This window comes from Asterias rubens, chromosome 3, assembly GCF_902459465.1.
Source record: "Asterias rubens chromosome 3, eAstRub1.3, whole genome shotgun sequence".
NCBI lineage: Eukaryota > Metazoa > Echinodermata > Asteroidea > Forcipulatida > Asteriidae > Asterias > Asterias rubens.
In genome coordinates this window covers 20,005,591-20,077,679 of record NC_047064.1, presented here as the reverse complement: position 1 = coordinate 20,077,679, position 72,089 = coordinate 20,005,591, and the positions used below count along the sequence as shown (strand labels likewise).

Below are 72,089 nucleotides of genomic sequence, written 5' to 3'. Positions count from 1 at the left end.
TTGTCAGAATAAAAACCCAACTCGAAGTTTTTGTCCTTTTGAGTGAAAAAGTAAGTACACCATGTTGTTGTTGTTGTTGTTGGTGGTTTTTTTTTTTTTTGGGGGGGGGGGTTGGGGGGGGGGTTTCAACATCATTTCACACTGCGTTATCGCGGTAGGCGTGTTTAGCATCAAGCTTGACACCTATAAGTAGCCCACTGCGCGTTACCTTGGGGGAAGTGACAAAGAAAAAATAAACGGTAATCATTTTTAGACTAAACAGCAGACGATGGCGTTGCATAGAGTACTGGATAACTATGTTGGGGAGGATTATTCTGATTTAATCAACCTCCAGCAGTTTCAGAATTTATTCTCTCTTGATTCAATGGTAAGTTTGATCGTATTCTCATTAAGACACTGTACACTAGTGGTAATTGTCAAAAGACCAGTCTGCTAACTTGGTGTATCTCAACATATGCATAAAATAATAAACCTGTGAAAACTTGAACTTAATTGGTCGTCGAAGTTGCGAGATAATAGTGGAAGATTAAACACCCTTATCACACGAAGTTGTGTGATCAGATGCTTGATTTCGAGACTCCTGAAATTCTAAATATGAGGTCTCGAAATCAAATTCATGGAAAATTACTTCTTTCTCGAAAACGACGTTACTTCAGAGGGAGCCGTTCTCCAAATGTTTTATACTATCAACAGCTCTTCATTACTTGTAACAAAGTAAGTTTTTATGCCAAAAAGTATTTTGAGTAGTTACCAACAGTGTCCACTGCCTTTAAAGTTTTAGATTTGTATTTATCGTTTGCTTGTACAGCGCCATGAGTGATCTGCATAAAACTAGTGTCAAATTGCAAATTGCTAGTTTTAATCGATTACAGTGAGTTTCAGTCCATAAAACATTGAGAGAGTAGAGTACCAGCATTAGTTTGAGTGAAACGTGTTCAATTATTACATCTTTGGCTAAAATGTGTCTAACTGTTTGAAAGTTTAATAAACTTGTTCAGTTTGAACAGTTACATGTCACTAACAATCCTTTGTCCCAGTGAAGGTTATGAATGCATAGAGAACAACACTCCTAAGTTACTTGGGAAACGAATACAATAAACAAAGTGACACTTATCCTTCAGTTTCAGTGAAAGTTCAATTTATCAAATTCAGCTAAACCGATTGTAGATTTGTATACTAGAGGACTGTATCACGTGCTAAGTTAATATGTTGCAAAACGAAAGGCAAAACTTATAAGTTAAATTGAAGCGATATCTATAACAATTGTTTATGAGAAGCCATGTGTAGCAATGATCCATTTTTGTCTTGCTTAATGTAGAAAGCATGTTTAACAATTTGGTGTCTTACAATGATCAATTTTTTACTTAGGCCTACCATTGAAGCATGTTTTGCAGTATATGTACAGCAATTCCAAACTTTATTTTTTGTTTTTTGTTTGTCTTTTCTTTGTTTTGTAATTAAAGAAAGCCTTTGCATTCAAGCTTTTCAACAGCGTGGACGACTCCGGGACCGGGATATTGGAGATTGATGCCTTGAGAAAAAGACTACGACAAATCGACTCAATGTCGGATAAGGAGAGATTGCGATTCATTCTTGAGCTTGTCAATGGTATGTGTTTTTTAAATATTTTTTTTAAAAGTCCCATCCTCTCATGAGTTCAACAAATCGTTCTCAAACATCAGGCCGATTTTCGGGAAGCAAAAATGCATCTTCGGAGAATGGAACCACCTATTTACAAAGTTCTGTTATCGCTTGACTTAGTGAGGGAAAAGTCCTTTTAATATTGATCATGTTCTCCAACACCCCCCCCCCCCCTCACTGATCTCACAAAAAGCCACATTCAAGTTATTTGCCAGAAATATTAAATCAAAACGACTGATAGACTGTTTTGCATTCTGATTTGTCAATTCTTAGAAAATGGCTGCATTTCTGACGTGGATCCGAAAGAGTCATTGCGAGAGTGGTCGTCATGCAGTAATGAATCTAAAACAGTTATCCAACATAAGACTCAATTCTCAAGAGATTTGAAGAAAACTACCAGAATTGAAGAGATTCTGCGAGAAGTTGATGAGATAAGGGGCTCTTCTAAATTCAGGTATTACCGCTGCGGTATTACCGCTGCACATTTTTATTTTGGACAATGTCCCCATGAAATGTTGACCTCTGAACCCTTTTGACCTCTACTTCTGGTTGACCTCTACACATTGTTTACCTTTATACCTTTTTTACCTTACACCTTGTTGACCTCTACACCTTGTTGACCTCATCACCTTGTTGACCTGTACATCCTTTTGACCTCTACACATTGTTGGCCTCTACACCTTGTTGACCTCAATGTATTACTCTTTCCATTCTGTCAGCCGGAAGCTTAACTCCACCTCTGACGTTTCTGATGACATCTCTGTGTCTTGTCAACCCTGTACCAACATCCGAAGAACTCCAATGCGATACATGAAATACAATCAACGAAAGATTATCTTCATGTTGATTTACGCACTACTCAACGCTTCACTTGTTGTTAACACCGTTTTCATTTACATCCATGACTCCGTGTTTGAAATCATCGGTTAGTGTAATTTCTTTCACTCAATTTATTGATAACGAGATCAGAGGTAGGAGAGGTTTGCGGGAACACCATGTGAATATTTATTTTGAGTATATGATAATGTTAGTTCTGGAAAGAGCCGGTGGTTAACTTTTCAGAACCAAAACGTACTCAAAAGAGATCACACACGGTGTTACACCATGCAAAGTTTCAAATCCCACTTACAATACATATATCACATTAAAACAACGTTGTTGGAACCTTTCTGAGAAAAACCTTGCATGGAAGTGTTATTGTTTTCCCTTTAATTTCATGAATTTTTGGAAGCGAGGGCATGTGGAGCTGCTTTACATATTAACACGTCATTCGTGATGGTTCTGATGTTACGTCATAGCCTGACGTATGTACGGAGTACCAGATTGGCCAAGTACCTACCGATTGATCAGCACTTACATCTTCATAAAGTCATAGGGATCATTATCTTCATACTATCAGTAGTGCATGGTGCCAGCCACACAGTGGATGTAGGTAAGTTCAAACCATGGCAGGAGATTCCGTCCCCCATTTGGCAAACTGTGTACAAATTTCTTCTGATAGCGCCCTCTTTTGAAACATCCTCCTTTATAATTAACCCACGTTAATTTCTCATTGGGGGACAAAATCTCCAGCGGACAGATTTTTCTGAAACACCGTCTTTGAAGGGAACATTACAGAATTGGTTTTTGCTAACAAAACAGTTGCTGGCAGTATAAGCACTGAATGTAATCAACCATATACATAAACTGACAAACCTGTAGAAGTTTGAGATCGATCGGCCGTCTTGGCATGGTCACGAGAGAATAATGAAAAAAAAAACGATTAAAATTTTGCATTGCATCGATGCCAAAATTAAAATGAATAAAACGATCACTGAGCGATAAAACTCCGAAGTTAGGTTATTTATTACTCGTCAAATATGACATTTCAAACAGAAATATTTCAAGGGATGTTTTCAACTATCATCATCATTAGACCGTGTAAGTTTTATGTAAATCTGTGATCTTCACGATTTTTGTTTCTTACCAATTCTGTAACGTTACTAATATAATCCTACTAACCTACTAACTTGTAAAGTTTCATCATATTATTATGCCAATGACATTATCCACCGTTTGATATTTTTATGTAAGAATAAGCGAGGTTTTAACCAAAATGGATCATTCTTTGACCTGGTTAAAACCCCACAATTGGCAGTCATTTGCTGTATTTTTCCTAATGTTACAGCTGGACAATAATTTGCATTCTATTTTATTCACCACTCGTGCCCCTTTTTTCCCAAAACATTTTGTTTTGCTTATCAACTGAGGGCGCTGTAACACTTCACTGTTCAACGAGTCGATGTTGCAGTAGTTTGAATCCGGTCAATGAACTCCTTGCTTTTTATGGGTGGTATTAATTCTGTTCGGCTTCAACATCACAAATTTGATTGCATCGAGGGAGTATTTGTTTTTGTTTATTTCCAAATTTAGATGATGTTGTGTAAAACAACTAAAGCAAGGTTTGTCACGCTTTGTCACGCATCATGTGCCCTTTTGTTTTCATTTCTAACTAATTTCCACTAATTAATGATAAACAAATAAATCAATGCAATTAGTTGCCAAATATATGCAGTTTAGAAGAAAAAAAACCATGAAAACTAGGGTATCAAACTAATCAAATCGTAATAACTGATTTCTTTCTTTCTTCAGCTATAATTTTGAATAATTCCACATCGATGACGATGACGGAGTACCTATTAACTACAAGGTCTGGTGTGGGTTATTTCTACGGCTCAGCTTATCCCAGTGGTTGGATTACCATGGTAATACTTCTGGTTATAACAATTGTCTCCATCGTCCCTTGTATACGTCAGAAAAATTTCCAGGTAAAGTATTGCTATATCCTTTAAAATAATTGTAAAAACCTCGAATTTGTTTCCCCACCTTTTTAATTTGTTTTATTTAGTTGTTTGTGTGTATTCACAAGGTTTAGTTTACACGTATTTTAAGAATAATCAAATGTGATAAATTACCCCTTTCAATATTTTTTTTTTAAATCGAGGTATCTTGCTGGTGCATTTGAAGTATAAGCTTAACGTGATCTATTTGTTTTGAACTATTTCGTTTTTAAAATAAACATTTTTTTTTTCAGAGTCTAAAAAATCAACATTATTTCTGTATCTTTATACTATGTATTTTTATTTTGTTCATTGTTTTTAAAAGTTTTATGGAAATAAATTAAAAAATAAATGAAAATGTATAGGCCTACTATCAGTTGAGCCCACGCCACTACCCAATGTTCCACATCAGTTGAACAGATCTTAGTCCATATCTTTAAAGTCTAGAAAAATCATCTTATTTAATCTGATTGATTAAACCAGGTTTTCTACACCAGCCACCGCCTCTACCTGATCTTCCTTCTCGGTTTCCTCCTTCATGTCCCAGACTTCTGGAAATGGCTCCTTATTCCCGGACTAATCTTATGTGTTGAGAAACTCTGGTGTTCATCAGATGTATCTCGGTCACTGCGATTTTATAAATCTTACATCACAGCCACTTCTCGTCTGCCGAATGGGGTGAGTACTCAAGAAAATACATTATTCATTCTCTGAGAAATGTAATTAAATCGGAATATTTCTGAGCGAATTTACAAAACTTTCCAAATGAAATAATGTGTACTTTCTCTGTAAACTCAAGGGTTCATCGAATCGAACAGTTTATAGAGATAGAATGATTGTATGATTTGGAAGAAACAGAAAAACGAAGGAGAGTTTTTTTTTTTTTCTAAGAAGAAGAAAAATTGCTTGAACTGTTCTGCCGTTTGTTCGCTAATTATGAATTCCTGGATTTCCTCTGATCTGTCTTGTGTCAGAGAAGCTGACATGTCATATATTCGTCTGTCCTTTTGTTTTTATTTCTGTCTGTTTTTTTGTTCGTTTCGTTGTCTGTCTGGCTGTATTTTTACAAACTTCTGCTTACCAACACAGCACCAAACTTTACTGACAGTTATCCTGCATACTGCATACTTAAAGACACGGGACACTACTGGTAATTGTCAAAGATCAGTCTTCTCACTTGGTGTATTTCAACATATACACAAAATAACAAAATTGTGAAAATTTGAGCTTAATTGGTCTTTAAAGTTGCGAGATAATAATGAAAGAAAAAACTCCCTTGTTACACAAAGTTGTTTGCTTTCAGATGGTTGATTTCGAGACCTCAAATTTTAAATCTGAGGTCTCGAAATCAAATTCGTGGAAAATTGCTTCTTTTTCGATAACTACGTTACTTCAGAGCCGTTTCTCACAATGTTTTACACTATCAACAGCTCCTCATTACTCGTTACCAAGTAAGTTTTTATGCTAACAATTACTTTGAGTAATTACCAATAGTGTCCACTGCCCTTAATACTATTTTTGCTTTACTCGATAACGTTACATTTTTCATAGAAGTATTGATATAAATGTGAATTGAATTGAGTTAGAACTGAATTGATTTGCAACTTTTTTTCTTTTTTTTTCCTTTTTTCTATTTAAGGTAATAAGATTAACCCTGGATCGACCTGAGCGATTCCACTACCACCCAGGGGATTATGTGTATCTACAAATCCCATCATTGTCCAGATATGAGTGGCATCCATTCTCTACCTCAAGCTCACCCGAAAATAAAGGTTGTTTATTCATTTTGTCGTTAGTTATTTTGTTTAGAACTACGTACTGTGTTATTGCAGTACACTGTTAAAAATGTCCGTAAATTGACGGAGTCCGTAAAGTGAAATGTCGCCGTTATTCAACGGACTTTCCGTAAATATTAATTATGCTAATTAACGTTATTACAATCAACCACATTTGCCCAAACACCTACACATGTTTAAGTACATGTATTAAATTAGTGTTATTTCAGCCACAACCGTGTACACATGTTCAAACCCACGTTAAAGGACTTTATATTTTACGGAATGAAACAGAACTTTTCCGGTAATTTTGCTGCACGAATGCGGATTTTTGTTGTTGTACGCCCCCCCCCCCCCTCCCCCGGTGCTACAACACTATGAGTAATGTAAGTAAATAACCAGGACTGAGTATAGACGCAATGCCATTCCATAATGATAGGCAATTATTGAAATACTTCTGATTGTTTTATTATTAACCAGAAGCTCGCTCTCCAACCTGACCGTTTCCAGTTGAAATGAATTAACACTTAATTTTAAGGTTAAAATAATTGATGTTGTATTCTTGTTTTTTCTTTTGGGTTTTGTTATCCAACTTTTAGATACGTTAACGTTTCACATACGCAACTCCGGCGATTGGACAAAACGAATAGAAAATCTGTGTTCACGGTCGAGTTGTCTCAAAGACCGAACAGATCTAATACAGCGGGTGTGTTCTTCAAGCGTAGAGCAGGAGATACCACCAAAGACACCCGGTGACTTTGCGAGTGATAATCCGGGCTTCATTGAAGAAAAGGGAGGAACTGACGTTGAAAACAACGAGCCCACTTGCAGTTGTGAAAATGAAGACTCGTGTCATTGTGTAAGGAAACACTTGTCATTTTATAACAACACTCTAAAACTCCCCAACTTGAATAAAGTTGTCTCAAATAATTTTTGCTTTGAAAATAATATAATTAATTATCATTTTCGACGTCTGTTTGACACAAAACAGAGTTATTTAAATACTTGGCCATGTAAACCTATAGATTGTTAACCAGTGTCCAATATCCTAAAGATGTTAATATTGCTTAGCCACTCTCTTTGTTAAGCAAAACATGAATGCGGCACCAGTTGCAGCCATGTAAACTGTATTGTTTTTTTGCCTGAAAAACAGTTTCTGTTAAGCAAGTTTTTGTGCTTATCAATGTTTAATGCTTACAGGCTTTATGACATTGGGCCCTGATAGTTTGTGTTTCTAATTATTTTGTCTGTGCAAAAGGAGATTGTGTACATTGATGGTCCTTACGGTACATCAACCCGACGGCTATTTGATACAGAGCATGTCGTACTTATTGGAGCTGGTATAGGTGTATCTCCATACGTATCTGTACTACAGAGCGTATTGAATTGCTACAAAGGACAACATATAGTTGCAAACAGTCGTCAGGGTAATGATGATTTGACTGTACACAGAGAATGCAAGTATTCCAATATCAAAAAGGTGATTTATTTGTCTTCAAATGCGTACTTTGTATAATAAGTTGCTACTTCCAATCAGTCTACATAGTGTTCCCTTGAATGTCCAATATTTCATAAAGGTGCTTAAAGACAGTGGACACTATTGGTAATTGTCAAAGACTAGTCTTCTCACTTGGTGTATCTCAACATACGCATAAAATAACAAACCTGTGAAAATTTGAGCTCAATTGGTCGTCGAAGTTAATAACGAAAGAAAGTTGTGTGCGTTTAGATGGTTGATTTCGAGACCTCAAACAAATTAATTCTAAATCTGAGGTCTCGAAATCAAATTCATGGAAAAATACTTCTTTCTCAAAAACTGTGTCACTTCAGAGGAAGCCGTTTCTCACAATGTTTTATACTGTCAACCTATCCCCATTACTCGTTACCAAGGAAGGTTTTATGCTTATAATTATTTTGAGTAATTACCAATAGTGTTTAAGCAACTTGAAATTAGGCATTGAGCACTAAAAAACACTATGCCACATTATGGCTTAACAAACTCCTGCTTAGCAAAAATGGACAGGATACCACATCATTTACATAACATGATAATTTGGCTGGTGACTATATTCTGGTATTATAAAAGCATAATTTGTTGTGCTTTGCATCTTTTGTGCTTTGCAGCTCTATGAAATTGAGCCCACGTTGTAAAGATTTCCCAACAACTAAAATTGTTTTTGTTTTGTTTTGTTCAAATAATTGATGATACAGTACTATACAACTAGATTGGTGGCTTACTGCTTGCTCATTATGAATAAACTTGGCCCAATTTCATAAAGCCTGCAAGCACGAAAAACCTGCTAAGCACAGGAAAATTTCACTTAGCAAAACAGGCTACCAGGCATTATTCCATAAAGTTGACACTGTTGCGACTGGTTGCCCACTCAATTTGTGCTTAGCAGAGAAAACAATTTCTGCTAAGCATTTTTTCTTCTTCTGCTAAACAGCGTTATGAGATTTGGGCCGGTTCATTTGGTTTTTGTCTAATGGCTGATTTAATTTGCCTTCTTAATTTGTCGTACATTATAGATCGATTTTGTATGGATGAATCGAGATATTGGAAATCTGCAGTGGTTTGGGAATCTACTATCGGAGCTTATTGATTATCAATCAATGTATACGAAATGTCCATGTGGTCCGCTTATTGATGTACACATCCACGTGACCTCTGAACCCTATGGCCAGCCTGTTCCATCAAATGTGACGTATGGGAGGCCAGATTGGGCAAAGGTAAAGTGTTTGGCAACTCATTTTAATACTAAAACTGTGGTGGACATAGAACAAAGGTAATAACTTTGTATTTAACGTTTGCAAAAACTGGTGCTTTGGTTGTTTTTACATTTTGTGTTTCTATCTTAACTTTTTATTTGTGTTGCCAAACAAATTGAAAGTGTTTTAATATCAGAAATTAAGGTAGTTTGCACATTTTTGTCTTCTTTAATTTTCAGCTTTTCAATGCGATCAAGGACGAAGGCTTCCGGAAGATAAAGGTATTCTACTGTGGCCCAGAACCTCTCGCCAAGACTCTAAAATTGCATTGCATGAATTACAAATTTATATTCAGAAAAGAACTGTTCTGAGTAATTCAAAGCTCGTATCGCTCAACTAAGGCCATGTCCGAACTGGCGGCTACAGCTACGACTTTGACTAGATTTCCGCGTCATCACGCGTTGAGGTATAGGACGTCCTTAGCAACAGACTTAGCAACAGTCGTAGCCGTAGCCGTAGCCGCCAATTCGGATTCGGCCTTAATCCTCAGATCAATTTTATAAAAGTTTGGGTCTGAGGTAGACTGGTTCCCTGTCCTTATTCGCAAGGAAAATGACAGGTGCTGGCTTTATTACGTGTACACATGAAAGTCAGGTTTAACTACGAATCTCCCAAATCATAAAGGTCATATGAAATGTTGCGAGGTCAAAGGTGATTATGGACGTCGTGCTGCGTTTTTTTTTCCAGGACAGATGAGGCCACTTACCATAAATTGGCGTGTTTTTACCTACTTTCGGGTCTGTTTCCCGCCCAGGACAGATGAGGCTACATATAGCATAAGCCCATAATATGGCAAGTGGCCTCATCTGTCCTGGGAAAAAAACTGGGAAGGGGGGGGGGGGAATACGCAGATCTCTGGCGTAATTCACGAGGCTCGAATTGTGACGTCAGATGTTCAGGCTATGGGTCTGAGGGAACCGAAGGTCAAAGAGAATCACAAAATGTAAACAAGTGACATGATTTACATTTGTACAAGTTATTGTTTTTATTTAATGATGTTTACCAAACTGGTATTATTTTTTTTATCAACATTCCCTACGGGATAGTCAAGGCGCAAATTTAAGATATCGCATTGCTTGTTATTACAGTTTACAATAAGAAAGTTGACACTGTTTTTTAAAATTTGAACTACTCGATATTAATCTAAGAATAAAATATATAAGAATTAAAAAATTGCTTGATTGGGAGATAGTGCTACAAAATACATCACTTTATCACTTCATGCCCATTTATTCACTAAGAGAGGTTTGTGGTAACACCGTGTGAATGTTATCTTTTGAGAAATGATGGTTCTGAAAAGAACCGATTGGGTTGAGAACCAACTCTACTCAAAAGAGATTTACACATGGTGCTCCCGCAAACCTCTCTTAGTAATACTTCCACCATGCAAAGTTTCTAATCCTATTCATCCATTCAATCACTTGCTAATAATCATTAGATAAATATTAAGACTGAATACGTACTCCTTAACTCATTCCTCGTTATCATCACAATTCCAGTATACTCACATACTGTATTTAGTTTGATTTGTATACCAATGTGATTTTTAACTTCCAAAAGTCTATATTATTATATCCTCACTTTTTAAAATTGTATGATCTGTTTTTGTCAATTCTCCATTAGTACTGAAATATTATTTTGATATAGTTTGCACCTGTTTTTGTATGCAAGTTTATTAATTTTATTATGACCCGGTGAAAGAATATTACTGTATAATGACATCCCAACTAAAGTGAATTGTAACAAACTGGATCTCGCTAGTAACACCATTACTTCAGTTACCAAGACCGAAACACTTATCATTTCTCACTTGCATCAGCTCCCATTACCACAATCATCCATTCTTACATGAACCATCACAAGTAAATCAACCAAACCATTTTTATAGAGCTGCTTAAACAGAAATGAGCTGCTAAACAGAAATGAGCAGGAAACCAGTCACAACATGTACAAGTGACATGGTAGTTTGGCTGGTAACCCTATTCTGGTAAACTTAATTCTGTTTTGCTTAGATACGTTTGTGTGCTTAAGCATGCTCTATGAAATTAGGCCCAGAACATTAGCACTCCTCAATCACTAGGATTACTGTCACCGAAATCATCTACATCAACAGCATTCACCAATAATCGTCACTGTATGGACTTTTATAATTATTGCCATAATTGTTATGGTCGATATTTCAATTCAATGGCCAACTGAAACTTCACTAATCTTAACAATCCATCAACTACAAACCCTCAAGCATCGTCACCATCATGATTGTAATCTGCATATGTTCAACATCACCATATTATGATCATCTTTAATACCAATCAAATCAGCATGACGACAGTGAACAAAATCACCATCACAATCACCACTATTGTCATGTTACTCACCATCGCCCCCTTCTCTGTCAAAACCATTATCATTGCCGCCACTTCACCCACTTCCTTAAAGGCAGGGACACTTTAGGTTATGACTCAAAATAGTTTACAGCATAAAAACTTACTTGCAATGGGGAGCTGTTGATAGTATAAAACATTGTGAGAATCGGCTCCCTCTAAAGTAACTTAGTTGTTGAGAAAGAGGTAATTTCTCACTAAAATATCAAAAGACTTCATGCCTGAAGCCCTTTTTATGCATCGGAAAGCACACAAATTAATTTTGTGTGTGCAACAATTGTGTTTTGTTTTATTTCATTGTTCTCTTGCAACTTCCAATGACCAACTGAGTTAAAATTTGCACAGATTTCTTATTTTATGCATATGTTGGAATACACCATGTTAAAATACATGTTCCTTGACAATTTCCAAAGGTGTCCAGTGCCTTACTCATCTTAATCACAAAGACCTCATGACGATCAATGTTCTCAATTTTACCTCATCGTCATTATCCTCTTATCATTGCGACAATCATACAGTCATTCACTCGGTCGGATATACCAGATGGATTCTTAAGAAAAATGAACATTTAATGAATAAATTAAGAAACACCAACGAATCGACTCTGACCCTAACATTATCACCATCTGAATTTTAATTTTTTGTTTACCCATACACCGATGTGTGTTGGCACTGTATACTCAGTACTTTCCCGAATTCTGTGAGGGAAAAAAATCACAGGCATATTACCCGAGTGGGTTTCGAACCCACGACCATTGCAATTCTAGAGCAGTGTCTCACATCTAGTTGGTAAGACATGCTCTAGAATTACAATGGTCGTAGTTTCAAATCCCAATCGAGTAAATATGCCTGGTTTTTTTTTCACAGGACTCGGAAAAGCACCGAGTATACAGTGCTAACACACAGTAGTGTAATCGTGAAACCAAATTTATCCCCGACGCAAATTCAACATCGTTTATCCTTCTAACACCATCACCTATTCACTTCGATCATTCAAATAATTACGATATGTCATCAATATTTTGATCAATGTGACTTGCCGCTCACAAATCAATATTCTATAGTAATTTGAAAACACACCATTCGTCGTCGTTGATATTTTGACCTTTACCCTCTATACACACCAATGGTTAACTTTAGGCCTAACTATAGGTATCAATCATTTTCTTTATATCGTTAATTGGTCACTTACGAAAATGATTTACTGTGATACTCGCCCACCTCATTTTGTTGAATTCCTTATTAACGGTAACTGTTTTTACTGTTTGTTGTGTACAATGTTTTGTTTGAGAATTCGTTTCTATAAAGCCTGGACCCAATGTCATAGAGCTGCTTAAAGGCAGTGGACACTATTGGTAATTGTCAAAGACTAGCCTTCAGAGTTGGTGTATCTCAACATATGCATAAAATAACAAACCTGTGAAAATTTGAGCTCAATCGGTCATCGAACTTGCGAGATAATAATGAAAGAAAAAACACCCTTGTCACACGAAGTTGTGTGCGTTTAGATGGTTGATTTCGAGACCTCAAGTTCTAAACTTGAGGTCTCGAAATCAAATTCGTGGAAAATTGCTTCTTTCTCGAAAACTATAGCACTTCAGAGGGAGCTGTTTCCCACAATGTTTTATACCATCAACCTCTCCCCATTACTCGTCACCAAGAAAGGTTTTATGCTAATAAATATTTTGAGTAATTACCAATAGTGTCCATTGCCTTTAACTTTAGGCCTAACTATAAGTATCAACCAAGTATCAAGTTTCTTTACATCGTTAACTGGTCACTTACGTTAAAATGATTTATTGCGATACTCGACCACCTCATTTTGTTGAATTCCTTATTAACGGTAACTGTTTTTACTGTTTGCTGTGTACAATGTTTTGTATGAGAATTCGTTTCTAAAGCAGGGACCCAATTTCATAGAGCTGCTTAAGCACAACTTTTGCTTAGCAACAAAATCCTTGCTTAGTATAATCAGATTACCGGCCAAGACTCCACTCAATTGTTATGCTAAGTAAACATCAGCTAAATACCAGTTACAAGCAATGTATATGACATGAAATTTGGGCCAGTAACATTTGTAAAATAAGCGAGCTATTTTCGTGCTTAAGCATTTTTTTTTTGCTTAGCAGCTCTATGAAATTGGTCCCTGGTTCGTACGTCCTGCGGATGGGATACGAATTTTGACGTCACAGGGCTGACCTCGCAGCGAACGTTTCGCAGGAGTTGCCCACATTTCAACTGATGCAAATTATTCGATACAAATTTTTGATATCAAAATTCATATCGCATTCGCATTCGCAGGAAGTGTGAACTGAAAAATGGTAAAAATATTAACAATATTCATATAAATCAAATACATCAATAAAATTGACCCATTAATACATTAGATTGATCACGTTTGACACATAAATATGTTATAATTTGAAATAATTTGATAAATAATGATAAAGCTATATCGATCTTATGCCAACAAAATGTACAAATTAGTTTTTTTTGTTATTTACAAAACAATACATCAGCAAAGTTAAATGCAGTAGAAATGTTCCTTTCTAGGAGGGTCCTAACTATTAAAAAAAAAAATTAAATATTTGACAGAAACTAAAATTACATACAATGTATGAAATCAAACTCGACGACGGAGGGATGTGAAAGGATTAAAACTCCAAGGAAACAGACATTAAAAAATAAATAGCACTCACATAAATAAATCGGGGGGAAAAGAAAACGAAGCCGAAACCAAAAAAGGAATTAAATTGACCACACAATAGCAATTATTGGGCTTGTATTATTGGTGTTGAATGAAACTGGTTAGCTTCGAGGCAAAAGAAAACACGAAATACACGAATAAATAATAAATTAACAACATCTAAATAAAGTATGCATAAAATATAATACATAAACTAACAAGTAAAATAACTAAATACATGAATAATTTATAGTGAAAAACAACAACAACAATATTAGGGAAAAACAAAGCCACCCAACATACACAACGCAGCCCATGCAGGAGTGTCACATGGTATTCCTTTACTGGAATATTTTAGGCGTAACTATTTTGTTACATAACTGAAAACAATAGTTCCTTTTCTGTCACTCGATTAAATGAACAGCTAGCTATGTGTGACGAGTATTGTGTGATGTTCATTGTGTATTCTGCCATGTCGGTATGCAAGCGGAGGTATTATAGAGTTCTTCCTCCGCCATTCTTCATTCCAGACGTTATGTAACAGAACCACGTTCTTCATGAAAAACGTCGCAAAAAAAAAGATTAAATAATAGGCGATGCATTTACATTTTATAACAATCTATACACATAGTTTGGTTTAGAACGCAGACTTTGAAAATGGTAAAAATATTTCGACAATATTATTTGATTTTCAAGTGAAAAATATTTACAAATTTAATTAATTTTCATGCATATTGTCCTCCACTTTTCGGATACTTATCAACAGAACTGGAAACCATTTTTCAACAGCAAGCCAGCCCTTTAGAAGCAACGTTAGTATTTCCAGCTAGATAAAAATGAATGAAATCGGCTCAATGTATTTCATCTTGAATATCAAGACATATTATTCGTAATTCTTGGATTAAAGATGTCCCTACTCCACTGTCAGCTGTTTAATGGTACTACATCAATATGGCGTACCATTTTGGATTGTTTTAGTCGGGACTACTGTGCACCAGAGAGGGTGTTTTGAACGGCTTGGCTGTTGGCTGTATTTGGAGCGACCAGGAGTCTTACATTAAGTAAAAGGTAAAACCTATTAATTTATACTATGAGTTCTTGTCGTGTAATTCTTGTCTCGTTTCTCGTGGGTGTTTTGCGTTACGGTTGGCCTATTGAAGAACATAATGTGACTTTCAAAGGGCCCTGGAAAACGACTGTTGGTATACCATTTAAGCAACGGTAATTAGTATGAGTGGTATTAAACCTGGGCCAATTTCGTAATACTGTTTAGCAGAAAATTCTGCTTTGAAAATTCCTTTGCTAAGCATGAAATGAGTACCAGTCACAGCAATGGGTACCAGTCACAGCAATGGTAAATAAATGGCATTTAAGCTGGTTACCTCATTTTGCTAAGCACGAGTTTTCTGTGCTTAGCAAGTCACCTCTTGTCTGAGATGACTGTTATAAATGTAAATGCCATTCAATGGGCAGCAGTATGATTTGTGTTGGTGCTGATGTATTGCAGTGAGTGGGGTGCTCTCTAAATTTAAAATAGTGAACAACACCACTCTTTACATTTCGAGCTTTCCCTTATATGGCTCTTCAAAAAGAGTGGTGGTTATTTCACTCTTTTAGAGGGGTTTCACTCCAGGACAGAGTGAACAACCACTCAAATAGATGCAAACTTCTATCTAAAGAGTGGAAGACCACTCGAAAAAGAGTTGTCCTTCATACGGCTCTTGAAAGAGTGCATTTTCACTCTTTTACATTAAGAGAGTGGGCGGGGCATTTGCACAGGAGATTTATTATTAATTTTTGGCCACAAGTTGAACATTCTTATTGAATGTTTCTATTGCGTCTATGTGCTTGCAAATAGCACACATTGAAGTTGTCATGGCTTTTTAAACTTATATTTTCTGTATCCCCTATGTATTTTTGTATTATTATTATTATTACTAACCAGTAGTTTTGAACTCTGGAGAAGTCCTTTCTGGTCACAAGTTGAACCTTCCATTGGTTGGTTCTATTGCGCCGATATGCATGCACGTTTAAAGCCAGTGGACACTATTACTAATTGCCAAAGACCAGTCTTTTCAACTGCTGTATCTCAACATATGCATAAAATATGAAACCTGTTTCGTCGGAGTTGCGAGTTAACTATGAAAGAAAAACACCCTTGTCACACGAAGTTGTGTGCTTTCAGATGCTTGATTTCGGGACCTCAAATTCTGAACTTGAGGTCTCGAAATCAAATCCGTGGAAAATTACTTTTTTCTCGAAAACTACGTCACTTCAGAGGGAGCCGTTTCTCACAATGTTTTATACTACCAACCTCTCCCAATTACTCGTTACTGAGTAAGGTTTTATGCTAATACTTATTTTGAGTAATTACCAATAGTGTCCACTGCATTTAAAGCATGACGTTGTCACGACTGTGTTGTAGTTACTGTTGTAGTAGGCTATTATGTGCTCATGGTTTTTGTTTTTGTTTACCTGTCGTCTTTAATTCTAATCCTCTAACCATGGGTTCAAATCCCAATGAGGACGATTTAATGTTTCTCTCATCCCATGTTTTGATACTTCACTTATATGGTGATAAGCCACTAAACCAAGTGTTTGTTACTTTGCTCAGTTGCGCATCCATGCAACACCGAGAGAGGAAAATGTCTTTCTTAGGGAAAACCTGAGGGAGTATACCGCTGTGTCTCATAGCTCAGTTGGTAGAGCGTCTCGGGGTCTTGGGTTCAAACCATTTGATTTTTCTCTCACATCATGTTTGGATATTTCACTTCTATGGTGATTTAGGCACCATACCAAATTATTGTGTTTGTTACTTTCCCCTGTTGCACACCCATGCAACACCGAGAGAGGAAAATGTGGTTCTTAGGGAAACCCGAGGGAGTATACCATGCGCCTCATAGCTCAGTTGGTAAGAGCATCTGCCCGGAGTGTCAGGGGCCTTGGGCTCAAATTCAGTTTTGATTTGCCTTTCATCTCATGTTTAGTTAATTCACTACTATAGTGATTAAGCACCATATCATATCAAATAGTGTGTCTGCAACTCTTATCTCTGCAACCTCTAAATATGAAAATGTATCAATGTTCGGACATCGTCTAGAAGTTCTCCTTGTGGAAATGAAATTTGTACTTCTCGCACATTGCCTTGATGGTTTTCCCAAGAATCGGTGATCCGCAGAAAAATACTTGCACTTTGCCCTTCTTCTGTGCAGCGATTTCAGCAAATAACTGTATAGAGCAAAAAAAACAAATTAATTGTAGTGAAATTAATATCAATTAATCGAGTAGAAAACATTTTATTTAGCGCCAAAATCAACAGAAATTGCTATAAGGCGATTATACAAGGCTGCGATGTTCTGCATCGTCAGAGAAACTCGAAACATAATAGGAGACTTTCCAACGCTAGGCGGCAGCAGACATACCGGGTAAATTTCCATATACCTTTTCGCAAATACTGGGGCGCGCGCGTAAAGCTTGAAATTGATGCATTGTGGTCTAGCTGGTATCCAAATTTGATCCATATCTATCCCACAATGCACCTCATTCAACAGTCTGCGCTTGCGCATTGGTATTTGCGATAAGGTCTATTGTTTACGTAGTTCTGAACATGCGCATAATTCTGAGAACAATGGATTTACCCGGTAAGTCTGCTGCCCTCTATCGTCCCAGAAAGTCTCCCATTAAAGTACACGGGGAGAAATGACGCGTAAACAAATTCATGAAACATAGGGTAAAACCAAAATTAATACTCGTTATCCCCCGGTGCAAATATAACATGAAATCGTGGCAATACCCATTGCTAAAACATATTATGATTCCAACTGCCTCTAGCTACCGGACAACCTCGGTAGTCTAGTTGGTAAGACACTGCTCTAGAATTGCAAGGGTCGTGGGTTCGAATCCCACCCGAGTAAATATGCCTGTGATTTTTGTTTTACACAGAACTCGGGAAAGTACTGAGTATACAGTGCCCACACACATCGGTGTATATGACTTATAATAACTTATATTTATTTGTTATCCCCGATGCAAATTTAACATCTATTAAGCCGAAATCTTAATCGCTCTGTAAATTTGTTGAAATTGTTAAGATGATCATTCCTCTTAGCTTACCTTGTCCCAGTCTGGTCTACCCGGCTGCGTCCTTGTCTTCAACCCTGTGATCATATCCTTATTGCCTTTGCTATGCATAATATCTAGCGCCATCTGTAGGCCAACACCTTTCATGTCGGTCTTGCCCAGAGCGGCCGTCATGAACATGTGCATGTCGAGGAATCTCTCTGACATGTCAGCTTGTTGAACTTCGAGTTGGGTCAACAGACGAACAAACCACTCAAATGACTTCTGATTACGATTAATCCAAATGAAATCAACCTGACAAAAAAAGGGAAGTAATCTTAGCATTAAAGTATTGATTTGACTTGATTTGCGTCAATCTGTGTAAGTCGATTTGGGGCAAAGATTGTTCACTGGGTTCGTATTTTCGTCAGATGAGAGGAGAACTCTAAAACAAGGAGTGAATAATTAATTTAAAAAATGGTAGAGTTCTGTCAATGTCGTCAGGTTCAACCACCACAGTAACCAGTGTAACATTTTCGGCACATTTTGTATGTAATTTACTATTTTTTGTATGAGATTAATCTGGTAGTACAGAGTTAAAAACAAACTCAGCGTCTTAATGGGAAATAGTTTTAAAAACATAAAAAGTATCATATCATGAACCCAGATTTCTAACGGGGTCGGGTGGGGCACGGATATCAATTGGGAGGCACGCACCCCCCCCCCCCCTCCCCGTGCCAACCAACCCCCACCCCCTTATGTTAGGAATTCGACTTAATTGACTTTACTGTTTTTAGGGGGGGTGGATTTATGTTTGTGTATTAATTGTGTACACTTGACATTACATGACCTCACAATCCATACATCGAAAGGGCCAGTAATATCAGATTTGAAACTTTGGTGGGAGTCAGGTGCGGCTTCGCGGATGTCATTTTCACTACCTTATAGAAACCGAGAACAAAACAGAAAAGTACAAACAAAAAGTCTCCATGGGGGAATTCAAAGACTGAGTGCTCAAAAAAGAATGTTGTGTATACAAAGTCTACAGGGCAACAGAATGAACACAAAGATGTCTCCACAGGGATGCAAACAAAATAGAACTCGCGTAGCTCCGTGTGTATCTCTGCTCTTTTTTAGAAGGTCATACTGCGGATGCTTGTTAATTTATAATAATAACTTAGTGAATTTGTATTCCGCTCTCTCATGGACCAGCCTGTTCGACGGTGCGTAACAGTAAATATAACATAAGAAAACTACATAGAAACAGTTAAAGAAAAAATAATATTAGTCTTTAGAAGAAGCAGTAGACATTCACCTTTTTAATTCTCATAACATGTTCTGGTACGCTGCCAATCCATTGATGTTCACAGCTGGGACATGTGTTTTGGTTGGTCCTACATCGTAGCATGATGGATTGTAGGATGGAAGCGAAGGGTGTTACGCCGATACCCGCTCCGATTAGGACGGCATGCTCGGCGCGAAATATCGCCCTGGTGGCTGTCCCGTACGGACCATTGATAAATACCTGGATGTCAATTAAGAAGACTGGGTATCTTATATTTATATTGATAACTATTGATAGGTTAGAGTCATTGGGCTGTTGTTGTTCTTGAATCAAAATATAAACAGGTTTCCTTTTTTCCCTTTTTTTCTTCTCTTTTTTTTTTCTTTTTTTCTTAAAGGGTTCTAACGTATAAAGGTATGGAGTTCTCGAAAACATTCTGAGGTGAAAAAATCAAAATACAACTTCTAAAATCATTCAGTAAAAAGATACGAAGCCAAAAGCATTGCTTCTAAATCTTGAATTGGTGATACTTTCCAATTTGTGCAGACTTGAATGAAATATATATTTGGTTTGCGGTAACACCATTTGTGTATCTATTCACCAGGTACGGAAGGTAGTAACTAAGAAACTAAAAGTAGAAACACAATAATCTACATTTTCTCGGGTCAGGTCTTATCAAATAGTTTGATTGTTAACTTAGTTTATGATTAAATTTACTGGAGGTGGACAGACACAGCTTTTAGACATCACGAGAAAAATCAACTACTGCGGTCCTTATTTTGATTCTTAGTTGATTATATGAGTCAATTTACTGGGAGGAGAAACATCTCCATTAAGATACAGATCTTAGAGCTCACAAGAAACAACTAGAAATTCAACTAATGCGGTCCTTATTTTGATTCTTAGATGAATTTATGAGTCAATTTACTGGGAGGAGAAACATCTCCTTTAAGATACAGGTCTTAGAGCTCACAGAAAAAAAAACTAGAAGTTCAATTTTTGCGGTCCTTATTTTGATTCTTAGACGAATTTATGAGTCAATTTACTGGGAGGAGAAACATCTCCTTTAAGATACAGATCTTAGAGCTCACATAAAAAAAACTAGACGTTAAATTTTTGCGGTCCTTATTTTGATTCTTAGATGAATTTATGAGTCAATATACTGGGAGGAGAAACATCTCCTATAAGATACTGATCTTAGAGCTCACAGAAATAAAACTGGAAGTTCAATTTTTGTGGTCCTTATTTTGATTCTTTGATTAATTTACTGGAGATGAGACATCTCCTTTGAGACACAGAAACGTGACTAACCTCAACTCTGTCGTCCTGTGGTTTTTTCTTCTTTAGTTTCTTGTGCTTGACACTGGAATGATTCTTTCCAGTATCAAAAACCTCCACATAAGTAGCCACTTTGCCATTCTTATCGCTCTGCATCACAATAAGAATATGACACAATCGTAAGATTTCATGTCTTAATCACAAACTATACAAGGGAATGGTTATTAAGGATCCTTCGATGTTATATTTGGTTGGTAGGGAAATCTTGTGAGAGCACTTGTAAAGGAAGCTTTTGATGAAACAAATCACGCATTTTAAAAGACCTTCGAGAAGCAGTAAGGTCATCACTCTAGACGGGTCATTACATCCAGGGATACAATCTTAGATATAAAGAAGTAATCTTTCTTCCATACTTCAATAATGCAGCTACAATGTGTTGTTTTTGAGTTATCAGTAAATATAATCTGATGATGTAAATTTACTGGGTTGTTTTATTAAAAGATACGGGAGTTAAACACGAACTTATGCTTTCTTTTTGTATAGTTACATGGTTGCTCAAGTAACAAACTTGACAAAATACAACCAACCAAAATGAGCCTGTGGTTTAAATGTAAATAATAGTTAATGACCTGACGTTTCTACCCTCACAGAGTCTTTCTCGAAGGCTAAATGACAACACAAGAAGAGTTAAGACTAGTCTTATATCACGTTAAGACTAGTTTACTGGTCCTAACTAAGGACTAGACTTAATTTTTTAATTACTCCCACAGCGGTGGATTTCAGTAAGGTAGTCCTAACTTAGGACTAGTCCTAGGCAATGCTAAGAGATAGGACCAGTCCTAAGTTAGGATGAGTTACTGGTCCTAACTTAGGACCAGTCCTATCTCTTAGCATTGCCTAGGACTAGTCCTAAGTTAGGACTACCTTTGTGAAATCCACCCCTAGCTTATAGGACTAGTCCTAAGTTAGGACTATCTTTTGTGAGCTCGACCCAAGGTAACTAGGTATAACATAAGCAGTACAATGCACATGCATGATCAAGAATGTGTAGTTTTCAATTCGAATATTCAACCTATCACCTCTTAATTAAAGAAAAACTTCTGACAGCGCATAAATACGAAGAATACGAAGAAGCGAAGAAGACAAAAACACTTACCCAACTCATACTCTTCGTCACCGGGTGCCGGTCCATCTTATCCCCCGCCATCCGATACCGAAAGGAATCCGTGGTTGGGCTTGGCGGTAATTCCACCACACCCATGGCCTCGATATCACCGGTCTTCTCTGTCGATGTACTGCCGTTGGATCGCTTCGATTTACTGCGGACAGAAAGCTGCCGGTTACGGCGATGACGCTCGTCGTAAAAACTGTAAAGTTTGTTTGTCCAGTTGCCTGCTGACCGTATGTGCATTGAAATTGTGTCTAGAAAAAAAAAATGAACATAATGAATAATTGTTAGCTCTGTGTAAAAGTAAGCAATAACATTTATCAGTTATTAGATGCGTGTGCGGTACCTAAATGTAGCCCGAGCCCAATTAGACGCGTGTGCGGTACCTAAATGTAGCCCGAGCCCCAAGTGTAGCCCATTTAGCTCAGGGCTACATTTAGGTGCAGGTGTGGGGCTACATTTAGGTCAGGCTACATTTAGGTGCCGCACAGACGCGCGATGAAACATATTCAGATGCTATGTGTTTAGTTCATCTATATTGCTTGGTGGCTAGAATTTTAACACGAATTGAAAAAAACGTAAATTTATGGACCTTGCTTTATCTATATGAATTCTTAACTGCCTTTGCGCTCGATGAGCAACACATAAATGAAACAAAACTAATCTTGGTTTTTAAAATTTAGGCGAGGCTTGCGGCAGCACCGTATGGTAACCTCTCAATGAGTAGTGTTGATTCTGAAAAGAACCGGTGTTTGACAAGTCAACTTTTCGATCAGTATAATATGCTCTGAAGCAGCATTCTCCTGAAGACCACCAGAGCACACTGATCGAAACATTGAGTTGCCAACCACCGGTTCTTTTCACAACCAACACAACCCAATGAGAGATTTACACATGGGACTAGCAAAGCTCACACCATGCCAAGATGCAAATCCTAATTATTTTTTTATTATTTAATTAATCAATTAGTTGTAATTTGTTGTCCAAAGCCTGCTGTGATAATATTTCAATCGGTAACTAATGACAGAGCCATATTTTTTTAACGGGAAGAAAAGCGATGGGTATGCAGTTTAACCGAGTTCATCTTTTAAATCTGCTCAATTTTAAAGCCATTATAAACTTTCGGAACAGAACCAAAAATAAAAGTTCACACAGATTTACAAATAACCTACAGGGTTTACAGAAGGTAATTGTAAAAGGCTTCTCTTAAAATATTATTCCATGAAATGCTTTACTTTTTGAGAAAACTTTTGAGAAAACATTAAAATAATTATCAATTCTCGATATCGAGAATTACGGATTTATTGTAAACACATGTCATGACACGGCGAAACGTGCGGAAACAAGGGTGGGTTTTCCCGTTATTTTCTCCCGACTCCGATGACCGATTGAGCCTAAATTTTCACAGGTTTGTTATTTTATGTATAAGTTGTGATACACGAAGTGTGGGCCTTTGGACAATACTGTTTACCGAAAGTGTCCAATGGCTTTAAGCAAGAGTTTCTGTACTAACCTGGTTGTTCTGGTGCACTGCTGATAGTAAACGGATGCCATTCATGCTTAGCAACCTCAGGAATGTTAATGAAAAGATAATCGCCCGGTTCATAATCAAAATGAGGCGGCCTCGTTATCTGAAGATGGGTCACCTATAATGAGAAATTGAATACATAAATTGCAATAAGAGATAATTGTTACTGACTATTTTAGACGTTACTGGGCCTAGTGAACTGCCTTAATGAGATTGGTTGAACTGGTTTGGAGATACTATAGGTACTATGTTTTGCCTGAGGGTTTAACAAAGGTAATTTACTAGAGTGGGACTCGAACCAACGATCTCTGGATTAACAAGCCGGCGCTCTGAACCAGACCATGGAGGAAGGAATAGAAGGAGCTCGAACGACCCGCAAAACCGCAGAGTAACAAAAGAATACCGTGACAATGCCCCCGTCTAACCAGTGGAAAAAGATAGGAGACCTCCAGCTGGACGGCCGATTAACGAGCAGAATTAGATTTCTTTGTACAGAACGTGCGGTACCGCCGCTCTGCACCGTTGCCTTCGTGTAAAGTTGAATCATTGGAGACAAGAATTGTGAATATACACGTTTTCATTTACCGTTTGTGGTGTTTCACTGAAACATCATGGCATATTTTTACATTTTTTTTTTACTTTCCGGTCACTAGCGGTGGTTCAAAATTTGGGTATTAGCACACGAGGGTGGTTGGAATTGTGTTTTTCGATTTGGTGAGCACTAGTGTACACAGATTTTATCAGGTCTCAAAAAAGTTGTTTTTCTGTATTATATCCATACGACATACGACACCATGGTTGAGTGAAGAACCAAGTGCGCACGCGCAAACTCACATAAGCCAGGTCTCCCATTGTCTGTATAAGGTATGTCGGTGATTACGAGGTGTTGTTAAACGACCGCGGTACCGCAGGTTCGACTTTTGAAATCCCTTCGTTCGAGCTCCTTCTCTTCCATCCTCAATGACCAGACTGAGCTATCTAGTCCATAATGTTGCGGTCTCCCTAACAATAGGGACTTTTCGTTTTCGACGACGGATGGTTCTGCGACGGTAAAGATGACATTTGGCGTCATCTGCGCATGCGTCGGCTTTGAGGACGGTCGTCCCTCAATTTCTGCGACAGTACTTGGGATGAATCTTCGTTGTGCTGAAAACGACAACGTTTAGCTGAACAACCGTCGCAGAACCATCCGTCGTCGAAAACAATAACGAACAATTATCAGAAGCCATACAACAGTTCACAGTCTTTCTAACGATAATGAGAAACTATACAAGTGTTGTAGGTGTAATGCATATTACACGGCGATGACCTAATTACAACCACATCCGATGATATCAACAACTAAACAATAGACCAAAACATGGAGGGTTTTTCTTTGTAACATAGCAAAGTAAAGTTCAAAATTAAGTTTTGAGTCTAGCCCCACCGTTCATACATAAGACATTTCGTAATTGCTCAGACATGTTTTTTTTTATACATATCGAAAGGTATGCGGTATTATGAACCTCTATTGAAACGAATACATTATTTCCTGTAATACAACAATTCTGCGGTACGAAACGCATTCATTTCAAATCGGGTGCACTCATCCTTTACTCCACTGCGCACTCGAGCAGAACTCTACTTTGCAGATGTAATTTCGTTTGTTACAACAAATTGATTTCAATGATCATTGACGTATGAAGTTTTGTAATTCAATACTAAAGCGAGACCAAACCACTGAATGTTTCATACCCCCCTCTAACCAATATGATATTTACATCCACAAAGACTCTCTGGTGGAAATTGAGTTATAAATCAACCTGCTACCTAATTGCCCTTGACGGGCCGATTTAACCAATTTTAGAAAATGAGATCTCGGGTTGCCCTGTCGTCGCCATTGAGCGTATAATTTCATACCAGCGAGAGTTTGGATTGAGTTCGTGAGTAATAGCTGCCGTAAAAAATGACCTATTTATCTCACAAAGTCACAAGGTTCCTCGTGGATCTGGTGCCGAGGGCCGGTCATCTTTTTAAAGGAAGAAATTACATCGATTAAGTCAGTTAATCTAAGTAAACCATTTCCCGCTTCGTTTTCCGGAGCTGAGGATGTGCAACAATCTTTAGCGAATCATTTTATGAACCAGTAAGACCATTTTATTAAGACATTTTAAACTGTGTTTCGTAAATGTTTTACCTAGTTGCTAATTTTGAATACAGATGTTAATTATAGCTTGCCCGTGTTAGAGCATTAGCAATCTGAGCAGGTTCATAATCTAAGGTGGACGCTGAACACGCTTAGCCATTGCAGCAATGGTGTTGTTTTAGTAACAATCTGAAGATAGTAGTTTTAAGAACAGTTTGTTTCTAATTTACTTGTAACGTTATCTATATGAAGTAGTTTAAAAGGCAGTACCTCATAACCGGCTCCTTTTAAAATACAATTCGTTGCAATTGATTTCATCTTGAATTGAATCATCTAAAGATGCAGGTTTCCGCCCCCCCCCCTTTTTTTTTTGGGGGGGGGGGTTGTTCAGTGATGACTCGTAACTTTCATTGGATCTAAAAAGAATCCAAGTGATGTGTTAGTGTGAATTTCACATGGAATATTTAACCTTTGATCAAACATCCCAGAGCTGCAAATCGTAGACAATCAAGACCCCTTTTCCAACAATTTCAAGAATCTATTTTCTTAATCCATTTGAATAGGCTCCTTACGGAGAACGTAAGTGCCGGAGTCATAAGAAGTAAATCAAATCATGCCCCTACTGGGTGGACATTAAGATGGAGTCATAATATTAGAGAATACAGACCCCGTAAGCAATGACCTTATAGCACGGCTATAACTACCAGTCTCACCGCGGAGTGCCAACGCCGTGATTGGCGAACTGAAGACGGGGTAGAAACCTTAGCTCGAGAGACCAAGAGACCTACTACCGTACTATTAGGTCACTGTGTAAACAAACACAGCAACAAAACCCAAGGCATTCTAAAACACACCCTTATCTGAGAGGCTCTCAGATTTACCCGTTTTAAAAGTATTTTGAATAAGGTAGTCAGGCTTTTTTGATTGTAATGTTTTTTTTTTTTTGTTTTTTTTTTTTTTTTTAAGTTTTGCTCGAGCAGTCTCCGTTGTGAAAGTTTTTGAATGAGGTTGTTTTGTTTGTATGTTTTGGGTTGTTGATTGTTTTGTTTTACTTTTATCAATAATAGCTCTTTTACCAAGCATTTGGTATGTTTTCTGGGTGAACATTAATACAAGAATAGGACCAGTTCACAGGGAAAGAAAGTAAAGTGAGTGAAACATTATTACAACACTACAATTCTGAGAGCAACGGTTAATATACTTTTTTTTAACCTTCATCATCTTTAGAACGGCAAATGAAATAGCAACTATTTAGTAACCCATAATGAAGCTCGTTTACTGTACGCGATGTTGCCTTAATTGCGGTGAGAAACAAAGATCGTTGAACTTAACAATGATGCTAAGTTCTCGGTGATTTGCGATCTAATTTTCCAACCCCCCCCCCCCTGCGCTCCCCCGCCCATATTTTTGTCGAGGAGCATTCAAATGATTATAACAAATAGAAACAATAGTGACAGCAACACATCAGTAGAAACTACAATCCCGGCCAAAATTCTTGGGACACCCATTCCTAACGTTATAACCATAAAACCAATCACTGTACACTTCCCACTGACAAAAATCATTCTCTCCCCGCTTAAAGACACTGGACACTATTGGTAATTGTCAAAGACCAGTCTTCGCACGTGGTGTATCTCAACATTATGCATAACAAACCTGTGAACATTTGAGCTCGATTGGTCGTCGGAGTTGCGAGATAACTATGAAAGGAAAAAACACCATTGTCACACGAAGTTGTGTGCTTTCAGATGCTTGATTTCGAGACCTCAAATTCTAAATCTGAGGTCTCGAAATCAAATTCGTGGAAAATCACTTTTTTTCTCGAAAACTACGCTACTTCAGAGGGAGCCGTTTCTCACAATGTGTTATACTATCAACAGCTCCCCATTACTCATGTCCAAGTAAGGTTTTATGCTGAAAATTATTTTGAGTAATTACCAATAGTGTCCACTGCCTTTAATGTTGACTGTAAACGCAGGAGACTGGCAATCAGAACTAACATTGAAAGGGGCAACGAGATACGGCCGGGATTGTTAATGTAGGTTCTGCACTGATTGCAATGTATTGAACAGCAACCATCACAATAACACCTCAATAATATACATTTAGTTTTATATATACTGACTGATTGCAATGTTACCTATTTGAATAGTTCTTACTTACACCGCTCTATCCAAACCCAACGCTACGACCTTCAACTCAAAATCTGCATCTGTCACAAGAGTGATCATCAGGGCACCCCATGACGTCATGAATCTCGTTATGACGTCATTTGATGGCGACTGAGAACTCATTACGAAATCCGTAGCGCGGAAAGGTCAAGTTTGTGATTTATGACAAGAGATTATCACTCCGATGATGACGTCATACAATCGTTGCAGTCAACAATAAATTAATCAAAACCAATGAACTCTAAAGAAACAATAAATGACAGGGGTGTTTGTATTGCTTTTTAACTGGACCAGATCGACACGACTTCAGATTGACCTGACACCAATGGCGGTCTTGGCCTCAGACAAGCTTAACGATAGTACATCATTATTATAGAAGTGCGTCACATGCAAAGTATGATTACTAAAATAAAACTTCAACAAAAATATCTACATGTCTGTTGTTTATTTCAAATTAAAGGCACTGGGCACTACTTGTGATTACTAAAAATACATGTTTGTTAGCGATAAGAACTTGCTTGGGACTCCTTCAAATTATTGTGTCGAGGTTAACTCTGTATTTTATAAAGTGTTATATCGGTCAACCTGGTTATTTTGTTTCAGAATGTTTGTAAAGTGGTTTGTAAAGTGAGGAGTTGTTTTAAGTTTGAATAAATAATTTCCTCCGTTGAAAACGGGGGGAATTACAAACTTGCTTGGTAACGAGCAATTGGGAGCTATTGATAATAAACAACAATGTGAGAAATGGCTTCCTCTGAAGTAACGTAGTTTTTGAGAAAGAGGTAAATTCTCACTCAAATATTAAAATACTTCAGGCCTGAAGCCTTTTGAATGCATCTGGAAGAGCACAAATTATTGTGCAACAAGGGTGCATACGTTGGGATACACCAAGTGAGAATACTTGTTTTTGACAATTACCAAAGGTGTCCAGGGGTGGAGTTAAGACTAGTCTTATCTCGAGTTAGGACGAGTTATTCGTCCTAACTTAGGACTAGCCTTCTCCTAGGACTAATCCTAAGTTAGACTAGTCCTAACTCTTAGTGAAATCGACCCCAGTGCCTTAAAAATTGATAATACATGAGCAAACTCTTACCCCTGATGGCATAAGATCTGTCTTTTCCACGTACATCTTGCCAAAAGTGAATGACCCCGGTGCCTTTAAGTATTGATAATACATGAGCAAACTCTTACCCCTGATGGCATAAGATCTGTCTTTTCCACGTACATCTTGCCAAAAGTGAATGACCCCGGTGCCTTTAAGTATTGATAATACATGAGCAAACTCTTACCCCTGATGGCATAAGATCTGCCTTTTCCACGTACATCTTGCCAAACTGTGCCTGCCTCACCAGCCTTAGTTGGCTTATTCTCTCCAGGATGAAGATAATGCCCGGGACGACGAACCAATACCAGAACCTCGGACCATGGATCAGCATTAAACCCCAAAAGAATATGTACATCAGATGGGTCCAGTAAAACACCTTGATAGAGGGAGGTAAAGAGGAATAACATTTCAAAAGGAATTAAAGACTTGAAATAGTTAAGATAAGAATGTTCTCTCTCAAATAAAAACCAGACCAAACTGCACAGAAAGGGAAACAAGAATTAAAAACGAACGAATAAAGAACTTTAAAAAAAAAATGGGAAGTAAAAATATAACATGAAATAAATTAAATCAATCGATCAATCAATCGTTCGAATGATGAATCAATAAAGAATGAAATTAGTAAATAAACAAACAAATTAAAAATCATATCGTATAACTTCTCGCAACTTCAGCTCTAAATTTAATCTGCTATAAATTGTACTTGGTTTTACTCGTTAAAAGGAAGACTTAAATTCGAGGCTTTTTTAGATAAAAGCTCGCTGCATGTTGAACATTAAACAAGATTAATGTAATCTGAAATTTCAAAATGTAACACGATTTGAAAGAAACAGCGAGATACTTCGTGTGAAAATAGAACTTGGCGTCCAATTAGTAATTTTTTATTGTATTCATTTTGTCCTTATTGACTAGATTGAGTGGGTTTGATGTCCATGCAAACCAACAAGCAATTGTTTTGAATTGATGTTTGACCTTGGAGAAAGAATCTATTTCTACCTCAATTGATTGACTGAGTGGAAATGTTTAGAGGTGTTCCTTTTGTTTGTTCGTAAGTCCACCTGTTAAACAGCACCCAAGAGCGGAAGTCACTAGATTCTACACAGTGCAGTTCTTACTGTACAGTAATTACTGCCTCAATTGATGTAAATCAGTTTCATTTCCTTAATATACAACTGGAGAAGTCTTCTACCCTTGAAGAGGACTTATATACCACAATTGGATTTAATGTAATGCTTTCTGCTTTATTCAAACCGTCCACGAATTTAAAGGCACTGGTCACGTTTGGTAATTACTCAAAATATTGATTAGCATAAAAAACATTACTTGGCAACAAGCAATGGAGAGCTGGTGGTAGTACAAAACAATGAGAGAAACGGTTCCCTCTAAAGTAACATATTTTTTGAGAAAGAGGCAATTTTTTACTCTGTTATGCATCTGAAAGCACACAAATTAAGTACAACAACGGTGTTTATTATTTCACTATTCTCTTGCAACTTCGATGACCGATTGAGTCCACATTTTTACAGATTTGTTTTTATGGATATGTTGGGATACACCAAATGGGAGTACTGGTCTTTGACAATTACGAAAGGTGTCCAGTGCCCTTAAGCGAGTTCAAATTGACGACGATTTTTGGTAGTCCTATAAAAAAAATGGGCGATATTGTTTTTTAGACGATTTCATCATTATGAACACAAATATTTTATGCAAAAAAGGTTCTGTGCAAAGATCTTAATGTTTATACTTTGCTTTACAATTATAATAATAACGATGTTCTTATAGAGCGCATTTCAGATTAGGGTGAACTCTTAATGCGCTTAACAAACAACACAATAATAACAGAATACAATGTGTAATCTAAAAATGTTTGGATACAAACAATCATGATTAGTATGTGTTTATGGCATTTTAGGCTATACCTGTTCATTCCATGATATTCATGTGCTTGAATGCAGTAACTTGAATGCATATAATTCATCAACTGTCAACTGCATTGTCAGCCATTATGAATAATAAATGTTTAACTGTGTAGGGAAATTAAACCTGCCAGATCGAATGGATATTTTTTAATTAGATAATTAGATCGTTGAGTTTTAATTCCTTCCATACGAAGGACTGGAAATTAGTCTGGATCCCAGCTTTAAAACAAATCCGGTTATTTCATAAAAGGATAATATCAATCAATGTACTGCAAGATGAAATGGGATGGCTGGCTTTACAGACATGTAACTGTTGTGTGTTTCTCTGGTTTAATCGGTGAAGGAAATGATCTTTTTTCCTAGATACATTGAGGAGTAAGGACCAACAACTCATGACCAATAAGCTCTGAATGTTACACAGTTCAAGACAGTTGAAGAAACGAGAATGAACGGTCAACACAGGTTGCGGGTGTGGTTTATATCTTGTATATTGAATTGTGTATGTGCATTCTTTTGATTCTAATGGTGCTTTTCTTTTGAAGAACATATATATATTGCCTATCCGCAAAGAGTACATAGAGCAATCATTGGGAGGGGGCAACGAAACAATTATCAGATTATGAAGCCGCTTTCATCTATTCTCTGTCTGTCCTAATTTGATTGCCTCGTCATCTTTTCTCACCTGGAAGTTACCAGATCTCCGGACAAAGGGCAACGAACAAATGACCATGACGACTAGAATGACGTCTAGGAGCCAGCCTGTTAGGAACGCACTGTGTTTAACCGTGCCGAGATCGGTCAGACGGGGCTGTGTGAATAGAACCTCCCATGCGGTGTTGTTATTGAAAACTCCTGTAGGTTCCGTTATGATAACTAGGAATAAGATAAAACAAGAGTGACAATCAGTTCAGTTTTTAGTTTCAGTTTAGTTTACTTTATTTTCCATAATATTTTCCACAATACATATATATAAGTTAACAGAAGAGATGGTTTTATTAACGGCATTGGTAATTGCTCAAAATAACTATTAGCATAAAACCTCACTTGGTAACGAGTAATGGGGAAAGGTTGATAGTATAACACATTGTGAGAGACCTCATGCTATAGGTATGTATCAAGAAATGGACGGTCTGCACTCCTTCAACGGCAAACTCAATGAAATAAGCTTGTAACAAACAAACGTTGGTGCAATGTTTGTATGTAGTGTACAGTACTACAGTTTTCTTATATTGTTATAAAATTGCAGCTAATTTCTATGGATAATCTCGGAACTGTTTGAAGTGTACACATTACAACTCCCACAATAGACACAGATTAAATTGGTTTCAATTAACCATCTGTCCTTTAAACGACTTAAATGCTCAAATAACAATAGACAGGTCAACGACCGAGCGTTCAATAGAGTTAATGGGTTTTTCTAGTATACTGGATCATGGCAACCAAATCAGCTTTGGTGCAAAATAATGGTGATGGGGCGGGTGCTATACCCTGATCTTCAACGCCTGTACTGGGTGCGCTCGACTAGGTTCCCTGGGTCGACCCCGGTCAGTTCCCGGTGCGTTCGAATAGCTTTGACGTCATTCCAGGGGCTCACCCGGGTCAGCCCCACGTGCCCTGCTTGTTGAGTGGGTCACTTGGGGCTGACCCGAAGTGCATGACGTCACCACGAGAGGGCGAGTGTGATCGTTCGATTAACTCACGGCAGGGGCTCACCCGAGTGAGCACCGCAGGGTCGACCCAGAGAAGCTAATCGAACGCACCCGTATTAAAAAGAGGTTTGTGGGGTTTTCTTTAAACAATGTTAAAACAACCGCCTCTACCGGGCAACCTCGGTCGTCTAGTTGGTAAGACACTGCGCGAGAATTGCAAGGGTCGTGGGTTCGAACCCTACCCTAGTAACATGCCTGTGATATCGGGGACTCGGGGAAAGTACTGAGTATACAGTGCTAACACACATCGGTGTACGGGTATAGAAACAAAGTTTATATTCTTTATCCCCGATGCAAATTTAACATCTCTTATAACAATGTTGTAGTTGTACACAAAAAGGGGAAATATTATTTGTTTTATTGATCAGCAGAATCAAGAAAAAAATGGTCACTAAAATAAACAGGTAAACAAGTAAACAAATAAGGTAATTTGAATGACAAAAAACGATTCAAGATATTTTGTTGCAATTCTGTGATTGATGGGTTGTAAACAATATGATCACACCTCGAATGACGACGTCATCGTGTCAGGGTTGACGAACTTAAAGTCTTCTCTGTATATATTTTATTATCATCTGATGAATAATTAAGACACCAAAACAGAAGGATGTGAATCATCGGCCAAGTCAACCTTTATAGTATCAAACACGTCGACAACCCTAAAATCTTGTCTTTGGAAGACGATGTAAACCTACTTGGCATTCCCCCTCCCTGCTCACTAATTCTGTCTGCATAAATCTCTGCTGTTTATGTCCTGAGATATCCTTCTTTAATACAGGAACCAAACCACTGACCGTAACCGGTTTACAGGCTACAAAGAAAGTGCATTCAATCTGGAACATGCATTTTTTTTATTTCTAAACCTTAAGGTATTCCTATTCCTATACCTCGCAAGCTCTTACAACAGCGCTTTTTTTTTAAGGATTTTGGTACTTTTTGTTACACAAAACACAATGTTCACAGATTCCCATTAAACTTACACCGTTTGAGGATAAAGATAGTAGAAAGCGTACCAAGAGGTGCTGCAGTTTTTAAGAAATGACTAAAGCAATGTCATGAAAACACGTTTTTACATGCTAAAATAATTTTCATCTCATGATCATTGAGACGAACATTTTTTTTATTGACATTGTTTTACTTATTTCTCAAAAACTACAGCACCTCAGCAAGAAATATTTTCAGGGAAGCTTTCTACTATCATTATCTTCAAACTGTGTAAGTTTGACCGTAAATATGTGGACATTGTGTTTTTGTCATACAAAAAGTACATAGACCCTTTAAAGAGGTTACTGAATGCAGTTATTAAGCTTCAAGCCTAGTTTACATTTTATGAACCACACTATTGTTCTCCTCTACTCTCCTAAATGATCAGAAAAGTATGATTTTAATAAACAGTTTATAAATAAATAACCCACTTTTTTTAACACAAAATTGACATACCAGACTCATATACATGTGTTATCAATGACGTCATTGACGTCATCAAGTCTTGTTTACTCTTTAACGTGTCATTTTGCATGTATAAGGTTTATAGTTTAATCTGAATAATTCAACATAAATGGTATATTTAACTAAAAGTGATATTTGGTCGAGTTTGTGTATACAGTCCTTTATGGTTTCATAATGGTTTCATATTCAGGATCTATATGCAGACCGAGAGCAGAAAAGGAAAAAGGCCTGCATATATGAAGACTATGGGGTGTTCCACAAGGAATTGTGTGTACAAAGCCTATAGGGGAGAGTCTTAACTACACAGACAAAGGAAAGAACAAAAGATGTATCCACATGGATGCAAAAAAATAGATTAGACAAAGGAAAGAACAAAAGATTGATTAAATATATAGTTTGTATACAGTGTGTAAAAAGTCGTGGGGAAAAGCATAACATGTAGTAACTAAATTTATTTTTATTGAAACAAGTATTTTTTGTTTAGTTCAATTCGCATTTGTTTCCACAAACACATTTCCACAATGATTTGCCTAGAATTATATTAAGATAATATCATGTCCTGTCCATTGCACAAAACTGTGGTTATGAGTTGTGACATGGAAGAGCAACTCATTTCTAGATGAATGCTTCAAAGTACCTATGCAAGTATTATCTTCGTCAATGTTGATATCCTATGGGTGGTGGTCTGTAATCAATTGCTTTTATTTGGGATAGTATTGTCCTCTCACAAGAATCACACACTTGCGTGAACAAATAACTGACTCGAAGACAGAACTGTGACATAAGACCAAACTGTGCACGACATCAACCGGAACTGAGGCACAGAAACTGTGACAAAAGATAAAAGTCATGAGATAAAGATGGAACTAAGACATACGACAGAACTGAGACAATGTTGATATCCTGTATGGGTGGTGGTCTGTAATCAAATGCTACATTTGGGGTCTTATTGTCATCTTAAAGGAAATGTACACGTTTGGTAATCACTCAAAACAGATATTAACTTAAAAACTGACTTGGTAATAACGAGCATTGGAGAGCTGCTGATAGTATAAAACATTGTGAGAAACGGCTCCCTCTGAAGTAATGTAGTTTTTGAGAAAGAGCTAATTTCTCACTAAAATAATAAAAGATTTTTGGCGTTGAACAAAGAATTGACTCTAGTCAATTCTTTGTTCAACGCCAAAAATCATTTACAAATTTACCCAGTCAGTTTCCCTTGTGGTTTATATTGATAAAATAATAAAAGACTTCTAGTCAGAAGTCTTTTATTTCTATCTGAAAGCACACAAATTCTCCCAACATGGGTGGCTTTTTTTCTCTCATCATTTTCTCGCAACTCCGATGACCAATTTAACTCAGATTTTCATAGGCTTGTTATGTTATGCTTATGTTGGGATACACCAAGTGAGAAGACTGGTCTTTGCCAATTACCAAACGTGTACCTTCCCTTTAAAAGAATCACACATGCGCGAACAAATAACTGACTCTAACACAGAACTGTGACATAAGGCAAAACTGTGAAATCAACCGGAACTGCGGCACAAGAACTGTGACAAAGGATAGAACTCATGACATACGATGGAACTGAGACATAAGACAGAACTCATGACATAAGATTGAACCGATTTTGCCTCAAGAAATGCTGCTTTGTAGACTCAGTTCAACATTAGAGTAACGCTCACAAAGTTCACCAGTTCTCTTGAGTTATCACTGATCATGTCAATGTCGAATAAACTAATTAAGACAGTCCCGTTAAATTACAAACATTCCTTCAATCTTATCCACTTGATTTTCGGTAAATTAAAATCCAATCGTCTTAATAGGGAAGTATTTTTATACACTTTTTTTTTTCAAAATAGACGAAATAATAAATTTAAACAAATCAGTTTGATTAAACAAAAGTACAATAGCAGTTTGACTCGTGATTTCGACATACTTTAAAAAATACATGTCATTTCATGTGCAAATTATTTCCAGAGAATAGAAGGTTGAGATAAAAAAAAAAACTACTTCCGCGCACCCTCCCCCAAACCACTCAAGTGGATATTTTTGGTGATAATCTTTGCTCTCTTCAGATTTGTAACTGCCGTTACTTCTTTGTGCGAAAAAAACATAGGCTTATTATATATCGCGCATTTCCGCCACTCCGTGATGATTAAAGGGTCTATGTACTTTTTCCTAACACAAAACACAATGTCCTCAGATTTACATTAAACTTACACAGTTTGAAGATTATGATAGTAGAAAGCTTCCCTTGAAATTTTACTTACTGGGATGCTGTCGTTTTCAAGAAATGAGTAAAACAAATAATTTTCGTCTCAGTTTTAGCATGTAAAAACGTATTAACCAGTTATGCTATTGGTATAATATCATAACTGGTTAATGGGATTTTACATGCTGAAATAATTTTCATCTTCCTGAGACGAACATTATTTTGTGACATTGTTTTACTCATTTCTCAAAAACTACACAACCTTAGTTAGTAATATTTGAAGGGAAGCTTTTCACTATCATTATTTTCAAACCCTTTAAGTTTAATGTAAATCTGTGGAGATTTTGAAAGAGTACCCGAATCCTTGCGCTTTGACATAAAGTATTTTCCTGCAAGGTATGTTCTTGGGCTACGTTTGAATAATGCGACATTTTACATAATATCACTTTTTTTCGATAAGTGCACTGGGTACTTTTTCGTGCACTACACAACACACGGGACCAACGACTTTACGTCCAATCCGAAGGACGAAGCATCGTGGTTAAGTGTTTTGCTTAATTACACATGTGTCACGACTGGGACTCGAACCCACACCCTGCTGATTAGAAACACCAGAGCCATTGCGTCGTGTGCTCTTAACCATCAGTGGGTTTTATACATTCTTGCCTTGCCTTCAACAGTTTTAAAAACATCCTCTGTTTTTGTGTGTAATAGATTTAATGCCATTTTAATTATTAGTGTAGTGTTTTACTCCCGAGTTTTAAACTGTTAAAATTTAACTGTTCGTGTAATTCTGCTGCTGGCAGCGATTTGGATAGATTTTTAACACTAATGTTAGTATTATTATATTCCATGTGATATAAGCCAGAAGGTTCAACAGAAATGTAATGCTGTGTGTAGTGATCGGAATAATCTTAACGTAACTCATGGTCAGCAGCTTAAAGGCAGTGGACACTATTGGTAATTACTCAAAATAACTATTAGCATAAAACCTTACTTGGTAACACGTAATGGGGAGAGGTTGATAGTATACAACATTGTTAGAAACGGCTCATAGTAACGTAGTTTTCAAGAAAGAAGTAATTTTCCATGAATTTGATTTCGAGACCTCAGATTTAGAATTTGAGGTCTCGAAATCAAGCATCTGAAAGCACACAACTTCGACAAGGGTGTGACAAGTGTAACGACTGGGACTCGAACCCACACACTGCTGATCAGAAAACACCAGAGATTGAGTCCGGTAACACCATTAACTATAGGCCTTGACACGCCACACATCATATCCAATGTGATATTTGCCAGAGGGTTCAACAGAGTTGTGTAATGTTGTGTGTAGTGATGGGAGTAATCTCATACCAACTCATGGTCAGTGGGTGAGCCAATTATTATCCAACAAAGCCTGGCTAATATTATTGATTAGTCAGGAATGAAACCACTAAATATTTCTCTTCTGACTCGTGTGAAATTAATATTCTTTATCCCCGATGCAAATTTAACATCTTATATCGTTGCGGTACCCGCTGCCAAAACATAGGATTCGAACTGCCTCTAGCTGCCGGGCAACCTCGGTAGTCTAGTTGGTAAGACACTGCTCTAGAATTGCAAGGGTCGTGGGTTCGAATCCCACCCGAGTAACATGCCTGAGATATTTTTTCACAGGACTCGGAGAAAGTACTGAGTATACAGTGCTAACACACATCGGTGTATGGGTAAAAACCAAAATTAATATTCTTTATCCCCGATGCAAATTTAACATCTATTATAACGTTCAAATTACTACAATAGTAAGTTGATATCATGTCAGCAGAGTTTGTCAACACAGAATGAGTTATAGGATTTGAGGCACTGCATGGTGAGGTATCAATATTGGTTTGTGGTAACGCTATGTGTATATCTACTTGCCAGGTACAGTTTGTTCTTTTAGAGAGCTGTCTTGCTATTATATATTCTACTATCCGGTAAATCGTAGCAGAATATATAGCAATACAGTTCTCTATAGAACAAACTCTACCTGGCAAATAGATTATGGCCCTTTTCGAATCCACGGCTACGGCTTTGGATTCGGCTCAGGCTAGCCTGGCCCCGCGGTTGTTTTTGACAATTGCGTAGTGCATTGCGTCTACGTGCTCAGGGCTTCCGACGAGAGGACGGAGCCTGAAGCCGAATCCAAAGCCGAAGCCGTGGTTACGAAAACGGCCATACACATAACCAAATGAACACAGAATGATTGTTTGCATTGTGTTTTATTGTCCCAAATAATCACGGGGATATAAATTGCTAGTGTGATATTCTTTGAAATGACAGAAATTTGTCGGGTGTGTGGTTACTGGCCATTACAATTTGCAACATACACAAATCAAGAATACTTATTTCTGTCGGGAATACGTTGGACAGATCTCGTAAATTTCAAAACGAAAACGCGTTTCTTTTCTTCTTTTTTTAATTGTGAAACGGTCTATTTAAAGGCATTGGACACGTTTGGTAATTACTCAAAATATACATTAGCATAAAAACTGAGCAACGGAGAGCTATTTGATAGTGGAAAAATATCATGGGAAAGACTCCCTCTGAAGTAACGGAGTGTTTGAGAAGGAGATAGTTTCTCTCAAAAATATTTTAGACTGAGAGAAAGACTTCAGGCCTGAAGCCTTTCTCAGGATGCAGAAAGCACACAAATTTGTGCAACAGAGGTGTTTTTTCTTGCAACTTTGATGACCAATTGAGCTCAAATTTTGTTCACCTATTTTTTATTTTATGTGTATTTTGGGATACACCAAGTGAGAATACTGGTCTTTGACAATTACCAAGTATGTCAAATGTCTTCATGGGCATCTTAGATTCTTGACTCTTTGTGCTAAGTAAAAATCAGAGGATCACGTTGGCTCAGTGGTTTCTTTCCTTGCCTTTCACCTCTGTGGACCCGGTTCGAATCCTGGACCGGAGCCTTTAGGTTGGCTCAGTGTTTTCTTTCCCTGCCTTTCACCTCTGTGGACCCGGTTCGAATCCTACCTCAAACCGGAGCCTTTAGGTTGGCTCAGTGGTTTCTTTCCCTGCCTTTCACCTCTGTGGACCCGGTTCGAATCCTGGACCGGAGCCTTTAGGTTGGCTCAGTGGTTTCTTTCCCTGCCTTTCACCTCTGTGGACCCGGTTCGAATCCTGGACCGGAGCCTTTAGGTTGGCTCAGTGGTTTCTTTCCCTGCCTTTCACCTCTGTGGACCCGGTTCGAATCCTGGACCGGAGCCTTTAGGTTGGCTCAGTGGTTTCTTTCCCTGCCTTTCACCTCTGTGGACCCGGTTCGAATCCTGGACCGGAGCCTTTAGGTTGGCTCAGTGGTTTCTTTCCCTGCCTTTCACCTCTGTGGACCCGGTTCGAATCCTACCTCAAACCGGAGCCTTTAGGTTGGCTCAGTGGTTTCTTTCCCTGCCTTTCACCTCTGTGGACCCGGTTCGAATCCTGGACCGGAGCCTTTAGGTTTGGCTCAGTGGTTTCTTTCCCTGCCTTTCACCTCTGTGGACCCGGTTCGAATCCTGGACCGGAGCCTTTAGGTTGGCTCAGTGGTTTCTTTCCCTGCCTTTCACCTCTGTGGACCCGGTTCGAATCCTGGACCGGAGCCTTTAGGTTGGCTCAGTGGTTTCTTTCCCTGCCTTTCACCTCTGTGGACCCGGTCCGAATCCTGGACCGGAGCCTTTAGGTTTGGCTCAGTGGTTTCTTTCCTTGCCTTTCACCTCTGTGGACCCGGTTCGAATCCTACCTCAAACCGGAGCCTTTAGGTTGGCTCAGTGGTTTCTTTCCCTGCCTTTCACCTCTGTGGACCCCGGTCCGAATCCTACCTCAAACCGGAGCCTTTAGGTTGGCTCAGTGGTTTCTTTCCCTGCCTTTCACCTCTGTGGACCCGGTCCGAATCCTACCTCAAACCGGAGCCTTTAGGTTGGCTCAGTGGTTTCTTTCCCTGCCTTTCACCTCTGTGGACCCGGTTCGAATCCTGGACCGGAGCCTTTAGGTTGGCTCAGTGGTTTCTTTCCCTGCCTTTCACCTCTGTGGACCCGGTTCGAATCCTGGACCGGAGCCTTTAGGTTGGCTCAGTGGTTTCTTTCCTTGCCTTTCACCTCTGTGGACCCGGTTCGAATCCTGGACCGGAGCCTTTAGGTTGGCTCAGTGGTTTCTTTCCCTGCCTTTCACCTCTGTGGACCCCGGTTCGAATCCTACCTCAAACCGGAGCCTTTAGGTTGGCTCAGTGGTTTCTTTCCCTGCCTTTCACCTCTGTGGACCCGGTTCGAATCCTACCTCAAACCGGAGCCTTTAGGTTGGCTCAGTGGTTTCTTTCCCTGCCTTTCACCTCTGTGGACCCGGTTCGAATCCTGGACCGGAGCCTTTATGTTGGCTCAGTGGTTTCTTTCCCTGCCTTTCACCTCTGTGGACCCGGTTCGAATCCTACCTCAGACCGGAGCCTTTAGGTTGGCTCAGTGGTTTCTTTCCCTGCCTTTCACCTATGTGGACCCGGTTCGAATCCTGGACCGGAGCCTTTAGGTTGGCTCAGTGGTTTCTTTCCTTGCCTTTCACCTCTGTGGACCCCGGTCCGAATCCCACCTCAGACCAACGCCTTATGTAATGTACATGTGGATTGAGTTTCCAGTCCTCACTTGATTTCATGTTTTTTTCCCCATTTTGGGTTTCCTCCCACAACTAATACTTAGTATTTATTCTTGTTTTATATCGGTCCTGTTATTGGCAGTGTCATGGCCGAGCGGTTAAGAGTCCCGGATTCAAGCACAGGTGTTTGATCAGCAGGGTGTGGGTTCGGATCCCGGTCGTGACACTTACTACATAAAAATTGCTTTCTGCTCCACCGGCCAGGCTTCGAACTGATGATACCCAAGCCTACATTCGTATGGACTGTGAAAGGGGTAACCCTGTTTCAGCCCTTGGAGTAGATAGCAACGGCCTCTGGAAAAAAATAATTGTAGGCCACACCTTGAAGTGGCCTTCAGTCCTTGTGTGCCAGGCGACTTGCATAAAAATAAAAATAAAATAAAAATATAATTCCACTAATTGTGCTGCTGTGTGTGTGTAATATATTTTGAAAAAGTATTACATAGTTTTGTTTAATCCTTAGGCTTAGATCAATCTTAAAGCTTACCTGCATTTCCAACATGTGCAACGGTGTGGATAAGGCTAAGCACCGCAATGATCAACCCAACCGTCTTATGAAATATAATATGTTGATCAATTGGTAGGAGTCGAGCTACACGCGTTGATCGGACGAATGTTAATGTCTGTCGAAGCATTAACACTAGGATCAGAGAACCGTTTAAATTCAAACATTGACCACATCCACGTGCTACGGAAAAGAAACAAAATGGATGAAAAGGGGTAATTATTTTATGTTCGGAATCATTTACTGTTAGTCTTTGGGGTACTTTTTGTGCGACACAGAACGTACACGTCCACAGATTTACATTAAACTTAAACTCTTTAAAGTTAATGATACTATGGGTAGAGAACATGTCTTGATGGGGTGCTGCAGTTTTTGAGAACTGAGTAAAACAATTTCATAACATATTATTTTAGCATGTACAGCAGATTTACGAGACTCTCCTGAAAGTATTGTTCTGTGATTTTCAAATTGTTTTCCTCTAAAACTTGACTAATGAAGCTGAAACTTCTGCATGTAAGTTATATAACACACATCTTCATTCACAGTGAGTAGGGATTCATGTCACGGCCAAAAACTTGATCTACAGAAGGTATCAAAACGATTTTAAATCCCTTATGATTGAGTATATAATGAAAAGTCTGGATGTCATTAGAAACCTGGCGACTTCCTAAGAGTTATTAACAATTACCGAAATTACCACGAGCGCATTCAAGCTTAGTAAAACAACCTGCCAAAGTTTCACTTCGACCATTTTATTTGAAGCTGTAAAGACAAGTCAACTTCAGTTTCAAACCGCTAAAGTAAATTACCTTGTGTGTTAATAGTCATGACAAAATAAGTTGCTTCAATACCTACTGGTTGTATTTTAGTCTAAACCGTAGAGTTTTAAAGTGTCGATACTCTAGAGCTAGACTGTTCAGGGTGGCGTAGGTTTGTCTTTTGGGGTCACGTTAGGCTGATTTTGGTTAGCGCTCATATCCGTCACTCAGTGGCGCTCAATGCGCTTTAGCATACAGTATTTTCCTGCAAAGTGTGTGGGACTACCTTTGAATTATGAGACCAACTATGATAAGACCGTACTCCTTTTACACAGCACCATGTAATGGTTTACAAGGTGCTGTGGCGCAATATGCTGCCAATCAAACAAGGAGCACCGGGGCGAACCCCTTCTCTTTCCGTGCACTACTTCTTAAACACAACACACGGGACCAATGGCTTTACGTCCCGTCCGAAGGACGAAGCACCATGGTTAAGTGTCTTGCTTATTGACTGGCACTCGAACCCACACAGAGCTCGAGTCCGGTGTTCTAAACCGTTAGGCCATAACTATTATTAGTTTTAATACAATATTAATGGGAAGTTTTTAAATTGAGCTGAAGGTACCTACCGATGACTAAACACCAATTGCTCCCAATAGAAGTAAACCTGTAAGCTGTTTCTGTGAATAATGTTGCATTGACGAGGCAGTAGGCAACAACGAAGATAACCTTGCGTACGTTATTATTGATGTATCTCCACGTCAGATACCTGGGTATTTTAAAACCTGCTTTGGGCTCATCTTCTGGGGGCTTCAGCCAGCCAGCAGCACTACAATCAACAGAATAAATACAAAGGAAATATTTAATTTCATTAATTTTTTGTTTCTTCATAAATATAAAAAGACATCACAATCCGAAGATTGAGTTGCGTCAAATTGTACAGTAAATCGATATATAATTCATTAAACAAAAAAGGCATGGGGAGGTATTGTTTTCTGCTCTACCAGTCAGGCTTCTGATGGATGATACCCAAGCCTACATCCAACCCCGTTTCAGCAGTGTATATAGGTGGCAACAACCCTGTTTCAGCAGTGTAGGTGGCCCCTGGCAAAATTAGTTGATTGTAGTCTACACCTTGAAGTGGTCGTCAGGCCTTGTGTGTCTGGTGACTTGCACACAGAAAGTCTTAAAGGTTGTACATACGTTTGGTAATTAGAATCCACTAGTTTTTTCCAATCCTATATATCGTTGTAGAATAAATACAATAAAGCTAATCGTGAAAATTTCATTTCAAAATGGTTGCGTTTTCAAGATAATAGCGAGGTTTCGTTGGCGCACCTGTAACGACTTTTAGTAGCTGTGACGTCATCACTGTTTGTGCAGTTATGACGTGTTCTCAATCGGTCAAAGTGCAAAAAGTTTCTTCAAAAAGTTTCTTGAAGAAGTTTAGCAGCTCCACTATACGCAAGTGAAAACGTATAGTAAAAGCATCGTAAAAGTAATAATTTACTCACAATTTCTCGGAAAAATTTTTACACTCGGACATAGAAAGTAGTAGATGATCTCGTAATTCATTTCAGGTTAGTGTCTGTTTTGGTAGTTTTTTTTGGTCTCCGAATGGATAGGTGATTTGGTACTGCGTTTGCGTTGTTTAGTTTCAACAAGCTAAATAAAACCGTGAGGTCACCAACGAAACCCTCCACACTATACGTCTGGTGAATAACGCGTAATACACTCGATGATTAGCTGTTTGTAGTCATTCACTCTAACCGTGCACGACCGAAACCTCCATATTGCCGACAATGTCCACACAGGCAGAATAAACTGCAAACTTAAAATAGACTATCTGAGAAACGATACCGCGGAACGCTTTTCGTATACAAATATTATGTTTGGGATAAAAAGTGATATCTTTTTCCATAACCGCAGTACTTCAAAGTGGACTGTTTCTCAAAATGTATTATACATTCCTAAGATGTTGTACTGCTTATTAAGCAAGTTTGTAATGCTGTATATTATCAGAGTCATTAACAAACATTATTAACGGACCCTTTCAATTTTAGAAGCGTCGTTGTATGAGAGACGGACTAGTGTTTTTTTTATTTATGTAACAATTCATCCTTCCAAACCAGCTAGCCATTTGCAGTATGCCTCTTACTCGCGTTTGTGATATTTTCGTTCATCCAATAAAATGCAAATTGAATATTTCTTTTGATATTACCGCAAGCCTTCCTTAGCAAGGTAGATGGGCTGTTAGACACACTCCATTCCGTTTCAACTCAACGTCACTACTAGCTATAGTCGCAATACAGCACACTTAAATTTGATTCAAGACATGAGTTATAAATAATAGTACATGTTTTTCTCCTAAAGACGAGCAGAGTATACGAATCGAGACGTCAAGAGCAAACCACTGTACCCGCAAGTTTACCATAAAAGCGTTTATCAGATGGAGCTAAAATTTTAAACTTGACCATGTAGAGCCAAAATTACCCCATAAACCAAAATTTGAGCAAATTTGAAGAGGGTAGGGGTTCTGACACAGAATGACCTTATAGTTGTGTCCTAATATTCACACCATGCAAAGCTTCAAACACCACTTAATTCAAGACGTGAATAGTTACCCAATAGTCATATTCTCCATGACATCCGGGTATTTTTCCAGTTCTTGTCGCAACTCTTCGAATGATATGGTTCCACTATCGTCTTCGTCCGCAGCTTCGAACAAGGCATCGGTGAGATCATCTAAGACGCTAGCACTAAGCTGTAAGGCACTTTCTTCCATACATGACTCTAAGACAGTACGAAGCTCTTCGTGGTCAATCTGACCACTGCCTGTGTGAAGTATAAGGGAAAACAAGCTTCATCCATTATTAAGGCGTTTACTCATTAGTGAAACCTAGTCACGTTGAACGCTCAATCAAATAATCACGCGTAGAAAAAAAATGAATATTGACCTGCAGAAAGACTTTGTCATTTTTTTTTTTCGATTTTCATTTTTTTTTTTTTTTTTACGCAAACACCAACAAGAATGCAATCCTAAAATTATGGACAATCCTTTAAAGAAGTGCTTGAGCTATTTTGTTATACCTCCACACTACAACAAAGCGGCGCACACATTGGAGCTCCCATATGACGTCACATTAGTGATGACGTAAACGGAGATTTTCGCGAATCTTTCAGAAAGGCACTCGCGTATTTGAAATGATTGGGTTTTTATTTACACAATTAAAATCTACCGTATACTCATATGCCTCAATTTTCTTATTGATTGAAAACATTTTAAATGAAGACCAGCAAAGATCTTGCCATTTTCGTGCAGGTACTTCTTTAAAAAAAATCTTTAAAATAATAACTTTGTCTTATGTTGGTTGGAAGTACTTCACTATAGTTCAGGATATACAATTTATTGAATTCGTTTTAATCTAAGAAGATTGTAACATTGGCTTTAGTCAACTAATATTTGTATTTGACATTTCTTTACCCATAAGCGTTACTCTAATTGATGCCTGCCTTGTTTGGATATCCTGTCGAACGGCGTACTTCAATCTTAATATAATTTCAACAAAGGGTTTATTTCTCGTCTTATAAAAAATAAAACATTTCAACAATGACGGCCCTAAGGAACATAACTGAACTCAGTCATGCCCTTGTAGTTGCGTCAGAAATATCTTGTCTCTTCTTGACTAGCTTCGTCTGTTGTTCATCGTTCACCTTTTTGAGCTTCTAATTATAATGGTTAGACCTCTTGTTCAGTCCTAGCTCGTTTGAGTGGCGTGTTCTTTGTTTGTTTGTTCTGGTTCGTTCTGTTGTAACTTAAGTTCTGTTATGTTCTGAAGTCAAGTATTCTGTTTAAAAGGCATTTCTATAGAAGAATGTATTTTGAACACGGCTCCATATTTGAAACTTTTGGTATTGTGTCTACTTTAATTATTATTCTAGCAGTTTTGTATACCTCCTTTTTTCAATAGACCGTCTTGTTAATTACGTGTATCTTCATTTTGCAATATCTAAATAAATATCGAGTCGTGCAACTGCCACAATACGGAATGGTTTCAAACACAACGGATATGCGTTGTAGAACCAAGGAAGTGGTGCGGTCAAATTGTAGTCTCTTAGGAATTATTTTACCAGAATTTCTAGATTTTCATCTTCTAATCAAAAGCCCATCTCTTTAATCTGTATGTATTTATCTTTATAACAAAGGCTGACCCATTGACATTAAAATCGTGCTATGGTCAAGGTAACGCCACCATATCTTAGTTCCTTGACGTAATGACCATTATTTTGCCTGTTTCGTTTTTCCCCCTTTTTTTACTATTTGATTTAATTCAACACTCAAATATAGATATATCCATGGATATAATGACTGATATGGTCATGTCACCACGTTCGACCTAGAATATAACAAACACTCAAACAGATAATATGTCAGAGAACTGGATCATTATTATCGCAGATGAACTTTGACCTACCGTCTACGTCATAAACATTGAAGAGGAATCGAAGTTTCTCGGCCGGTTCTCCATGTGTGAGCATGCGCAGTCCGTCCATCAGCTCATCTAAACTAATGGTACCGCTATTGTCTGCGTCGAATAACGCAAAGAACCGTTTGGCGAAAAACTCCTGAAATATTGAAGTTTACAAAATCATATAAAATACATGCAAAAACCTTAGAACGAACACACATAATTTGTCAGTCACAGAACAAAAGTATAATGTCATTAAGACATTTAAAAACCCTTTTTGTGAAACGACACGTAAATAAGTTGCATAATATACAACAGTTTCACATTCATCGAAAAATCCTTAGCTGCAAACCAGACTATTCCCAATTTTACAAAGTGTCATAAAAGAACAACTTCAAAACAGTTTTCAAAGTGTGTAAAGAGGCCGATCAACTATACACAGTAAATTGTTTATCCACCTCATTTATCAGTACACATAAAGTCCTATAAAAAAAATGATGTCAATGTCCTAAAACACTCTCTGTCTCATTCCAAACCCCAAAGAGCTTTCAGGGGGAAAACATTGCGAAGGATAATTACCTTCAACCTCTTCATATTTGCACTCAAAATCTACGCCAATTTGTAGTTCCATTCTTTCTAATGGGAGCCGCATCGGGGAATACAACAGGACAATTACCGATGGTATCTAGTCTCTAGTGACGGTTAACACCCCGGGAGTCCGGTCCATAGCATGGTGTAATTAGATGACAGACTCTAGTCCCTACAAGTCTACCCTATATCGGTTGATTAGCCTTCTTTCAAGTCAACGATAATCACATTTTCAAAAAGAGCAACCTTGAGGCGGACACTTTTTATATCACGAGGGCGTTTTTTGCCCGAGCTCTTTATAAGTCTAAAACCATTTTTTGTGTTTTTGGCATCTGTCTGTGTTTAAGGGACCCCGATTGCAAGGGTATTCGATGGAATACAAAACAAAGCTGAATTCAAATCTCTTCTCAAACGTTATCTTATGTCAAAGGTTTTCAAGGACTAATTTAGTTTAATCTGTTTTCTTTCGGTTTGTTTTTGGTTTACTGCGCATTGAACACACAACATGTTGGTTCTTGTGCGCGTTATACAAGTCTTTATTATTATTATTCATATTATATAAATTGGTCTGAACAATAATGCTTCCTGAACCTTTTTTTGGGGGGGGGGTGGGGGGGGGGTAAATAAGCTTTTCAATAATAACTTGAATGTATACGTGAACTTTGATGACTGACTTGCTGATTGACTGAAATAGTTGTCTGATTGCTTGACTGTCTGATTGATTGATTGATTGATTGATTGATTGTTCACTTGATTTATTTACCATACAGGTTGTGTAGTGGTTTGTTGATAAAACGGGTGTTTATATTCTTAAGCCATTGTCTTCATTTGGTTGTTGAATGTTTGTTCTCATTGAGTTGATTGGGTAAAGTATTTACATATTGAATCTTTTTAGTGCACACAGGGAAAACAATTTTCACTTTTAACTTGTAATCTGTGATGAAATAAATAAATTGAATTGATTGAATTGAATTGAATTGAGGCGAACGGAGCTTTGTGCTGTTATTAAAAACTAGAAACAAACAACGAACATTACACAAGATAACAATAAAATATTATACAAATTCTTGAACAAATTAATTTGACATTTGGGAACAATTAATTTAATGATCATATTATATTACAAACATCTGATAAATGATAAGAACCCACCTTTTTGACTTTGAGGGCCAGTTTGAATTCCTGCCAATCAATAAGACGATCAGTGCCAGCAATAGCAGCAAACTGTCTCTGTGCCCACTCCAGCCATTTAGCGTCATCTTCTACCGTCATTCGGAAATCATCTCCTTTCTCCATCACAGCTTGGTCGACAACAAGTCTGCCAAGTAAACAAACAAATAAACAAACAAATTAAAGTCAACATCAATTAAATCTGAGAGTCGGGGCATTGCATGGTAAGGTATTAATATACATTTGGTTTGCAGTTAAACTTGCCAGGTAGATTTTGTTCTTTAGTTCTCTTGCTATATGTTCTATAACTGCGGAGTAGATTTTCGGATTAAAAAAAAAAAAAAAAAAGTAGGAAGAACAAAATCTACCTAGCAAGTAGACACACACATGGTGCTACCGCAAAACAAATATAAATCTATTAAATCGTTGTGGTACCCATTGCTAAAACATAGGACTCGAAGCGCCTCTAAGGGTAGGGCAGTCTCGGTTATCTAAAGTTGGTAATACACTGCCAATGCAAAGGTCTTGGGGTCGAATCCCACCCGAGTAATAAATATGCCTGTGATTTGTTTTTTTCACAAAACTTAAGAAAGTACTAACACACATCGTTAAAAAGATAAAACCATAAACTGTATAACGACTTTAAATTAAAACTGAAATCAGATGAAAACAAACTATTTTGTTTCATCACATTACCACTAATTAACATTCATGACATTTTCTTGCAATCTCATTTCCCAAGTCGAGTTTATAGGAGGCTGTAATTTCTTGGCATGGCACCACAGCTGCACAAACCAATATTGAAATTATAAACAGCATTTATCTGTATCTGGATATGATTCTCCATGTGTCGTGTTTTCTAAAATAAATATCTCCATAATCCTCTTGGGAAAACACCAGAAATTTGATGACCTACTATCACAGATAAAGCAGAACCAAAAGGATCAATGGAAAGTCAAAACAATAATGTGGCATATGTAACCTTTACAAGAAGAAGTTACTTAAACTTCAATGGTAGTTGCACTTTTCCTATATCTGAGAGTATTTATTATACACTCGTAAAAAAGGCATCACTACCATTACTTCACGCCACTCTAAAAATACAAGTAATACCATATCATCAACACCGTGTTTCTGGTTCAGGGGAGATTTAGACAAGATAGAAATGGAGCAAATCATCAGAGCCCGATGGCTAAGTGTAAGAAATTTCTTTTTCAAATCTGTTGAGATCATTTAGAGATTTTCTCTTAAGCTTCGAGGACGCCGGGGGGGGGGGGGGGGGGGGGGATGGTCTTAAAGGGTTTTGACGATCGCTCTTGCATCTGGTGTGCATTAGAGTGAGGCATCAATCGTCTAGTGCACATGCCTCAACCTTTCATCTGTTTTGGTGGAATTTTCTGGTAACTCCTACTCATTTTCTCGCCTTGTTGTTTGGGCAAATGGCATTGGTACTCTGTCATCGTTACTGTCGCATTGACATTTGTTTTCTGTCACCATTATTGTCGACTTGTCATTGTTACTCTGTCATCATTAACGTCGCCTTGACTATGGTATTATGTCACCATTACTGTCGCATTGTTGCTGTATTATGTCAGCATTAATGTCGTTTTGTCATTGCATGTGTACATTCCAGACATCTATATTTCATTTTAATTTCTTATTTTGTTAGTGTTTTTTTCTATTTGGATACAAGTCGTATCGTTTTTGCATCGTCAACATTTTTTCCAAACCCTTTTATTAAAAAATAAAAACTTTATTCAAACTGTCAACATTGTCTGCAATATTTGGGGTTTATAAACAAAACTTTGTTTTTATCCTCGTCGACATTATGTATTTGTCTTCACTGATAAATTTTTAACAAAAACATTATTTTCATAAATATCTAAATTGTAAAAAAAAAACTACCATTTGCCAATATTTTGTGGCTTTTTTGTACATGAACAAATTATTTTGCAAGCTTCAGTGGATGGTATCTTAACTTCATCAATGTTTTCATTGATTGATCCAACATTGACAATAAGTCAAAAGGCTATCATTGTACCAGACTGTACTCCAACAATACGTGTATCTATGGTAAACTAAACCTCATTTATAAGAAACTTCTATTTAAATTTAAGGTGTTATAAGACCATCTTTAATCGACCAGATATCGCCAAAGTGTCTTTTTAAACAAATCATGGTGTGAATTGCCCATAAAACCCACACACTTATATATATCAGTGTGGATGATGACCATATGGTTTGCGCGGTCTAGTTTGATGCCAACCATAAACAAAATAGCCGCCTGCCACACCACGATTGACTTTGAAACCACACGTGGTAACCAAGCATAAAGGCGGGATTTCTAGCACGTAAAACTTGAAGCAATTTCCAGGTTTCAGGGCTATGTTTCCTCTGGGACCGTTCCCTTCTGTTAGATGTGTCCCTTCCCCGTGGTAAGTTAACCACGTGCTCTGAAGTTACAGCCTTGTCCCAGTGCAACATGAAACCGTCGAAGTCTAATTAACTTTGCTTTGAGAATTGCTTTCATATTTTGGGACTGCGATTTTTCAAAAAATGTGTTTGCTCTAGAAAACGAGATAAGCGAAGCCAAGACACTGACCCTAACACTTTCCTCGAACTCTGAAAACAGTTTTACCAAGAGTCAAATTTGGAAATGTTACGAAAAAAAGGTTACATAAATTGATACTTATTTGAATGACACAAACAGCATCCTGACAATCCCACCCCTTCATGTTTCCCCGCATTGTAATACGTACAATGCACTTACCACTTTTATGGTCCAGTAATCAACCCTTTCATACTGACCGTCCTTTATCATCACTACTTTACTCCTTTTGGTTCCTTGCCACCAATTGTTTATAAATTAGTAACTTTGATTGACTACGAGTTTCCCGCTTTCTCTGGATACCTCCCCTTAAAGACACTGGACACTATTGGTATTTGTCAAAGACCAGTCTTCTCACTTGGTGTATCTCAACATATGCATAAACCTGTGAAAATTTGAGCTCAATTGGTCACACGAAGTTGTGTGCTTTCAGATGCTTGATTTCGAGACCTCAAATTCTAAATCTGAGGTCTCGAAATCAAATTCGTGGAAAGTTACTTCTTTCTCGAAAACTATGTCTCCTAAGCGTGAGCCGTTTCTCACAATGTTTTATGCTATCAACTTCTACTCATTACTCGGTACAAAATGAGGTTTTATGACAATAATTATATTGAGTAATAACCAGTAGTGTCCACTGCCTTTAATCCCTTGCTCCTCTTTTTGCTATAAATGGATATGTGTTAATTTGTACTCCCTCATGCCTCTGGTGAAGGTCGGGTTTGGATCGAAAGCTAAGGCCATCTACCCTACTAATGTTATATACATTATTTACAAAAAATAACATGGTCCACGCTACAGGTTAGTTTTGTTTTGAATCAAAACCAACCTTCAAAATCTTATCAGACAACCGTGAAAAAAATGACAGTCAAGATGGTCCAGAAGTGATGTGTAATTAACACAAGATTGATTGTGGAATTGAAGTTTATTAAAAATTAATAATGATGTTCATATTGTTTGATTTGATCTCTGCTGGATCTATGCTAGGGCATGTTGACTGTAATAACTAGAGTAAACAGTTCCTCTAAGATTGCTTTCTGCGTCCATTGGAGCATATCTTTCATTATGTTTGTAAAACATGCTGAGAGTCTAATAACGGTTTTATTGTTATGTTAATTTAAAGGCACTGGACACTATTCGGTAATTACTCAAAACAACTGTTAACTTAAAAACTGAATCGGTAACTAGCAATGGAGAGTTGTTTGTAGTATAAAACAGTGTGAGAAACGGCTCCCTCTGAAGTAATGTTGTGTTTGAGAAAGGGAATTTTCTTTCTCAAATATTAAAAGACTTTAAGCCTGAAGTCTTGTAGTATTATTTTACAAATACCAACAGTGCCAAGTATCTTTAATGAATGCAATGGCCGGACGTTTCGACCCTAGCAGAGCCCTTTTCTAATAAGGTTAGACAATGATCATTTAATAAAGAAGATGTCGACGGAACTTAAAGTTAAAAATGTTGGCATTTTTGTGGTTTTTCTTCATGTTTAGAAAAAGGGGGAAACATAGTAATTGGTTATGTCTTGTTTTGTTTGTTGTTTTATTCCCTGGGTAATCTTATTTGTCGATCTCTTGCTACACACCAGAAGAGTGTAAAAAACAATAGCAATGATGAACAAATCAAAGATCATTATCAGGTACTTGTTACGAATGGTAGAATGCTGTTTCCTTGTATCACATCTTATCAAAAAAATATAATAAGATGATACCTATAAATGTCATTTAGCGAAACATAGTTAAAACAAAGTTATCTATTTCCCTTTAAGGCATTGTAAGGAAATGAAATGAATTTATTTGATGGAATTTCAGGCCTAAACGGTCTTGACCCTATTCTTCAGGACGTAACCCCTGCTGATTTGTAAATGAAATCCACCATCTGTCACTAATTGCCTTAGCTCAACCTGCAGCCGGTCTCTGCGTTTCTGTCTCTCCTGTTTTTTCTTTTATGAAATATTGTTATCAGAGACTGGAGCAATGATTTAATGTCTTTTTTTCCTTTCCATCATGAAAACGTGTTGTCTATTTCTTTCAGCTGAATTTCACACGGGAAATGACTGGGGTATACATGTATACACTAAAGAAGACAAACCAATTTCAGTTATGACGTCAGTTTCAGAATTGTTTCCAAATCCTCATAAAATGTCATGTTCTCCCTTTGGAACAATTACTATTGGAATTGGTAATGGGGAAACGCTTAATGAATTATAGGCCTATAGGCAGTTTATGAAAATAATCTATGTGGGTGGGGACTCAAAAGATCACTTTCCTTGATCTTTCAACAAACAACAATGTTCAACCCTGAAACTAAGAATGATCAATTCAAAATTGGATCTCGATAGTCTTGTCATAATATTGATTATAAAAAAATAATTTAAAAAAAAATTGTTTTTTTGCGTTTATAACCTTCAACATAATATCTGCAAAACATAATCATATTCACTTATAGGCTGTGTTCATCCGTAGTGTAAGATGTAGCCCTCCTCACGTAGATGTCGATTATTTCTATTTCTTGCAGTTCTGATCCATGTTGTTCCTGCATAAACCCTGTTGTCATCTCTCCATCTTCTTTTCTGTCTTCCTCTTTTCCCTTTCCCTGTCCTGTGTTGCCAACCCATTATTATTGTTTGCTATCTACTGTCATGTCTTCAGGCAGCGTGTCGAGCCCATCTTCATTCAGCTTTTGTTATTGTCCCTATGATGTCTCTTACTCCAGTTTTCTTTCGTATTTCCGTGCATTTATTTATTATCATTCCATGAATAATCTTTTTCTAAAAATAAAAACACAACTGACTTTCCACTACACTGCGGGTTTTTTTTTTTTTACAAGGGGTTGTTACTGAAGCATAATTAAGTTGCATAATGAAGAGTTTCGATTAGTCAAGTTTTTGTACCATTCTTGATACAGACAGATTTAATTAAGGCAGTAAACGTCCAGATCAACCAGCACCGCTTTGTGTTCAAACTCAATCAATTACGGTCATAACTACACACTAATTAGCAACAACAATATTGCCACTTGTACAACACACGGGCCGACCATTATTGCCCTTACGCTCGCCTGCAGTGCGTGTAGACCAATAATGCACTAACTGCAGTGGCCAGGAAGAGCCAAACCGTTGCATAAAGTGAGTTTAATTTGTCCAAAGCTCGTCAAGGTTTTGATAAATTACACCAACCTAATTTATCAACAGTTGGAGTTGCCGTTAGACAAGTCTCATTAATGTTTCATCATTGTTATTATAAAACAGTGTGATAGCTTATCAACTTGATAACAGTTTCCATGTAAACTGTGAGTAACATATTTACAAATCTGTCTGAAATCAACGATGTATATAGTGAGAATAAGATCTGCTCCAGTGGAGTTTATTGATGGCAAAACCTCGTGCCATTTCATGTCACATGAGTTGACCAACTTCCGCTAATTGTTACCACTTAACCAAAGTACATCAACTCATGGAAATCAGTTTGGGAACTTGGAAGAATTTTAACTTATTAGTTAGGAATGACACTGTATTTAACAGATGAGTTTGAGAACCATCTTTAAATGTCCCACGTTGAATTGTATATACATTTATCACGCTATCAACATCTTGGTCACGTTCCCTGTTTTCAATACCAGTAATGAATGCTGACATTAATTGCGTAGGGCACCATACTTTTATTTCGTCCAGCCTCAGTTTGGTTACAATGATTTGGAATGGAGTAAAATCAAGATGATCACACCGTGATAAAGGTCTATTGCCCCCCCCCCCCCCTTGAAGAAATGTGTGACTTGTTTTAAACCCACGGTTTCAATGAAGTACAGATGTTATCAGATTGTAAGATGTATCCGGTTTCAAACCTGTCTCTCACCTACGACGGGAGGAAAGAAGTTGATGTGAGACCATCATCAATAATATATTTCAAGTATCAGTCGAACTAAAACCCATATCAGCAGAGTCTGTCTGTTATTACGTATTGCTAGTCGGTAGTTTGCGGTGACACCATGAAGTAAAATGTCTTTTGATTGTATTGATAGTTAAAAGCACTTGACACTAATGAACTACTCAAGATAATTGTTGTTAGCATAAAATTTCGATTGAAAACGAGCAATGGAGAGCTGTTGATAGTATAAAACATTGTGAGAAACGGCTCCCTCTGAAGTAACGTAGTTTTGAGGAAGAGGCAACCCATGTGCCTTTAAGGCTATGCATGGTAGAAAATACTAAGTATAAGTAAGATTTGCGGTGATACCATTTTAACAAGTTCTTTTTATTGTGTTGCTGTTTAAATCAAACTTGGATTCGTCCATACACACAAGGGAATGAATCTAGCAAAATTGTGTTGCAACTGTTGTGTATAATAAGATTGCATCATCCAATTTGTAACTGACAGGTTCACAAAGTTTGAATGTAGTGCAGATGTCTTGAAGATGATCTGCGCATCCGTGCGTTCAATGCAGGAAGGTATCGAATATCTCTGTTGTTCTAAATAACTGAAAAACTGATATGGATTAATTGATAACAGATATGTGTAATTGGAATCAGATTAGGCTTATCAATATTAGATCAGCCTTATCAATATCAGATCGGCGTTATCATCATTAGATTAACCTCATCAACTTTAGAGTCACCTTGTTAATCTTAGATTTGGTTTACCAATATCAAGATAGCCTTATCAATCACTGTTATCAAAATCAGCTTTCATTTAATCAATATCATACTGTCATTGTCACTATCGGATTGACATGTGACCAATACCAGATTTATCTTATCAAAATCTGAATAATTCTTTTGATTATCAGGGTTGACTTATCAACTTCAAACCTCAATCAAGATGGCTTTGTCGATGCCAGATTGGTTTTATCGATATCAGTTTAACCCTTATCAATATCAGTTTTGTCTTATCGATATGATTAATCCTTAAAATGGCAATCAATACACGATAAAATCATGTATCAACTCATTGGTAGATCCCATAGTGTTGTGATTATTGCAGGAACAAATAGTTGACCATTCTTAATGGATGTAAGTGTTGACTTGAATTCTTCATTAAAATCACTTTTACCTCATCAGGATAACAACTGTGTATAAATGTTAGTAAACTTGCGGATACAACCATGTAATGATTGCTCTTGTTGAGGGAGTGTTGGTTCAGAAAATATTCGGTTTGGTCTCGACGTTTCGAACAGTATACTCTGCTTATCTTCAGGAGAAAGCTGGAATGCCAGTGGTGATGCTGCTTAAGTAGTGCTTGAGGAATCCAAATTTTGGCGGGAAGTATCTAAGTTGTTCGTGTTCTTTGAAGCATTGGAGTTGGATGCTGGCTGGGTGTGTTTATATCAAGTTGTATTCAGTCTGTCACTTTTGATTAATTAAGTGTCAATTTTATGCCAGCTAATAACAGTCGAATTCTAAATAAAGTCAAATGCTATCATTGACTCTTGGGAACTCGTTTATGCATGAGTGTGAAACGACTGTACAATCAAATATATTTGATTACAAATTTCGCCTCTTTCTTCACCTTCCAATCAACTTTTCTAACAAGCTCAGTCGTCTGCAATGTACCTCCAGGCAACTTTACAAAACCTCTAAAACCTCTTTGTTTTATTTGTGTAATGAAATCTGTTAAATTGTTCTCATGCCATCAGTCACGTTCTATTGGGGGGGGGGGGTGGACCTCCTGTAAATGTATTGTCCGTACAAGCATTTGTTGTAAACACTAATTGTTAACAACAATGGAACCCAAGTCTAGACTTGATTATGCCCTTGGGGGGTTTCATCAAAGTACACTGGTGGATGTAATCATTAGAACAAATTGGGAAAAAGCCGTAATTTGTTTTATTACAAATACAAATTGGCTGTTCTTAATGTACAGGCTTTCATTTAATGTCAAAGGTACCATCTTTTTGAGCGTCAACAAAACAGCAGTTCTGGTTTAAGTAACTTTTGATTTTCTAGTTATGGTTTTTTCCGCTTGTTCCGTCCTAGCTCGTATAAATAGCGTCCTCTTTATTTTGTTTGTCCTCTTTTGGCTTTTGTCTGTCGTTCTGTTGTAACTGAAATTCTGCTCTGAAGTCCAGTATTTTGTTTATAAGGCATTCCTGTACAAGACTTTGTCTTTTTGAATATATTTGTCTCTTTTTATTGTTGTGTCTCCTTTAATTATTATTCTACCAGTTCTTTGACCTCTTTGTTCAATAGACCATCTTTATATTTACGTGTATGTTCATATTTCAATGGAAATGATCCGTCGATGAACTGAAGTGAACTGAATTGAATGGAAAACAGCATTGTGTTATAACGTTTGCAATCGTGTTTTCTGGCTGCATGTGTGCATACAGTCTGCATTTGTTTCACCTTCAACCTCTTTACTTCTCATATGAAACCAGAATTATATACCTTGTGTGAAACAATGCCTAGTTGTAATTTGAATAGGGCCTTATAGACTAGACTTTATGATGTTGTCTTCGTTCCGTTACTTTGGCCGATAATTTGTTTCGTAAACAACCTTTTTAGATGAACTGTTTTCGAGAAGAAGTAACTATAGCTAATCTTAAGCGACGTCACATATCGGTTACATTTTTAATAAGATTTACTCATTTTATGCACATCTGTTTGTTTTAATTGATGGACAAAAACCAGGCCAGTCCGGGCCACATAAACATCTTTAAAACAGTTCCGAGTAATATGAAGCAATCTCTGAGACGGTCTGAAGCCTCACGAAAAATGTTATCCTCACAAAAGCTTTTACATAATAACGACCTTGATGCAACAATTTCACCAAAGGAAATCCTTTTTGCAGATTAGCGGTTATCGTTCAGCAGAGCAATTACATTCCATGATCGAGTGTAGAGACAGTAATGTCATTTTACAAACACCATTAAGATAACATGAACGATATAGATTGTAAACTGTACTAGTAGAGTCTGCTGGGATCTCATTATTGCATAATATATTAATCTTGGAGTACCCAAGCAACCTCTAATAACGATCACTAAGCATGATGGGCCTCATTCACAATCAAGATCTTTAATGACTCATCAAACATTCAACCCTCCAAAAACAATAATTTTTATTCTAAAATTTCATTCACAATTTCTTTTAAGCTTTGTCTAAAGGCTATGTATAATATAATATAATATAGTATAATATCAACCATACTGGTTGTGAGATCTGTTAAAAGCGGCCTTTAACTATTTTCATCCGAAATAGAAAGGTAAAAGACGAATAAAATGCAAAGCTGGCAGATGTTCAAATAGCAAAACTGGTATTCTCTTTCACTTAAAATGTGTTTTCTTAAAAGTCTATACACACTTTTGAAAAAAGGGGGGGGGGAATCCATCCAGAATAAAATAAAATAAAGGCGAAATAATAGCAAAGTTTGCATATGTACCAATAACAAAACTGGTATTCTCATTGACTTAAAGTGGGTCTTCTTCAAAATCTAGACACACTTTGGGAGGTTCTTATTTTCACCCGAAATGGACAGATGAATACGAATAAATTGCAAAAATGGCAGACGTAGCAAAAGCAAAACTGTAATTCCCATGGAATTAAAATTGGCTTCCTCTATAGAGACCTCACCACAAGCCTCGGCTTCTATAGATGATGCCTCCATACATTACTAATACTATTCTCTATCTTGTAAAAGAGCCTTGTTTATTGCTTACTTCATGGATTTGTATTGTTTTCGAGAAGTATGGACATAAATGTGAATTTGAATTGAATTGAATACTTTCGAATATTGTTTCCCAGGTTAGTCTGAAAACAGTTTTCACGTTGAATAGATTCAACTTGTTTGTCCCTTTACCAGGATATTGAACATATATAGCTACCTTAGATCCCTACCTTGAGCCAAGAGTCTCTAATTGGTTCCAGACTAGACCACTCTAAAATCAATCCACGTCAGACACGAGTACTAAATACTTATTCGATATTAGTATTGATTGAATATTGATTACTGTGATGAGCGCAATAAGTAACTGGAGAAATCACATAATAGTAATGTTTGAGGCGTTGCATGTCGGCAATAATTGAAGGCTGTTTCGCCAACTAGTCAAGCAATCAGCGTCTATTGGGTGTTAACTAGATTGATGTTTACCTAATGTGTACTGCAAGTATAAACTCCAACATTTTATTGTTTTACAGAACCAGTAGCGACCGTAAAAGGGTCAATAAAATGAAGCAAGAACAACAATAAGTTGCAATGTTAGATCAGTGGGTTCATCTGAAACTATACGTGGTTGAAAACTACAACACAATGTTACATTTTCTTATCTTAAAACAATGATGAGTCTCTATAGACCCAACCCCTACGTCTTGTGTGTTCGACGTAGTATTAAACCATTAAATGGACTAGTGTGGGAAGAACATGTTTTTGTGGTTTGTTTTTAACGACAATTCATTTCCTCACTGAAATATTACAGAAACCTCGTATAGATTTTAGTTATCAAACTGCATCTCTAATTCTAGTTGACGCCCCGAATAGGTAGTTGACTTAAATCAACTGACTGTGACTAGAGCTTTTTGTTCGGACCAATTTCAGAGACACTACTGGTAATTACTCAAAATAATTGTGAGCATAACAAACTAACTTGATAAAGAGCAATGGAGAGCTGTTGATAGTACATAATAACAAATAATAAAAAACAAACATTGTGAGAAACGGCTTCCTCTGAAGTAACGTGGTTTTTGAGAAAGAGGTAAGTTCACATTCAAGTTATAAAATACTTCAGGCCTGAAGCATTTTTATTAAAACAAATAATTGTGCAACAAGGGTGTTTTTTCTTTCATTGTTCTCTTGAAACTTCGATGACCAATTGAGCCAAACTTGTTCACAGATTTGTTATTTTATGCATTTGTCGGAACACACCAAGTGGGGATACTCGTCTTCGACAATTACCAAACGTGTCCAGTGCCTTTAAGACCAAACTATGAAATCCATCGAGGTTTTATTGTATCAGCCTTGGTGGCGTATTAAAAAAGGAAAGTAGCTTTTAACCGTATGGCGTTTTAATTAATATTCTCTCTCCATATACCGTTGTGTTGTATATAATAACTACATTTTATATTAAGACCCAGCTTGCGTTGTATTCAATACCTTATTGTCAAGTATGAAGTCATTGCTCTTCCAAACCTTTAGAAACCAGCTTAGTGTTTTATTTGGCAACAATACAACTAGTGCGTCGGTATCAAGAAATGCCAGTCACCATAATTACTTTGTCAAAAGAAATTGTGAGTGACGAGCCAGATTAAATTTGCTTAACAATAGAACATTGAAACAGTGCGCATTTGCTACTAGGTAACATTATGTATCGTCGGCTTATAATGATCAAAAGGTCATTGAATTAAAAAAATTCGTAGCAATTTGAAAATAATATATCAAAACCCACAAGCAAAGGTTTTATTTAGTGAGTGAATATTTTGTTTTTGCCAAACAAAGACCACTCTTGAAAAAACTACGTTTACCACGAGCTCAAAAATATGCAGAAGCACTTTTTATGAAATCCATATTTATTGCACTTGTACTGACCTCACAGTCCTTAGCAGGCAATACTGTACACGGTAAAACCCATTGTTAAATAAATAATATTTATCTGCTAGACTGGCGTGACGTCGGCAAGTAGTCTTTTCGTTTTGTATATACATGTAATATAAATAATTAATTCTTGATAATATAGCGTTTTACATAAAATCTCAAAACGCTTCACTTTACGTGCAAATAATCACAGGAAAATATATTAACAAATAATTAATTAGTTGTATAGCCTACCATACACGGTATACTAATTTTCTATTTTCTATGTCTATGACGTTATATAAGAACTATAATGCATGCACAAAACACACTGCTAATGAACTACATTCTGTACACGTGACTAATGGCTAGATGGTAATATACAGGACACCAGTGGTGACAAATTAATGCATTTCATCTCTGTTTTTATATTGGCATCGCACCAGACTATACCGTATTTTCGTGCAAATGCTTTTCTACAAACTGCTTTTTATAACAAACGGGTTGAAACGCTTCCATAGACCAACTCACCCGATCTAAGGCAACATGCCCCTTTAAAGGCACTGTACACGTTTGGTAATTGTCAAAGACCAGTGTTCTCACTTGGTGTATCTCATCATAAGCATAAAATAACAAGCCTGTGAAAATTTGGGCTCAATTGTTCATTGAAGTTGTGAGAAAAATATGAAAGAAAAAACACCGAATTTGTGTGCCTTCAGTCTTTTAATATTTTAGCGGGAAATTACCTCTTTCTCAAATACTACGTTACTTCAGAGGGAGTCGTTTCCCTCAATGTTTTATACTATCAACATCTCTCCAATGCTCTTTACCAAGTCAGTTTTCAAGTTAATATTTGTTTTGAGTAAATACCAAACGTGTACCTTCCCTTTAAGATTTGTAGCAAGTGGATACACACTTGGTGTTACCGCAAACCAAATATGTATTGATACCTCATCACGCAATGTCTCAAATCCTATATTAAGATTCATCTTAAGGTGAGCTGTCGATAGTGAAAGTGATTTATATTATGACATCAGACTTTACAATTAAAGGCAGTGGACACTATTTGTAATTACTCAGAATAATTATTAGCATAAAACCTTACTTGGTAGAGAGTAATGGGAAGAGGTTGGAGATATACAACATTGTGAGAAACGGCTCCCTCTGAAGTGACATAGTTTTCGAGAAAGAAGTAATTTTCCGTGAATTTGATTTCGAAACCTCAAGTTTAGAACTTGAGGTCTCGAAATCAACCATCTAAACGCACACAAGTTCGAGTGACAAGGTTGTTTTTTCTTTCATTATTATCTCGCAACTTCGACGACCAATTGAGCTCCAATTTTCACAGGTTTGTTATTTTATGCATTATGTTGAGATACACCAAGTGAGAAGACGGGTCTTCGACAACTACCAAAGGTGTCCAGTGTCTTTAATATTGAAACAGATCTTAAAATTAAGCTTATCTTCTTGTGGCATCAATTCCAGTTTGCTTACTCTGTACAAATTGACTATTTTGGTGTCATGCCGGATCAAGGAAAGTGTATAAGCCTACTTTTGTTTACATAAAATACAATCATTTTTATCCAAAGCCGTGCTGTGAACATTTTTATAAAGTGTAAATTACATCCAACACTATTTGTAGAACGACAGATGTTCAATTTCTTATTCTTTCGATTGACTATTAAATTACACAACAAACACAAGTACGTGAGTTGTTCAGGGAGAACTGTTTAGTGCAATGTCCTTGTGTGTCTTGATCAATGGGTTAAAACATCGTTAGCCATTAATGGGATGGGACAATTGATGTTCGACACCATGCACGCCCCATACCACCCTCCCGGTTGCCCCCAGTTGAAATCTGGACTTTTTAGAGCACGGAAGCGTGTTGCCGCTGTGGCACGGATTCTGCCCCTGCCCCCGCCCCCTCCCGGACATTCTGTGTGTGTGTCCCCCCCCCCCCTCCCTCCCCCAAAGAAAACTGTGAATAAACTTCTTCTAATAGTGTCCTCTTTTAAATCATCCTTCTTATCAGCCCGTATTTTCCATATGGGGAACCGAATCTCCGGCTAACAGAATTCGGCAGATCATTCTCCCCCCCCCCCAAAAAAAAAAAAGAAAAAAAAGAAGAAGAAGTAAATGACGTAATAGAGCGCTGAAAGACGGCTCGTTTTAGGAAAAATGCTATTGAAAACTACAGTATTCATCGGTTAGAAGTACCCCCCCCCCCCCTTCATAAAAACAAATAGTGCGCCCCTTGTGCCCGTTTACCCTAGTTACGGCGCTCCTTATAACCAGTCTTCATGTGATATACAATTATTGATATACCCATTAGTATACAAAGCCTCGTATCAGTCTATGTATGGGATTACATTTTATATAGAAATGTAGTCAATAAAACTGTTGTGATTTATGGATGATATGGACTCGTCCAGTGATTAAATAATAATATTTTCATATTTTTAAAAGATAATTAATTGTTTTGGTGAAATGACATGCAGAGGTGGTCTACTGAATTTAGAGGTGGGGTGAACACGGGGATTGTTATATATTAGTTTCTGTTTTGTATTTTGCTGAAGCAAATCTTTAGTAAGTTTGGCTGGCTCCGGCCATCATTTTGACGCTAAGAATCGTTGATTCAAAGCAGCATCTTTAGCCACATCCATTGCCACTTAAGCAAAATGCTTAGGCCTACATTGATTTTTCTCAGCATAATTATACACAACATTTAGGCGCTTAAAGGCAGTGGACTAAATTGATTTCGAGACCTCAAGTTCTAAATCTAAGGTCTCGAAAAAAAATTCGAAAACTACGTTACTTCATAGGGAGCCGTGTCTCACAATGTTGTATACTATCAACCTATCCCCATTACTTGTGTCTAAGTGAGGTTTTATGCGAATAACTATTTTGAGTAATTACCAATAGTGTCCACTGCCTTGAATACGGGTGTTTCTAAAAGCGCACGTACAGTATTTTCCTGCAAGATATGTGGGACTACATTTGAATTAAAGACCTTCTCATTTTACATAACAGCACCATGTAATGGTTAACAACGTTCTGCGGCACAATATACTGCTATAATACCAGTAACCCAAGAAACCCCAAAACCGAGTCTATTATATTTGAAATATAATAGATGTTAAATTTGCATCGGGTATAAAGAATATTAATTTTGTTTTTGTACCCATACACCGATGTGTGTTAGCACTGTATACTCAGTACTTTCCCGAGTCCTGTGAAAAAATATCACAGGCATGTTACTCGGGTGGGATTCGAACCCACGACCCTTGCAATTCTAGAGCAGTGTCTTACCAACTATATTTGAAATGCTTGTAGGAAGTATCAATGCACCGTAACTGCACTTCTATGAATGCAATTGGTCTTGTCATTCAAGGTCATTGCCAGTGTCATATTCCACAGCCAAATAATGAAAACCAACCGACTGGAAAAAATGCGTCAAAAGAACTGGACACTATTGGTAATTACTCTAGATAATTGTTAACGTAGAAGCTTCCTTGATAACGAGCATTGGTTGAGAAACTGCTCCCTCTGAAGTAACGTAGTTTTTGAGAAAGAGGTGATTTCTCACTCAAATATTAAAATACTTCAGGTCTGAAACCTTTATTAGGCGTCTTAAAGAATACAAATTGTGCACCAAGGGTGTTTTCTTTAATTATTCTCTTGCAACTTTGATGACCAATTGAGTCAAAGTGTTTAACAGATTTGTTATTTCGTGCATAATTTTATGAACATTCAATCGTGTTAGCAGATGTTCTGACCAAATTTAATATTTTGTTTGCAAGCTTTCAAATAACTAAAATATCTCCAATGATTGGTGGCGCCGTGTCCAAGAAATTCAACACTTTTTTCAATAGATGTGTGACATATTTTTATACTTATCTTAAAGGAACACGTTGCCTTGGATCGGTCGAGTTGGTCTTTGAAAAGCGTTTGTAACCGTTTGTTATAAAATGCATATGATTAGAAAGATATTTTAAAAGTAGAATATAATGATCCACACAGGTATCACTCGAAATTGCGTGGTTTTCCTTTTACCTCGTCGACAAACACAGTCGGCCATTTATGGGAGTCAAAATACATGGCCGACCGTGTTAGTTCGCAAAGTAAAAGGAAAACCGCGCAATTTCGAGGCAAATGTGTGTGTGGATCATTGTATTCTACTTTTTAAACATCTTTCTAACCATATGCATTTATAACAAACGGTTACAAACGCTTTTCAAAGACCAACTCGACCGATCCAAGGTGACGTGTTCCTTTAATCAGTTGTTTCTTTGTAATCGATCTGTCCGTTTATTGTTATCTGGAATAGTAGTGTTTTTGTCTGTACTGTTTGAATCAAGGCCAATTTTTAATTTCCCCAGTGACGGATTAAAGTTCGTATCTTAGTTATAAACTGTGGCCATCAGTTTTCGTTTTGCATTTATGGCTTTCCATAGCTCCCTAACCTCGGTTGGAAAAAAAAACTACTCCGGCTGTGACAATGCAATAGAAAGGTCTACGTAACAACTCCGAAGCGTTTTTGTGTAATGACCTATTATAGATAATGGACCGATGAATCGATTAATGTTTTCTTTATGCATGATAATAAATAGTCTACAATACGAACAAGGTCATATAATGTCATTGCAGCCCACGTATTCCTGTACACGCTCCGTAAAGATATACGAATTATCCGCTTCGTTGTCCTCTAAAACAAGAAGTGTATAAAGGATGTCAACACTTGACGTTTCCACAGTGCAACTTTGTGGGCGTCATTTTTACAGTTGAACACACAGTTCGCATTGCTAACACACATCAGAGGAATTGTCAATGTCCATTCATTTGAGGACACAAATTTTACTCTCTTTGTTTTTGAAAATTTACTTTATTACTTTGTTGTTTTCGCAATTTCGAGGCATAGGACACGTTTGGTAATCGTCAACGACCAGTATGGTGTATCTCAACATGTGTATATGCAAAAACAACAAATCGGGGAAAATGAGGGCTCAATCGGTCATCGAAGTTGCAAAAAAATAATGAAAGAAAAACACCCTTGTTACACAATTGTTTGTGCTTTCAGTTACCTGGAACATAGGTTTTAGGCATGAGTTATTTATCAGATTCAAATAGTTTAGTGAGAAATTTCTCTTTCTCAAAAAATGCAATGTATCAACAGCTCTCCATTGCTCGTTACCAAGTAAGTTTGTATGCTTATACCCTATTTTGAGTATTTACCAAAAGTGTACAGTGCCTTTAAAGCAATGTGCAAGTTTTAAACATATACTGTACATTAAATGAGTCGTTTCACTCTTTTTATGCGTTCATTTCACAGAGTTCTTAACACCTTGAGTTGCGCAATTTTCGGTATAAACAATCTAACAGAACGCAATCTCGAATCTCTATACTAACTTGGAATCCTTCAAAATTGTTGAATTTTATAAATATCGCCCTGTCCGATATGTTTTAATATAAACTCCATCACATAACCTATGTATATCCACGAATAGTAGTAGTATGGTATAATTTTCTTCAAACTTATAGAGTTACTTAGTATTTACCAAAAAATCAGAAATGTAAAAAGCGATAAGTCACTTTCAATTTTTGATTTCCTGGTCTGACCGTCCAAACACTCAAAGGCTTTATTTTCACTGACACATACAGTGCATTAAGTCGTGTTTGTTTCATCCCTTCATCTCAGCAGTAGACCACTCAACATCAGCATTTATTGTAAAAGATTGCTCGTATATCCACATCTTCCCCACGACACAAGGCCCTTCCAGAGCAATATTAAAGGCACTGGACACTGTTGGTAATTACTCAAAATAATTTTTAGCACAAAACCTTACTTGGTAACGAGTAATAGGGAGAGGTTGATGGTATGGAACAATGCGAGAAACGGCTCCCTCTGAAGTGACATAGTTTTCGAGAAAGTTATTTCACACGAAGTTGATTTCGATACCTCAGATTTAGAATTTGAGGTCTGGAAATCAAGCACCTGCAAGCACACAACTTCGTGTGACCAATTGAAAAAATTATCTCGCAATTCGACGACCAATTGGTCTCAAATTTTCACAGGTTTGTTACTTTATGCATAATGTTGAGATACACCAAGTGAGACGACAGGTCTTTGACGATATTACCAATAGTGTCCAGTGTCTTTAATGATGTACACAAAAATGAAAGTACATCTCTAAACATCAAGGAGGAAATTCTGAATTAAGTTGGACGCGAGTTGCCAAGTAGCCTTACGAGATAAATTAATTTACTTTACCACAAGATACTAACATTAATTTGCATGAAACAAATTGGGCAGATTGATAGAGCTGATTGATAATGAAAAGTCGCCAGTGCCGTTACGGTCAGCTAGGCTTCCGGCGGAATGCTTCGCCAAGTCACGACGAACCCACCACAGCCTATCTCGACTCGAAAGACATACGCGAACATCTGTAATGCGGTGCCCTAACTAAACCCAAGAAGCCAAGAGACGAAGGAAAAAAACACGGCACTTGTAAGGTCGAGCAGGGACGCGTATTCCTAAGACTGGATTAAGCACTCGCCAAAATGTCATATCAGGGCATACTTCTTGTGTGCGTACGATTGGAAGAGAGGTGGGGTCTCTGGAAATGGCCGATATAAATTTTGAGGGTGACGAACGTGATGTTTTGAACCCTTCTTTCTTTCCGCAACTGGCCGCGAGAGTTACGTGCAACCTTTATAACTGACATTTAAACTAAGACACATTGTAAGCGGCATGTGCATTTCTGTTTGTCATTGAGGAACTCTATAGAAATTTGGCATAGATCAAGGTCTATAGAGCAGCAATCATGTGATGAGATACTTATTCCAATTTGCTGGACAGGAATTTCGGAGTTACTGCTACTTTAAAATAACATTTTAAACGTATTTTAAAATGAGTTAAAGGCAGTGGACACTATTGGGAATTACTCGAAATAATTATTAGCGCTAAACCTTACTTGGTAACGAATAATGGGGAGAGGTTGATAGTATAAAACATTGTGATAAACGATTTCCTATGAAGTAATGTAGTTTTCGAGAAAGAAGTAATTTTCCACAAATTTGATTTCGAGACCTCAGATTTAGAACTTGAGGTCTCGAAATCAAGCATCTGAAAACCAAATACCGTATGACAAGGGTGTTGTTTCTTTCATTATTATCTCGCAACTTCGACCACCTAATGAGCTCAAATTTTCACAGGTTTGTTATTTTATGCATATGTTGAGATACACCAAGTGAAAAGACTGGTCGTATACACTAACCAATGGTGTCCAATGTCTTTAATATATACAATTGAATTGATTATGGTTGCTTTTTAGTCGTTAGTGCTCCCGTTCTACTGAATATTGTGTCTTTATCTATCATAACTATACAGTCGAGGTTAAAATCAATTAACAAAGGTTCAGTTTCTCGAGTTTTATTCTCGGTGTTTTCTTTTTTTCTTTTTTCTTTGTTTTTTTTTCTTTTCTTCTTTTCTTCAAATTTAAATAAAAAAATTGCTTAAATCTTGAAACTCGACATGGCTGCTGATAACTCATTTGAAAGATATTGCAGATAAATTAGTCAATGAATAAATAAATAAATGAATGCAAATACCGATACCTTAAAATATTAGTGCAAAACCAATGTGCCTCTGACCATAAAGCAAGGACCATTTCTCCAAGTTCTGACCACCCTAAGTTAGCGGTAGTCCTGCATTGACTGAATACTTGACCAACATAATGATCGGTGAAATGACCAACATCATTACAGTGATTGCCAATTAATACACGAGACTCATACTGACAAATACAATGTACACACACACACTGTGCCATTTATATTTCTTAGTGTAGAAGACTTTAAAAAAAAAAATAAGAACAGGTTTCAAATTACAATCACTGCTATAGCACCAACTCTCAACCCAACAATACACGCTAACGATATACGTGTATACTCACTCTGATTTTACTAATGAATGAGCCTCATTAATTAAGCAAAGGGTAAATAAATACAAAATGGCGGATACTTAAGACATACCCCAATCTATGTTGTTATGTGAAGGAAGATCGTATGACGTGTCCAGGGCTATAGGTCCATCAAATCAGTGGCAATCACGCCGGCTTAAGGTACCATGTTGTGTCTCTTGGTGTGTTTACGATAGCGTAGCAAATCTCCCTCTAAGGCGTACAGATGTATCCGTGTGTAATCTGCTCAACGATATGTCTTGTTCAAACTACTGCAACACGCTCGAGTAACGTTTAAGAACCGCACGTGAAGGAGGGGGCAGCTAGCTCAAGTTGGTTTATTATAGCACTGCATGCACGTGCGCACTGTTTGAGAGTACGCGGTCATCACAAAACGGCAAAAACACGAGAGGTCGGTTAAAACAATGACGTGTTCTGTTTGGAAGCTTTTGATTGGTTATAAGTCCACCTTGGCTACTTTGATGACGTAGCGTGGTATCACCTCCTGTGTATCAATAAATAATAAAATTGGGTACCGATTTATAACACCGTTTTAGTTATCGGAGTTATTCAAAGAATGTTGGCAAAATATCCACCCGTAGATGTTTGCATATTAATGTTTTTGAATGAATAGAATCCGTCTCATCGCAAAGCTTATACAACCTTATGTTGATTTTTTTCCCTACTCTCTCAAATGTTCAAATGTTTGTTTTTTGGGGGGTTATTTGCAGTCTTACAAGTATGACTGTAGTTTTCGTGTAGTTTCAATCAATCATATCACGCAGTTGCTGTTGCTACTACAGTATTGTGTTAACAATGTGAATTTATGTAAGTAAATTTTGGCTATAAGTATTGTGTTTATTTCGTAAAACTCTTCTTTTTTTCATAAATGTAGTAGTTACAGAAGAGTGAACTTGTGTTGCCTATTGTTTAACATTATTTACCATTTTACACTTTTGTTCTTAACATATTAACTTTTCCCTCCTGAAACGAGTTTGAGTTTTAATAAACTTAACATTTTGATCAACCCAGAGGAAGAAATCTAGGAGAAGATGAAGGGTATTATTCATGTAATTAAGAATGGCGTCAAAGTAATATTCCGAGTTTGTCATTTATCATTTGATTGTTACATAATATTGGATATGCGGTGTTTAATAGTCATGGAAAGTATAGTCTGTGCTGTGCCATTTATGGCTCATTAAAGCCGGTGTTAATATCCGGTTTCCTTGTCAGTAAACAATTGAGAATATTTATATTCACCCTGGACAGGATGTCAGTCCATCGCACGTTGCTCCAAAGCTCTCTCGCCTATACGCATATAATACTCCTCGGTGGAGAGAAGCAATTATGACAAAGTACCTTGCTCAAGGACACACATGTCCCTATAGTGATCAGGCAAGGATTCGAACCCTGATAGTCGTAGTACAAAACTTGAAGTCTTCAATATTAATCGCAAAGAAGATTCATTGTATGATGTTCCAGCCAACTGCTAGACTTGATTCAAGTCCCGCTAGTGTGAGAGGTCCCCAAGCATATCACGCCCATGTACTATGAAACAACCCGTTGCATACAGTACAGTGCGCGCTCGCCGTCAAAATGTGGTCCCGAGAATGGAATAGGTTGGGGGGAATGCAGAGCAACATAAAACAGAAGTTTTCCTGGGGATGGCACGGGATTGGGACTTGAGTCAAGTCTAACCAACTGTCTGCGTTGCTGTTGTTGTTCATGCACAAACCATTGGGTTCTACTTGTTCTTAAAACGAAGACTATATCGGTTATTTTGGATCATATGAAGAAAAAAAAACTTTAAAACGCATGCGGAACAACTTTGCGTTTTCCCATTTTTCTCAGCTAGGTGACAAATACCTGTAAAAACAAATGTTTGATGTTGAGTATGGATTGTTTGTGGGGACTTTGTACTTTGACGGAGAGTACACACAGAACAGTACACACAGAACACGTAACACAGTGGTCTTTATCTGTTCAATAAAACAAAAACTATATCAGACCTTATTGTGAGTAATAAAGAACACCAATAATTATGTAAAGGATGCGGGTCTGAAACAGTTTCCGTGTGGTACTGACTCGAATGTTATCCATTTTCTCACGTACTAAATGTACACGTAAGTCACTCAAATATTTCTGAAAATGATATTGGATTAAGTCTTAACCAAGTACATATGGTAAATAGCGTTGGCTTATTAAAGCAGCGTATCGTGCTAATAATTTCAACATATTTTTGACTTGACTGTAAGATATGTTTGCAATATTGTATATCATTGAATGTTTCAACACTCTGGTATATGGTTAGTTCCTTTTTTGGTAAAATGTTGAACCTCTTCAAGTGACTAGTTCAAGTCATGCAATACTGACACTTTTTTAAAGACACTGGACACTATTGGTAATTACTCAAAATAATTGTAAGCATAAAACCTTACTTGGTATCGGGCAAAGGAGAGCTGTTGATAGTGTAAAACATTGTAAAAAACGGCTCCCTCTAAGTATGGTAGTTTCTGAGAAAGAGTTAATTTCTCGCTCAATTAATATTTAAATACTTCATGCCTGAGGGTGCTCTTTAGGCATCTAAACTCACACAAATTTGTGCAACAATGGTATTTCTTCTTTAATTTTTCTCTTGCAACTTTGATGACCAATTGAGTCAAAACTATCACATATTTGTTATTTTATGCAATTGTTGGGATACACCAAGTCAGAATACTGGGCTTTGACAATTATTAAAGGTGTCAAGTGCCTTTAACGATCCAAAATATGATCAGCTTATTTGACCGATTCGCCCCAGTTTGGTGATTAAAGTGAGTAAGACGCTAGGGGCTAATTCTCAGTGGCTTACGTGAGCAAATGGCGTGCACCAACAGAGCTTGCCACCACTAGCCACAATTAAATGGCAGAATAAATTGAGAAGACTGAGTCAATAGTTTCACCGAATTTTTTTAAATTTATTTATTTATTTTGCCCAATATGAAGTTGACCCATTTAAAACGTGATTTGTACTTTTACACCCAATAATAAAAGGTTACGACAACACTTAGCGGATATACAACACCCAAAAATGTCTGCATCTTTAAACACCAACTAAACCAGGCTATGATTATTTCCTTATAATAACATTATGCCATACAGCTTAGAGGAAACCTCATATTTTGGGAACCCTGGAATTTATGTAGATCACTTTTTTCCTCGGGAAAAGATTTTGTCCTCTGTTGGAAGTTTATTTGATAGTCTTGCGGGCAGATACCGTATTCTTCTTCTTCTTCTTCTTCTAACATAACACAATCATACAGAGTTTCTTCAAACCCTGGTGACATTTGGAGATCAACAGTTTAGGATAATGTAGTTAGTTCCCGCGCCTTTAGTCCCATGTCGATGTTCGTTAACTCCTGCAGAGTTGCTCTCTCGAGCAGTGATACACTACCCGCTTTGTATGCTCACCTAACCTTATGAACAATCTCAAACATCACATGACAAATATTTTCCCCAGTAAGCCTGTTCGTGTTGCTACCTCAAAGAATGGCGTCGCACTGTGAAACATTTTGCCTCTCATGGCGAAGCTAATCTAAAGAATTTCATTCTAAATACATTTGTTAAAACAATACCCATTTACACTGGGTAAGCGCCTTAACGTTTGTATACCAAGTTTTGAAAGTTGTCGGCCATGACTGCTACATGGTTTGACGAGAGTATTTAATAATTACCCGTGTTCAACTGCTGAGTTCTTCCAATTTAATTCCTCCTTCATAAATAGATTGCTAAGTGGAAAGCTTCTTTTTTTTTTCTTTCTGTACG

General features: G+C 37.4%; 1 protein-coding gene across 1 annotated transcript; it reads right to left on the bottom strand.

Annotated features, from left to right (window-relative positions):
• Window positions 1-16,406: 16,406 nt before the first annotated feature.
• Window positions 16,407-68,518, bottom strand: LOC117288195 (NADPH oxidase 5-like). Its single transcript, XM_033768940.1, has 14 exons — window positions 68,359-68,518; window positions 48,208-48,373; window positions 46,474-46,624; window positions 44,623-44,833; window positions 42,628-42,827; window positions 41,223-41,423; window positions 31,395-31,585; window positions 28,978-29,169; window positions 23,378-23,510; window positions 21,853-22,118; window positions 20,730-20,846; window positions 19,449-19,658; window positions 18,188-18,448; window positions 16,407-17,302 (listed from the first exon to the last, which is right to left on the bottom strand). Exons 2-14 carry the CDS (start codon window positions 48,349-48,351, stop codon window positions 17,171-17,173), a joined length of 2,409 nt encoding a protein of 802 aa, XP_033624831.1. The 5' UTR covers window positions 48,352-48,373; window positions 68,359-68,518; the 3' UTR covers window positions 16,407-17,170.
• Window positions 68,519-72,089: the final 3,571 nt, after the last annotated feature.

Coding starts and splice junctions, on each gene's coding strand:
- LOC117288195 (XM_033768940.1), bottom strand. CDS start 48,351: ATGGAGAAAGGAGATGATTTCCGAATGACGGTAGAAGATGACGCTAAA. Junction 42,828..44,622: donor ATGGAGAATATGACTATTGG/GTAACTATTCAC, acceptor TGTTGATTGTAG/TGCTGCTGGCTGGCTGAAGC. Junction 22,119..23,377: donor CAGTGCACCAGAACAACCAG/GTTAGTACAGAA, acceptor TTTTTTTTCTAG/ACACAATTTCAATGCACATA.